The sequence below is a fragment of the Oncorhynchus kisutch genome, linkage group LG17 (assembly GCF_002021735.2).
Source record: "Oncorhynchus kisutch isolate 150728-3 linkage group LG17, Okis_V2, whole genome shotgun sequence".
In the NCBI taxonomy this organism is placed as follows: domain Eukaryota; kingdom Metazoa; phylum Chordata; class Actinopteri; order Salmoniformes; family Salmonidae; genus Oncorhynchus; species Oncorhynchus kisutch.
In genome coordinates, this window is record NC_034190.2 from 56,641,467 (window position 1) to 56,713,555 (window position 72,089).

At 42.6% G+C, this 72,089-nt stretch overlaps 2 protein-coding genes across 3 annotated transcripts; one reads left to right on the forward strand and one right to left on the reverse strand.

The window, feature by feature from the left end:
* The first annotated feature begins 3,980 nt into the window (after positions 1 to 3,980).
* Positions 3,981 to 30,399, forward strand: LOC109906999 (pleckstrin homology domain-containing family N member 1). 2 transcript variants are annotated; one of them, XM_031794133.1, is made up of 16 exons: positions 3,981 to 4,185; positions 9,473 to 9,563; positions 10,071 to 10,232; positions 11,572 to 11,652; positions 12,545 to 12,635; positions 17,745 to 17,881; positions 18,563 to 18,709; positions 21,188 to 21,268; positions 21,903 to 21,978; positions 22,591 to 22,736; positions 22,838 to 23,176; positions 26,353 to 26,589; positions 27,279 to 27,449; positions 28,035 to 28,259; positions 28,857 to 28,917; positions 29,819 to 30,399. In XM_031794133.1, the coding sequence occupies exons 1-16, from the start codon at positions 4,112 to 4,114 to the stop codon at positions 30,004 to 30,006; spliced, it is 2,307 nt and encodes a 768-aa protein (XP_031649993.1). In that variant the 5' UTR covers positions 3,981 to 4,111; the 3' UTR covers positions 30,007 to 30,399. The 2 variants fall into 2 exon arrangements, with proteins under 2 accessions (XP_031649993.1, XP_031649994.1); XM_031794134.1 differs by having other exon boundaries at positions 3,998 to 4,185; positions 28,101 to 28,259.
* Positions 30,400 to 31,701: 1,302 nt separating this feature from the next.
* Positions 31,702 to 46,160, reverse strand: perm1a (PPARGC1 and ESRR induced regulator, muscle 1a). Its single transcript, XM_020506273.2, has 4 exons — positions 45,779 to 46,160; positions 41,243 to 45,322; positions 39,722 to 39,838; positions 31,702 to 32,813 (listed from the first exon to the last, which is right to left on the reverse strand). The coding sequence occupies exons 2-4, from the start codon at positions 45,285 to 45,287 to the stop codon at positions 32,728 to 32,730; spliced, it is 4,248 nt and encodes a 1,415-aa protein (XP_020361862.1). The 5' UTR covers positions 45,288 to 45,322; positions 45,779 to 46,160; the 3' UTR covers positions 31,702 to 32,727.
* Between the last annotated feature and the right edge of the window lie 25,929 nt (positions 46,161 to 72,089).

A 72,089-nucleotide genomic window follows, 5' to 3' on the forward strand; every position in this document is an offset into this window, starting at 1 on the left:
CAAAGATTGGCAGTGGAATGGCCTTACTGAAGAGCTCAGTGACTTTCAAAATGGCACCGTCATAGGATGCCACCTTTCCAACAGGTCAGTTCCTCAAATTTCCACCCTGCTTCGAACCCAGCTGCCTCAGTTAACTGTTATTGTGAAGTGGTAGGCCACGCAAGCTCACAGAACGGGACCGCTGAGTGTTGAAGCGTATCGCAACACTCACTACCGAGTTCCAAACTGCCTCTGGAAGCAACGTCAGCACAATAACTGTTAGTTGGGCACTTCATGAAATGGGTTTCCATGGCCAAACAGCCGCAAGCTTAAGATCACCATGTGCAATACCAAGCGTTGGCTGGAGTGGTGTAAAGCTCACCGCCATTGGACTCTGGAGCAGTGGAAACACGTTCTCTGGAGTGAAGAATCATGCTTCACCATCTGGCAGTCCGACGGATGAATCTGGGTTTGGCGGATGCCAGAAGAATGCTTCCTGCCCAAATGCATAGTGCCAACTGTAACGTTTGGTGGAGGAGAAATAATGGTCTGGGTCCCTTAAATCCAGTGAAAGGAAATCTTAATGCTACAGAATACAATGACATTCTAGACGATTCTGTGCTTCTGACATTGTAGCAACAGTTTGGGGAAGGCCCTTTCCTATTTCAGCATGACAATGCCCCCGTGCACAAAGTAAGGTCCATACAAAAAATGGTTTGTCGAGATCTGTGTGGAAGAACTTGACAGGCCGCAGTTAACCCCATCGAACACCTTTGGAATGAATTAGAACACAGACTGCGAGCCAGGTCTAATCGCCGACATTAGTGCCCGACCTCAGTAATGCTCTTGTGGCTGAATGGAAGCAAGTCCCTGCAACAATGTTCCAACATCTAGTGGAAAGCCTTCCCAGAAGAGTGGAGGCTGTTCTAACAGCTAAGGGAGGACCAACTCCATATTAATGCCAATGATTCTGGAAGGAGATGTTCCACAAGCATGTGTCCGCAAACTTTTTTTCACTGCTTAGTATCTATGCATGGTCACTTTACACCTACCTACATGTACAAATTACATCGACTAACCTGTACCCCTGCACATTGACTCAGTACCGGTACCCCCTGTATATATGCCTCGTTAATGTTATTTTACTGTGTTACTTTTTATTTAAAACATTTGTTTATTTAGTAATATATTTTCTTAACTCTATTTCTTGAACTGCATTGTTGGTTAAGGGCTTGTAAGTAAGCATTTCATGGTGAGGTTGACACCTGTTATAATAATGCTTGTCTCTATCAAATAACAGCTAAACACTCCACCTTGCCTCTTGATTAAATTACTCCGCTTGAGCAACACACAACTTTGTTATGGTAAATGCGGCTTTTCATACAAGCTTTAGATTGCTCTCTTAAAGACTGGAGCTTCTCCCATTGAGTTGAACTAGTATGATGACTGTTTAGTGCCTTGGGTGGATTGGTTTGCACATTATGGTTCAGCAGCTTGGGATGAACTGTCAGTTTATTGGAAATGTGTCTATTTCATATAATGTGGCCAGGACGTTCAAAGTCCAGTCATAGACAGAAACTGGAATTCAAGCTGTGGGATGAGGGATGTGCCATAGGCGATCATTAGTTTGTGACTCATTCTTTGACCAGAAACAAGCCCTGTCTATTAAGACAAATCTCTGGTTTTGGTTTCATTTTGAATGGACATTTTAGTTTTTTAGGTGTGCCCTCTCTACTCATAATAACCTTTAATGATGCTTTTAAGAAATTGTGAAAACACTTGCAGTGCTCCTAATCCTAAAGTAACTAGGCCTAGGTCATAATTAGTCAATAAGGTAAGAGGAGGTGTGGTATATGGCCAATACACCACGGCTAAGGGCTGTTGTTAAGTACGACACAATGCCTTATAGCTATTATAAACTGGTTACCAACGTAATTGGATCAGTAAACATTTTTTTTTTTTGTCATACCCATGGTATACGGTTAAATAAGCCACGGCTTTCAGTCAATCAGCATTCAGGGCTCGAACCATCCAGTTTATAATAAGTCTTAAAATATGAGATATTGGCCTATCCGCATGGTGTATTGATTTTGTTAAATGTTTTCTATGTTGCTCCTGATGACAATGAAACACCAAGAGAGGAATTCATCTGACAGTGTTTTTAAAATGAAATATTAGCAGTGTTACCATAACACTATACAATATAATTATTGGTTATAACACTTAATATCCGTCATCAAACAGGAGCTTGTGTATATCGACTGGCCTTCCTGCTGAAACTGTAGATTTAATTTAAATATGGAACTCTTTCATATAAAACAAGTATCAGTCGATGATTAACACTAGAAGCACTGAAGTAATCATTTTGACGGCATATTAATTTAAACTTGAAATAGGCCTATCTCTGCCATTATTAAAGTCATGCCCCACCTCCGTCCTTGACCTTTCCTAAATAAGTATATTTAACACACTAATGTTGTTTAAAATGTTAATTTCACAAAATTCCTGCCCCTCATTCACCACTAGTCATTCACCACCAGCCTGTGCAGCCCAACTACACCTAAACTCTATCAAAACTCATTTCACACATATAAAAACAGAGTTAGCCTAAAGACAAGATTAAATTGACAATAGTCTGATGGGTGACAATATTATCAATTGTCAAATTGTAGCCTAAAAGAAGAGATGCATGGGTAGCTTGGAATTGACACAAAGGCAAGGAAATGGAGCGCCAAAAAGTGACTTTTTCAAATCCTCCGACAGTCACATGCAGGTATGACGTTGTCTATATAGTATGAAAAAAAGCTAATTCTGAGGTTTCCAAAACACTTACCTTTGCCAAATAACTTTTACATTTTAAGAGATGAGCTCTTCCAAATATGGCTTCTTACCAGAATAACAGCTGTTCTGTGCCACATGTAGCCCAGGTTACAAAGCAAAGACTATTAATATAATACAACTAAAAATATGCTATTTTGTTATTTTGAATACATGTTCTTAGTTCCAAAATGTTTCTTAAAACCTGCCATAACGAAAATGTATTTCTCTTGTGATGGATTTAACACTTGAATTGTGGTGTTTTTGTTTGTTTTTAGAGAGAGCCTACAGTAACATAAATGAATATACTATTGTGTTCTTAATTGTTCTTCTTTTCTATTCTAATGCTACCCAAGACCTTCGTAAACACAACCAAATGATAATTTTTACGATGGCATATTAAAAGTACTTATTAGACTGTTAGAATGTTGCAGTCAAAATGATGGGTGACTGAAAACAGGATGGCTCAAGGCCGGACTTTTCTAGTGTTAAACAGAGAGACACAGGTAAGAATACAGCAATGACATAACATTCTAGTCTGCTATACATGGACGATATCTTCTTTTCATAAAATGTAATGTTATATAAAAAAATTCAGTTCATTTTGGGTTTAAAGTGATATTACTGAAAAAATATGTTTTATACACGATGTGGGAAAAATATTTATTCCCTTTTTTTGTAAGCTGTTGATTTATATAGAACAACTACAAGAGACTGACCTCCGTTTTAATATCACATCCTTTGTCGTCACTCTGAAACGTAAGTAATAACGTTGTGCTCAATGTATATGGGGAAATAATAAATACTTCTTTGGGCAACAGGCTCAGACATGTCCCAGTCTGGAAGGTCACTCCTCTCCCCTCTGATTGACACCACCGTCAACCACCACCAATTCAGAGTGACCTGTCTTTTCATGATAGTATTTAAACATTGAAATTAGGCCCATTTGGCTGGTGGAACGAGAGAAATGACACACTTCGCTCTGCCCCCTATTTCTTTGTTGTGGAATGGCTTTAACAGAGGGATCCCACGCAGGGTGTGAAATACACACACGTGCGCACACACACACACAGACACCCTCCCTGACACAATTCAAAGCCCCGCCCCCTGCGCGCACACACTCTCACTGACACATACCCACACTGGTCTGCCTATACAACCCTCGCCCTTCCCTCTTCTCCCTCAGTATCCGCCTGACTTCAGTAAGCACACTGCCTCTACACCGTCTGCTTTGGGTTACACAGTCACCATCACAGAGGAACATAATACAGGACATCTATAGAGGAGCGGACAGCCCCGACAACAGTAGAGCAGCATGGGGAGCAGCATGTCATGTGTTCCCCAACACAACTTCAGGTTCTCCAGCAAGAGTTTCATACGCAGGAACAGGTAAGGAAAGGCAAATCCTCACAACACAGGCAGAGTCTTAATGTCATACATGTCTGGCTCGTGTGTTGTATTGGAGATGGAGGGAATTCCTGGTATTTTTCACAGTGTTTGAGGTGTACGGTTTAAGCGGAGGTTGGGAGGTTTATGGGATCAGAGACAGGATCACATAGGGGGTACACAAGAGCACATGAGCAGTGGTATATTTCCAACTGTGTGATACAGTTACTGTTTTCCTCTTATTTGCATCTCCCTGTTAGACTGTAGTTTTGTTTCTTGTCAGATAATCTGGTTCCCTTCCCATCAGTATCTGACCCAAATTAGAATTGAATAAAAGACAATGGTTAGGATAGAATATAATATAATGGTTAGGATAGGATAGAATAGAATGGTTAGGATATAATATAATAGAATGGTTAGGATATAATATAATAGAATGGTTAGGATATAATATAATGGTTAGGATATAATAGAATGGTTAGGATATAATATAATATAATGGTTAGGATATAATATAATATAATGGTTAGGATATAATAGAATGGTTAGGATAGAATAGAATGGTTAGGATAGAATCGAATGGTTAGGATAGAATAGAATGGTTAGGATAGAATATAATATAATGGTTAGGATAGAATAGAAAATAATGGTTAGGATAGAATAGAATGGTTAGGATATAATAGAATGGTTAGCATAGAATAGAATGGTTAGGATAGAATATAATGGTTAGGATAGAATATAATCACTGCCGGGACATAAACCGACAATGTCCTAGTCATGAAATAATTATTTTGGATTGTTTCGAAGTTGATTAGTATTGCTGTAAGCTTATGCTACTTTAATGTACTATCAGAGTCATGAAATGAATCAACTTTATGACCCTCAGTGAAATGCTTTTACTTATAGCCACTGAGCAAAGCAAGGGCCATGATGGTACAACTGTTATGAATTGCTACTTTACCAAATGGTTTACCATTCTGGAGGCAGCCTCTATCTGTAGTATCCTTAGGGTTCTGCCAAGTAGATTTATGTTCAAATAAAAACAGAGGTTTAGTGTTGTCCAAAGTGCACCTAACCGTTGCCTCTTTAAAAGCATGCACACACTTGAAAGCGCACACTCACACACGCAGGTGAATTGATTGTTCACTTGGAACAATAAATTCCGTGTTCTCGCATACTCTGTGTCCTGCTCTCTCTCAATTCAGTTCAATTCAAGGGGCTTTATTGGCATGGGAAACATACACTCGAAGTCGGAAGTTTACATACACTTAGGTTGGAGTCATTAAAACTCGTTTTTCAATCACTCCACAAATTTCTTGTTAACAAACTATAGGTTTGGCAAGTCGGTTAGGACATCTACTTTGTGCATGACACAAATCATTTTCCCAACTCACTGTATCACAATTCCAGTGGGTCAGAAGTTTAACACTAAGTGCCTTTAATTAAACAGCTTGGAAAATTCCAGAACATGATGTCATGGTTTTAGAAGCTTCTGATAGGCTAATTTACTTCATTTGAGTCCATTGGCAGTGTACCTGTGGATGTATTTCAAGGCCTACCTTCAATCTCAGTGCCTCACTGCTTGACCTCATGGGAAAAGAAAAAAAATCAGCCAAGACCTCAAAAAAAATTGTAGACCTCCACAAGTTTGGTTCATCCTTGGGAACAATTTCCAAACGACTGAAGGTACCACGTACAAACAATAGTACACAAGTATAAACACCATGACACCACACAGCCATCATACCGCTCAGGAAGGAGACGCATTCTGTCTCCTAGAGATGAACGTACTTTGGTGCGAAAAGTGCAAATCAATCACAGAACAACAGCAAAGGGCCTTGTGAAGATGCTGGTGGAAACAGGTACAAAAGTATCTATATCCACAGTAAAATGAGTCCTATATCGACATAACCTGAAAGGCCACTCTGCAAGGAAGAAGCCACTGCTTCAAAACCGCCATAAAAAAAGCCAGCCTACGGTTTGCAACTGCACATGGGGACAAAGATTGTACTTTTTGGAGAAATGTCCTCTGGTCTGATGAAACAAAAATTTAACTATTTGGCCATAATCGCCGCTGTTATGTTTGGAGGAAAAAGGGGGATACTTGCAAGCCGAAGAACACCATCCCAACCATGAACCACGGGGTGGCAGCATCATGTTGTGGGGATGCTTTGCTGCAGGAGGGACTGGTGCACTTCACAAAATAGATGGCATCATGAGACCGGAAAATTATGTGGATATATTGAAGCAACATCTCAAGACATCAGTCAGGAAGTTAAAGCTTGGTCTCAAATGGGTCTTCCAAATGGACAATGACCACAAGCATACTTCCAAAGTTGTGGCAAAATGGCTTAAGGGCAACAAAGTCAAGGCATTTGAGTGGCCATCACAAAGCCCTGACCTCAATCCTATAGAAAATTTGTGGGCAGAACTGAAAAAGGGTGTGCGAGCAAGGAGGCCTGCAAACCTGACTCAGTTGCACCAGCTCTGTCAGGAGGAATGGGCCAAAATTGACCCAACATATTGTGGAAAGCTTGTGAAAGGCTACCCGAAGCATTTGACTGAAGTTAAACAATTTAAAGGCCATGCTACCAAATACTAATTGAGTGTAAGTAAACTTCTGGCCCACTGGGAATGTGATGAAAGAAATGAAAGCTGAAATAAATGGTTATCCTAACTGACTTAAGACAGAGAATTCTTACTCGGATTAAATGTCAGCAATTGTGAAAAAGTACGTTTAAATGTATTTGGCTAAGTTGTAAACTTCCAACTTCAACTGTATATGTTGAAAAGGGTGGGGCTTAAGCTGCATCCCTGTCTCACCCCACGGCCCTGTGGGAAGAAATGTGTGTTTTTTTGTCTATTTTAACCGCACTCTTGTTGTTTGTGTACATGGATTTTATAATGTCGTATGTTTTTCCCCCAACACCACTTTCCATCAATTTGTATAGCAGACCCTCTTGTCAAATTGAGTCGAATGCTTTTTTGAAATTAACAAAGCATGAGAAGACTTTTCCTTTGTTTTGGTTTGTTTGTTTGTCAATTATGGTGTGCAGGGTGAATACGTGGTCTTTCGTACGATAATTTGGTAAAAAGCCAATTTGACATTTGCTCAGTACATTGTTTTCACTGAGGAAATGTATGAGTCTGCTTTTAATGATAATGCAGAGGATTTTCCCAAGGTTGCTGTTGACGCATATCCCACGGTAGTTATTGGGGTTGAATTGTGGATTGGGGTGATCAGTCCTTGGTTCCAAATATTGGGGAAGATGCCAGAGCTAAGGATGATTTTGAAGAGTTTTAGTTTCGCCAATTGGAATTTGTTGTCTGTATATTTGATCATTTCTTTGAGGATTCCATCAACACCACAGGCCTTTTTGGGTTGGAGGGTTTTTATTTTGTCCTGTAGTTCATTCAAGGTAATTGGAGAATCTGATGGGTTCTGGTAGTCTTTAATTGTTTATTCTAAGATTTGTATTTGATCATGTATAGGTTTTTGCTGTTTGTTCTTTGTTCTTTGTTAAAGAGCCTAAAAGATTTGGAGAAGTGGCTTAAAGTTTCTTCGGTTTCTTATTTGAGATTGCTGAGAGGTCAGATATACTGTTAATATTTTCTACTGCTAAGTTTACACCTTCACTATTACAGTGGAACATTTTGTACAGGAAGTTGTCTAAAAGGGATTGAATTTGTTGTTGCCTAATTGTTTGTTTTTTTGTTTTCCAAACTGCATTCCTTCCATCTATAGCATTCCTTAATATTACTCAGTTCCTTTGGCTTAGATGCCTCATGATTGAGTATTGCTTTGTTCAAGTAGACTGCGATTTTGCTGTGGTCTAATAGGGGTGTCAGCGGGCTGACTGTGAACGCTCTGAGAGACTCTGGGTTGAGGTCAGTGATAAAGTAGTCTACTGTACTACTGCCAAGAGATGAGCTATAGGTGTACCTACCATAGGAGTCCCCTCGAAGCCTACCATTGACAATGTACATACCCACCATACGACAGAGCTGCAGGAGTTTTTGTTGGTTATGTTATCATAGTTGTGCCTAGGCGGGCATATGGGGGAGGGAATGCTGTCACCTCCAGGCAGGTGTCCCCCTGTGTACTGAGGGTGTCAGGTTCTTGTCCGTTTCTGGCATTTAGGTCGCTACAGACTAGTACATGTCATTAAAGTATGGTGACTCTAGTGGGGGGATATAGGTAGCACACAGGAGGACATTTTTCTCTGTTAAGATCATTTCCTTTTGAATTTCTAGCCAAATGTAAAATGTTCCTGTTTTGATTCATTTAATAGAGTGAGTTAGTTCTGCTCTATACCAAATGAGCATACCCCCTTAGTCCCTTCCCTGTTTTACACCTGGTAGTTTGGTGGATGGGACTACCAGCTCTCTGTAACCTAGAGGGCAACCAGTGGGTCCGTCTCCTCTATACCAGGTTTCTTGTAGGATGACAATGTCTCACATTCTCTCTCTGTGTAGTGAAAGGGCCAGGTTCAGCTCAGTTATTCCCTGTAGAGCAAGATAATGTGACTGCCAATCTAGTGACACAGAAAATACTAGGTTCGCAGACACCAGTCTTAGTCAATAAGTTTACAGAGTTTACATTTCTGGATTGCATTAGACAGTCAGTGTTCACATTATATTGTTCTGCTCAGAATTCAAAGAACAAGAACCTGGAATGTAGTGATCACTTTATTGATGATTGAGTCATGCTTGTCAGTCTTATTTGTCAGTCATCACATTCTGATCCGAACTTGATTTACCACCAGCTCAGATGAAGTCTTTGTTTCATGCTAATGTCATTTAGATGGGCCACAGGGAGATAGAGAGAGAAACTCGAGGGAGATTTTAAAAGTTGACTCACTCTGTTATCAATGCACCGGAAATGTTTCTTTATGAAGTGGTGACACTAAAGATAACAGACGGGGTTCAGGCTTGACAAAGGAGGATATTGAAGCCTTTACTTCTTTATTCATGCACTGCCTATCTGAGACATAAGCCCTGAATGTTTTGCTCATTTAAATGGGTGATATTGAAGGGAACTGACCAAAGGGGTTTCCTGGTCAAATGTGTCTAGATTTACAACGTGAAACCAGGCACTCACTTTACACTCCACACCCTCTCAAACTGAAAAGGGAACTCTTCATTCATCTTGAACTCATTGTTTTCATCCGCCATTGAGAAGCCTGCTGGCAGCACAGCAAACAAACAGGCTAGCTAGGCTACCTGCGTGGGAAACATGGGAGAGTGAGTTGTAACAGAAGTTTCTTTTCCCCCTTCCCTCCCGGAGCAGCAGCCGCTTGTTCCGTAAGAGGTATCCCCAGGAAGGACAGGAGAAGTCCAACAGCATCATCAATATTCTCTGCACTGTCACTCCGAGGAAGGTATGGAACGCTGGAAAACTCTCTCCCTCCCTCTTCCCCCCTTTCTCCGTCCGTCTCTCTCACTCTCCATCTTCCATTCTCTCTCTCTAAACCATGATAAATGACAGACATATTTCATGAACACACACAAATATTTTACGACGAATATTTTTCTCTCATTTCAACCAAACACACTTACTATGTCGATACATGTATGTATAATCTTGGGACAACTGAATAACCTTTTTTTCTGAAAATCAAACTTCTTTATCCCCAATTTAAGTTAGTTTTGTTTTACCTAGGCAAGTCAGTTAAGAACAAATTCTTATTTTCAATGACAGCCTAGGAACACTGTGTTAACTGTCTTGTTCAGGGGCAGAATGACAGATTTATACCTTGTCAGCTCGGGGATTCGATCTTGCAACCTTTCGGTAGCTAGTCCAACGCTCTAACCACTAGGGTACCTGCCGCCCCAGGTTTGTTGTGCACAATGGGCTAATATTCACTAATGTGATTGGTTGCTTGCAGGAGATGACCCATAAGGATCTGCAGAAGATCGAGAACATTAAGTGGGAACCTCCGTTCCCTTACGACCTAGCCAGTGGCTGGAAGAAAAGCAGCATCAATGTCAAAAATTATGGCAGGATGGTCCACAGCTCTAAAGTCCGCTTCCGCTTCCTCCACTGCCAGGTGAGAAACTACACACACACACACACACACACACACACACACACACACACACACACACACACACACACACACACACACACACACACACACACACACACACACACACACACACACACACACACACAGAGATGCGAGCACACACACATGCACACACACACAGAGAGGCGAGCACATGCACACGTCCTCTGACGGAACTGTAACACCTCAAGTCACTTCAGATAACTGACTAACTAAATGATGAAACAACAATAAAGCACAATAAACATATACCTCCACACAGTCATTGTGGTTAATGAGGTCTTCAAACAAGCCTCAACCCCACAGTGAAACAGTGTGTTAGTCACCCCCGACGAGAGGTAAACCAACCAAACAGGTGGAGGGGACAGGATGTAGTCCTAGCTCTGCGGGTTTGTGAAACGGTTAGCTAATGCTTAGCTAACGTTGACGTGGTGACCGAGGGGGATGAATAAAACGAGGGTAGGGGACCGCAGACCGTGTCAGCATAGGGGGCCGCAGGCCGCGTTTCAACACGCTGGGCACTGAAGGAATTGGGAAACAACTCCCTGAGACAACCTCAGGGCTGATCTAAGAACAGGTATACAGGAAAATACCGGCGCCCCACCGTGGGAATCGCTATCTGTCACAGATGCAATCACACTGTCAAAGAGAGTGAGAGAGCGAGAGAGAGACAAAAAAGGAGTGAAAGAATGGAGTGTTGTAATGGAGTGTCATAGGGGAAAGGACACATTGTTTGGTAACTCAATACAACGCAGAGAGTAAATCGAGGAGGAAGTATTGCTTCACTGTTTTTGAACCTGAAAAGAATACAGGGCTAGCCTTGGCAAATGGCAGGAAGTGATTGTAAATCCCATAAATCCTCAGAATACCACAAGTCCTCATAATACCACACGTCCTCCTAATACAACAAGTCCTTATGATCAAAATCTAGCACAACACTTCCTACAGATGTAAAATTACTCACAGTCAGCAAAATTAGTGCACTTTACAGGGAATCGGGTGCTTTGTGGGACATTCATCATGTCATGATGAATCAATCTCCAAATCATTATTTGGTAACACTGCGTCATATTGCCAATCCTTTAGTCTTCCTCTGATATTCTATGTTTCCCCGAATGACCACCATAATAGACAGATAGAGGCATATCGCTTCCACACACACACACACACACACACACACACACACACACACACACACACACACACACACACACACACACACACACACACACACACACACACACACACACACACACACACACACACACACACACACACAGACACAGGCAGACACACTCAGTCTCTTGCACTCTCTCCTCAGGATGTGCATGACTGCTACCTGGACCTCTTCCAGACACACCTTCATTTTGTCTCCAACAACACCACTGGACTCACCTACCAGGTGAGGCTTTCCAACTGTTCTTCAAAGTCTGCCGTTATGTTATTTATGGAGATAGATTGTACTCAACATGTTGTAAATTAATGAGTAATGATTCACAAATTGATCACAAATGACAAATGGAGAGGAAATGTTTCCTATGACACAGTAGTCTCAGTGCACTGATTGTAAAATAGCTCGGTATTATAAGAGCATCTGCTAAATGACTCAGATGTAATGTCGTTTTCAATCTCGTGTCCCTGTCTAAGTGAATATAACCGATACACTGATTACGTGTCCCTTGCGAACGGTTTTTGTATTGGTAAACATGGTGTGTATGACTGTCTCCTTAACCTGTCTAGTAAAGTATGAACAGTCATCAAGCAGTGTCTATATCGTGTTTGTCTATATCGTGTTTGTCTATATCGTGTTTGTCTATATCGTGTTTGTACTAGACTCAGTCACAGGGTGGGAGGCTGCTGGAGCATTACTGGATATTAGACATTATGACAACAAATGTAAGGCCTCAGACAATCATACATGCAACCTGGCTGGCTTTAGTTTCACGCCAATTAATAGTGATATTTGCCTAAGTAGAAATTCCAGAACTGAAACAGAAAAATGAGCACATTTGAGCATTGATGGTCATAAGATCCCAAAAAAATCAGAAGCTATTTTGAATACATTTTCTTGGTCCTAGAGTCATGAAATGTTCATAAAGGGGAGTGATTGCTTTCAATGAATATAAAACTATAACATTTGTCAACAATTTAGTTATGAGGTATTATCCATGCTTGAAAAACAGTGAAACCCATCCTTTTTTAAAAGTCTATTTCTATGGTCATGACAATGAAATTGTATGGTTCAAGGGAATGATTGAATGACTAAGATTTGACTTGTGTTTTGTGCTGTGCAGGGGACTCTTCCTCTGAAAGAACTCACCATCTGCAACCTGCAGCAGAACTGTAACCACAGCCAACTCCAGGAATTTGCCTTCCAGATCAACGGTTAGTTGGCCTTTTACTTGAAAGGGAAAAACAAAATGACTCCTTGTGGTAGTAGTGGCATTCACAGTTAGCAGAGCATGGAGCGCTGAGATGTTGAAATCAATTGCTTCATGTTTTCTATTGACTATAACAAATCTGTGTTGAGTTGGCATTGGACCGCCGTGTGTTTATAGTTGTTTATGATTCACAGGCTAACCTCAAGCCTCTCTGTAACTCAGCTGTGTGGTAGGCGACGTTCTATTCTCACCGACTGAAACAAAGAAAATCTAGTTCAGGAATTTGTAAAAGCTACTTTGCATTAAGTAGTGACTAAATGCCCCTCTTCTTTCAACCAATCTCAAAGCTACTTGAGATGTGTGCGAAATAACTTGACTTTCACTTATATCTTGTAATTGCTGTCAAAAACTCAAAACAAAGCGCACGGTTCTCAAGTTTCGTTTCTTTCTCAGCAAAGACAGGCAGAGCCCATATTCACGTTCACAATCCCAAACTGCAACCACCCACTATTTTCAAAGGGTGGCGTTTCCTATATTCCGGTGACTCAAAACTGCTGTGACCTATTTCACCTCCACACAACCCCAAGACTAACTAGTGTCGCCTCTCTCAGCCCTCAGTCAGGGGACCAAGCCGCTCTTGAAGGCCCCTCTTGTTGTGCGACAGGTGCTCCTGAACTCGCTCAGCTGTCAAGGCAGAAAGGCCAGCGCCCGCTCTAAGCCCTATCAAGACATTTAATCTATTGCACATTCCAGGGGCATCCTACTTAATGCCTGCTAGTTCTGCCCCTTAGAATCTGGGCTCATATCCACAAACTGTCTCAGAGTAGGAGTGCTGAACTATGATCCGTTTTACCTTATAGATATTAATGAATAAATGATATGGACAGATCCTAGATCAGCACTCCTACTCTGAGAGGCTTTGTGGATATGGGCGCTGATCTCTAAATGTTCCTGGACTTCATTATCAACTTGACTGCATCTTTGATAGTGATAGGAAGTAGTTGCAAAATGAATTTGAGCATGGTTGATGGATTTGTGCCTTAGCCAGCTTCTCTGTCGTCCATTCTATGGCATGGCAATTATTGTCAGAGGGGTCTGTTAAAGCACAGACATACCTGGCAACCGGGCTAGAATTGGAATGAATTTAGGATTTAAATGTGTTTGATGAGGGGATCTTGGGCATTTCTCTGCACTCAAGATGACACACATTGTGAATAAAAGTCATTGACACGTAAAGTCAGCTCAAGTCACAGAGAATTCTTTATCATTCACATCCTGTTTTTGAAACGGAAGAGATCTCCACTGTCAAACATTTTCTTCGCTACCCATGGCCAAAACATACGTCACATTCATGGATATTTCCCAGAGAAAACTGATTTAATAAACTAATGTATTTCAGATGTTTTCTCTATTCTGAGAGAGCCTTTATTTACCTGCAGGGAGGCTGTAGTAGACTTCACTGGAAACACACGTAGAATAACAGGAGTTGACTTAGCATGACATACTAGGAACATGTAAGGTCCCGAAAGTGACCTAAAAAATCCTGGAAAGTTCATTGAAATTATAAGTTGGTGTCATGTTGCGCCACATTTGCATTTGCATTCTAATTGCATTCTGATAGAGATGTATATGAAATGAGGATGAGACAGATGAGAGGGTAATCACAGCCAGGAAAAGAGTAGCGGAGGGGGACCCGCACACTCCCGCCTCTAGGAGGAATGGACTCAGTCCAGAGTTGACAGCGCTACCGCTAGTCCAGACTCTCACACGTCAGTTAAGGTGGACAGGTCAGATCAATAGGCCTCGGCTCCTGAAATATTTCACAACCCGACAAGCCTTGGTTGGGTTTGAACTTTGGCTGTCCTCACGTGAACCATGTGAAAATGCCTCTTTCAAGGGAGTGTGATGATCAAGGTCTAAAATGAAGGCTGGAACAAGGAAAAAGAAAATCAACTAACGAGAGCAGCATGGCCGCCGTTTAGAGAAGCGTCCAGCTGGCAAGGCAAGCATTCCGGACAATGAGCTGGAATGAGAGGCTGTTATCTCTAGTGTGTGTAGTAGGGCTGATAAAGGGAGATTCCTGCTCTATTCACTGCAGGTCCTGTAGGCTACATTCCTGTTGGGAAGGAAGGCAGTCCAGAGGGAGGTGCCTTGTTTCCCCACTAGGTGAGCTGTTATGAGGCCAAAGAGAGCAGGGCCCATATGTAGCAAGCGTTTCAAAGTAGAATGGCTGATTTATGATCGGTTTGGCCTTTTAGATCACAACAGATAAGATGACATGGACATGGGTCCTGATCCTAGATCAGCAGTCCTGCTCTGAGACACTATGAATACCGGCTCAGGTTGCAAGTTCTCTCCTGTAGTAGTTTACATGTAAGTTATACCTAATTCACACATGATTTACTGTATGTTTCCTGGAAAAACATTTTTGGGGTATTGCTTGTATGACCTCCTTTCAAACAGTCCTCTTTTTACCACATTCTTGCCGGCGTAAGCCTTTTATATATCCTGTGCGCATGCCGGCACTGTTGACGAGTGGGAGTACGGGTGTGCCGATGTGGATGGGCCTATTTGAATAAATCCATTAAAACCTGTTGAATCTAGGGGGCACTATTTTCATTTTTGGAAAAATAACGTTCCCAAAGTAAACGGCTATTTTGTCAGGACAAAATGCTAGAATATGCATATAATTGACAGCCTAGGATAGAAAACACTCTAAAGTTTCCAAAGCTGTAAAATTATTGTCTGTGAGTATAACAGAACTGATATTGCAGGCGAAAGCCTGAGAAAAATCCAATCAGGAAGTGACTCATGTTTTGAAAGCTCTGCGTTCCGATGCGTCCCTATTGAGCAGTGAATGGGCTATCAACCAGATTCCTTTTTCTACGTATTCCCCCAGGTGTCTACAGCATTTTGACGTAGTTTCCCGCCTTTATGTTGAAGAATGAGCGTAAGCGACTACATTGCGTAAGTGTCTGGCTGAGGGCTCTCAGAGTAATTCTTGCGTAATAGACAGAGGTAGCTATTTTTCCTCCCGGTCTTACTGAAAATACAGCTGTCCCGGTGGATATATTATCGAATAGATATTTGAAAAAGACCTTGAGGATTGATTATAAACAACGTTTGCCATGTTTCTGTCGATATTATGGAGCTAATTTTGAATATTTTTCGGGGTTGTCGTGACCGCAATTTCCGGTCGAATTCTCAGCCAAACATGAAGAACTAAGTTATTTCGGCTACAGAAATAATATTTTGGGAAAAAAGGAACATTTGCTATCTAACTGGGAGTCTCGTGAGTGAAAACATCCGAAGCTCATCAAAGGTAAACGATTTAATTTGATTGCTTTTCTGATTTTCGTGACCAGGTTGCCTGCTGCTAGCTAGGCATAATGCTATGCTAGGCTATCGATAAACTTACACAAATGCTTGTCTTGCTTTGGCTGAAAAGCATCATTTCAAAATCTGAGATGACAGGGTGATTAACAAAAGGCTATGCTGTGTTTCACTATATTTCATGAATATGAATATTTTCTAGAAAATATTTTTGTCCGTTTTTGTCCGTTGCGTTATGCTAATTACAGTAGTTGATGGCAACGCTCCCGGATCCGGGATGGGTAGTTACAAGATTAAATATACACCATTACGAAGTTTGGAAATGATCCAATAATAATTTGTTTAGATAGGTCCATAAGAGACATTAAGACAAATACAATTTATTTTCAAAAGAAAAGCATATTTAGCTGTTTAATTACGTTACTGGTCTGTGCAGCCTATAGGCTACATCGCTATGCAGTGGTGTAAAGTACTTAATAAGTTACAATACTTAAAAGTTTTTTGGGGGTATCTGTACTCTACTTTACAATTTATATTTTTGACAAATTCTACTTTTTCTCCATTACATTCCTAAAGAAAATAAATGTAAGTTTTACTCCATACAGTTTCCCTGACACCCAAAAGTACTCGTTACATTTTGAATGCTTAGCAGGACAGGAAACTAGTCCAATTCACACACTTATCAAGAGAACATCCCTGGTCATCCCTACTGCCTCTGATCTGGCGGACTCACTTAACCCAAACGCTTTGTTTGTAAATGATGTCTGAGTGTTGGAGTGTGCCCCTGGCTATCCGTAAGTTAAAAAATATATACAAAATCATGCTGTCTGGTTTGCTTAATATGAGGATTTTTTGATACTTAAGTATCTTTTAGCAATTACATTTACTTTTGATACTTAAGTATATTTAAAACCAAATCATTTTACTTGAGGTATTTTCTATTAAGATATCTTTACTTTTACTCAACTTTGACAATTGGGTACTTTTTCCACCACTGTGGTTGTGACACTTATTTTGTTCATTAAACAGACAAGACATTCTTACATAATTGCGCATGGGCGCATCTGGAAAAGAGAGGCTATGTGTAGCTCAAGAAGCTCATTCATATTAACCCATCGTTCAGTGCCTAAATATTATTCCTAATACTGCAGTAAATAAATCACCAGCCAATGTGATCACACCATCGTGTGCTCTCTCCTTTCAAACTACCCAGTTATTTTGGTTGAAGACAGATGAACTACAAATGGCTAGTAGTTAGATACGTATGCATATTAACCAATCATTTATTAGCTAAATATCAGTGGCCTTTAAATATTTACCTGTCAAAGTCAAGAAAAAATATGAAATGGCAGTGTGTGTTCCCCCAAGCCAAATGCCAAGGCATTGCTGTGACAATAGACAAGAATAGCTCAAGGACAGAACTACATACATTTAAATGGAGAGAATAAAAGCATTAAAATAATTTCTGTGAAGCTGTGTCTGTAAAAAGTTGGCGGCATGCTAAAGTTGGTGTGTCTTAGTTTGAAAGGGATATCAGGCTACAGGGTATCTTCTGGGGAAGTTTGACAGAACGTGTAATTAACATGACGGAGAGCTCTACCTCTACAGTATTTTCACAATACTTTCTTTGTGGTAAAACCAAAAGTCTGATTTACTAGCGACGACAAGCTTCCAGTTGCATAATGTACAACCTTCTATTTGTAAATGGATAGGGTAGGGCTTTAGCAGGAAGCGCTGGTGGCCATCTCCTCTCTGACCTCATGACCTTTGACCCCTGCAGGTGTCAGCCTGAACCCCATCATTGTCTATTGCTCCAACCAGGAGGAGATGGACATGTGGTTCGGCCTGCTCAAAGAACACATCGAGATCAACGGGGGCACCCCCATCGCACCTATCGAGACCTACACCAGGGTTAAGGTAAGGAAATAATACTATGTTTCATTGATATGGCAGTGCAGATGACAGAAATGGAGGCCAGTTAAAGAGACCAGTTAAGGAGGCCCAAGTAGGAGCTACACCCTGGGTTGATCCTGAGGGTAAAACAGCAATCAATCAACAGGATGTGTTGAGTCATGTAGGTCACGGCTGTCTCTTCCTGAGTGCATGATCCATTCCCAGGGAGCGGTCATGACTGTGGCCACACCACAACCACATCACTAGACTCACATCTGCACTGGGTCAAAGTATGGTTACACCAACAGGTGTGGAAAAGGCTGATCATACACATTCAATAGTGGACGAAATATAGGGCATCTACACAAGCAGGTTTGACCAACGGTATAACCCAATGCATATGTTCTGAAAAGCTTAAAAAAAAAGCATTCATGCAACATTCTTCCTGTATCACTTCCAATAGTGACAGCTAGTGTAGGAACAATTGATGTTTCGTTATACAGTATTCTCGCCCAGGAAGTATGATAGTGACGCAATCATTCTTAAATACTATCAGAGAATGAAAAGCCCCATCATTATAGCATTAATAGCTCATACTGTGGAGAAGTTCTGTATGTGTTTAATGTTTACTTCTTGTAACTGGTTGGGTGAGGTAGATTATTTCCATGCCTCACTAATGTAAACATGTCTACCTGTTTCCTGCAGAATGTAAAGGAGAACACGGAGGGGAGAGAGGAGCTGAGGAACTCAATCAGTAAAGACCCCATCTATGAGTGGGAGGGTTCTCAGCGTGAGAGTCTGGGGCCCATCGCTTTCGTGACCAAAGTCAGTCTGCAGCACCTCCCCTGCCAGGTACAACACCCACCTCCGCTCACCTTTCTGTGGCTTATGATGTGCCTATGGTGCATTGTAACCTGACACTGAAACATTATAACCTGACAGTGAAACATTATAATTTGACAGTGAAACATTATAATTTGACACTGAAACAGTATAATCTGACACTGAAACATTATAATCTGACAGTGAAACATTATAACCTGACAGTGAAACATTATAACCTGTCACTGAATCATTATAACCTTTGATATTAGAACATGACTGATTATTGATTGTAGAGATACTTTTTGATATTCAAATATCACTCAAACGAAGAAGCCTGTATATACAGTCCGCATTGCGCATAAATAGATTAGACACATTTTAAGAAAGATGAATAAGAGAGTGTATTCATGGTCTTGACTGTTGCTATCTTGTTTTGTGAAACCAGACAATTTATGGAATTGTCCATTAGACAGTTATGACTCCAACCTGTTATCAGGCAGATAGCGGGGATCTGAGAATGAGGAGTAAACGTAACATTATCAATCAACAACATCTACCTTAGAGCCCACTGACTCTCTCTCTCACACACACACACACACACACACACACACACACACCACATACACACACACACACACACACACACACACAATTACTCTTTCGCAACTTCACCATGGCCTCACCACAATGTAAGGAGTGAGCATTGTTTTCTGCTGGGACTCTAAACCTTGAGGGAGTGTATGAGCAGAACATACTACAGTTACCACAACACTTACTCCCTAGGTCTCATACACTCCTACAAGACGTGACGTTACTCTGCTAACCGAGCGAGAAAGTAACCAAGGAAATACATGATGCTGACTAGGCTTAATCCTATAAAACAGCAACGCTCATGTAGCCGGCGGGTAAATCGGCCAATTAACGTTTGATGGGAACTGGTGGTAGCCTGATGGAATTCTTTCGAAGGGAGATTGAAGGGCTTGTAAACTGGGTGTGTGAGAGGCAGTTGCTTAGCTCACGCAGCAACTTGACTCACCTCACAGCTGGAATGTCAGCTGTCTGCCAGACACGCCCTCGGCAGGGCGGAGAAACACGCTCACGGGCATGCAAGTGCGTGCGCACCACACACACACACACACACACACACACACACACACACACACACACACACACACACACACACACACACACACACACACACACACACACACACACACACACACACACACACACAGGTTACTTTCTATATGTAATCCATTAGTTACTAGTTACCTGTCTAAAATTGTAACTTTTTGATTTCCCAAACTCAGTAACTTAATCTGATTATTTTCTGTTACTTTTAGATTACTTTCCCCTTAAAAAAAAAAAATAAGAGTTAAGAAAAATATTTACACAATAAACTAAAGTAAAAAATAAAGAGAAACAATAAGATAACAATGCCGAGGCTATATACAGGGGGTACCTGTACCGAGTCAATGTGCAGGGATAGAGGTTAGTCGAGGTAATTGAGGTAATATGTACATGTAGGTAGAGGTAAAGTGACTATGCAAAGATAATAGATAATAAACCGTGAGTAGCAGCAGCGTAAAAAAAAAGTGTGTGGGGGTCAATGCAAATAGTCTGGGTAGCCATTTGATTAGCTGTTCAGCAGTCTTATTGCTTTGGGGAAACTGTTAAGAAGCCTTTTGGACCTAGACTTGACGCTCCGGTACCGCTTGCCGTGTGGCAAGCAGTACCAGAGAGAACAGTCTATGACTAGGATGGCTGGAGTCTTTGGCAATTTTTAAGACCTGTCGCCGCCTGGTACAGAGGTCCTGGATGACATCAAGCTTGGCCCCAGTGATGTACTGGGTCATATGCACTACCCTCCGTAGAGCCTTGCGGTCGGAGGCTGAGCAGTTGCCCTATCAGGCGGTGATACAACCAGTCAGGATGCTCTCGATAGTGCAGCTGTAGAACACCTGACAGGTGTGACATATCAAGAAGCTGATGATTATCAAGCTGATTAAACAGCATGATTATTACACATTACACAGATGAGTATTTCTGTCTGTAATAAAGCCCTTTTGTGGGGAAAAACTCATTCTGATTGGCTGGGCCTGGCTCCCCAGTGGCTGGGCCTGGCTTCCAAGTGAGTGGGCATATGACCTCCAAGGCCCACCCATGGCTGCATCCCTGCCCATTCATATGAAATCCATAGATTAGGGCCGAATGAATTTATTTCAATTGACTGATTTCCTTATGAACTGTAAGTCAGTAAAATATTTGAAATTGTTGCATGTTGCGTTTATATTTTTTGTTGAGTAGATTTCAATGTAAGGGCCTTCTATATTTGACACAGAAAGCCCAGTAGAACTATGTAACTGATTGCATCTGATGTGAAAACACATGGCACTTCAATTAGTCAATCTTACACTGAGCGCAAGATACATTGACAGGATATAGACATTTGAATTAATTAGCTAATGCAGTGAGTGTTGATTGTTTCTATTGTGTCCAATACAGGAGCAGAGTGACAGACTACTGGTGATGTACCCAGCCACTCTGATCATCCTATCAGAAGAGAGCCACGGACTTTTCTACAAGGTACCTTTCATTCGTCCCATTGAACCATACAGATGTAGGATCTTAATTTGAGCCATTTTTCTACAGCAGGAAAATAATCCTGCCGCAACAGGAAATGTGAATTATTATGTGGATTATAATTAATGGCCATTTTTTGTAGGGTTTGATATATTTTCTGTTAGGGCAAATCAAGTCTGACGTTTTAAATGGAAATGACAAACTAGAAGCCTTTTAAAACCTCAAATACACTACAAGTTTCCACTTCCTGCTGTGCAGAAATATTCTCAGCAACAAAAGAGTGATGCAATTAAGATAATACATCTGTAGACGTAGACTCTTAGCTAGCCTGGTCCCAGATCTGTTTGTGCAATCAAGTCAAATCCTTGTCATGCCAAAAAGTGGCAAGGAACTGGCATGATAGCACAAACAGACTGGCATTCAGGCTAACTCTTATGTACATTATGTACTATACATAATGTACTCACCCCAAGAGCTCATATACAGTAAGTGACTCATATCCTTGATTATGCTCGAGGGCCTTATTTGTCATGTTCCCTCTGATCTGTCTTTGAATCAGAAGTGTGTGAAATGGTATGTATAACGGTGTGTGTGTGTGTGTGTGTGTGTGTCTGTGTGTGTGTGTGTATGATTGCAGGGGAAACTTCCACTTAACATGGTCACTGTGACCACACCCTGCCAGGACGTCAAGCCCAACACCTTCATGATTGAAGGTAAATTGACCTCGATGTCACACTTATTGTGCAAGCCTCCCCTCAAATACAACATATGTATATGACACAGGTCTGTTGTGACGTATAGATTTTAATGAAGGCGGGTGTTTTGTCGACATTTCCAAATGTCAGAAAAAAAGAAATGTTCTTATTCTGGTGACGTGATGATCAACGTCTTCTGTTTGACAAATACAAATAATCTCGCTCTTTGGTCCATAATAATCTCATCATGTAGGCTATATGTGCGCTCTAGCCAATGTGGCTCTAGCTAACAGCGCGACATGTCAATACCAGAGTGGGCACACTTGCTATATCTCAAAAATGTTTGTGAGAAAACCATCAGTAGAGTTGAAAATGCGATGGGAACCCAATTAATTTGTATCTTTTATTCGGTACGTGGGAATTTAAGCACAAAAGGTATTTTTATGTGCACTACGTCATCACGCACAGCCTTTTGTCGGCAACAAGTCAATTTGATGGAAACATCTCCGGTGGGAAAATGTGCATGAAAATCTGTCCCCAATTGAATGCAAATCTAGCTGATGTCACTGAACATTGCCTCATGCACATTCAATGAGTGACCTTACCCATTGTTTTGCCCTGCTGTCACAGGCAAGATGATAAACCCTATTGTGGTGTCCTGTTTGGATAAGAGGGAGTTCTATGACTGGATCCAGCACTTCAAAGCCTTCGATGTCCCTGTGGTCAGCCCCCCACCCCCCGTTTATGACATCATCTACACCCCCACAGCGAAAGAGGTGAGACATTAGATTAGGTCAACAAGGCCCTTCTGAGTTTTAACTGTGTCCATTCCCTTGTTGTCAGTTCTTAACATTTAGTGTTGTATTTTTCACACTAGGCTCCAGAGGTTGATAGGTGGAGTTGGAACAGCCGGAACCAGAGCCGGAGTGAGTCTCTGAGGCTGGGGCAGTCTGCTGGGAGTGATTCTCTGAGGCTGGGGCAGTCTGCTGGGAGTGAGTCTCTAAGGCTGAGGCAGTCTGCTGGGAGTGAGTCTCTGAGGTTGGGGCAGTCCGTTGGGAGTGATTCTCTGAGGTTGGGGCAGTCCGCTGGGAGTGATTCTCTGAGGCTGGGGAAGTCCCACAGTGGACGGGGGTCTGGTTCCGGGTCCCAGCACCTCCAGTTCCCCCCTAGACACGCGGACAACCCTCTGTCCCCAGGCTACACAGAACCCCTATGTGTAAGTTTGCACTTGAATACTTTCTACCAGGCCTGGATCCAATACATATGTCAGACACATTCAAATGACAAAATAAGCTATATTAAGCACATGTCAAAGTATTTGAAATGTTTTTGAGCCAGTTCTGCTTTCTACAAAGAAATTAGGGTTAAATGGAATGTGTGCTACTTCCATGTGAACTAGGCCACTCAAAGCAAATTTATTTACCTTTACACTACGATGTTGGGCGTTGTAAGGCTCTGCCTTGTGGTGGTAATTTTTATGTAGCCGGTATATATAGTATCTGATATCCATATCATTAAAGCGCTTGTTTGTTTTGGTGGAGTTGAGCTCAGCATTTTTCAAATGTGAATTATTAATAACAAAGGTTTAGACTGTGCCTCTCCTGGTACAACCCAAGCCAATGCTGAAGTTCTTAAACCTCTCGAAAATGAGATCATTTATTGTGTTTTCCTCCTCTGAAATAACACCATTAAGATAACTTTGACCATGAGAAATGAGGGGCACTGACACGCTGCCTCAGCAATCAATAAGTTAACTGATAACGGAGAGTGTTTCAGATTCAGCAGAAGTTGCGTACGCTATCAAGACCTTGAGTTGACTTCCTGAAGAGAGAATGACCCTACAGACTGGTCACTCATCCAATTAGCTTATACTGGGGAAGGTGCTGTGCCCACAAGACATGTTGTTCTTGGTGTGTGTGTGTGTAGAGTTTAGTTTAGAAACATTTATTTGAGTGTCACTCCACAATGATACATCACTTCGATTTTTTTTTTTACCACATTGTGGACAGACCCCCCAAAAAAGTATTTCATCCCCTGCTGATTTTGTACGTTTGCCCACTGACAAAGAAATTATCAGTCTATAATTTTAATGGTAGGTTTATTTGAACAGTGAGAGACAGAATAACAACAACAAAAATCCAGATAAACGCATGTCAAAAAAAAAGTTATAAATTGATTTGTATTTTAATGAGGGAAATAAGTATTTGACCCCCTCTCAATCAGAAAGATTTCTGGCTCCCAGGTGTCTTTTATACAGGTAACGAGCTGAGATTAGGAGCACACTCTTAAAGGGAGTGCTTCTAATCTCAGTTTGTTACCTGTATAAAAGACACCTGTCCACAGAAGCAATAAATCAATCAGATTCCAAACTCTCCAACATGGCCAAGACCAAAAAGCTCCCCAAGGATGTCAGGGACAAGATTGTAGACCTACACAAGGCTGGAATGGGCTACAAGACCATCGTCAAGCAGCTTGGTGAGAAGGTGACAACAGTTGGTGCGATTTTTCCCAAATGGAAGAAACACAAAAGAACTGTCAATCTCCCTCAGCCTGGGGCTCCATGCAAGATCTCACCTCGTGGAGTTGCAATGATCATGAGAACGGTGAGGAATCAGCCCAGAACTACACGGGAGGATCTTGTCAATGATCTGAAGGCAGCTGGGACCATAGTCGCCAAGAAAACAATTGGTAACACACTACGCTATGAAGGACTGAAATCCTGCAGTGCCCGCAAGGTTCCCCTGCTCAAGAAATTGCATATACATGCCCGTCTGAAATTTGCCAATGTACATCTGAATGATTCAGAGGACAACTGGGTGAAAGTGTTGTGGTCAGATGAGACCAAAATGGAGCTCTTTGGCATCAACTCAACTCGCCGTGTTTGGAGGAGGAGGAATGCTGCCTATAACCCCAAGAACATCATCCCCACCGTCAAACATGGAGGTGGAAACATTATGCTTGGGGGTGTTTTTCTGCTAAGGGGACAGGACAACTTCACCGCATCAAAGGAACGATGAACGGGGCCATGTACCGTCAAATCTTGGGTGAGAACCTCCTTCCCTCAGCCAGGGCATTGAAAATGGGTTGTGAATGGGTATTCCAGCAGGACAATGACCCAAAACAAACGGCCAAGGCAACAAAGGAGTGGCTCAAGAAGAAGCACATTAGGGTCCTGGAGTGGCCTAGCCAGTCTCCAGACCTTAATCCCATAGAAAATCAGTGGAGGGAGCTGAATCCCTCCTGAGATGTGTGCAAACCTGGTGGCCAACTACAAGAAACGTCTGACCTCTGTGATCGCCAACAAAGGTTTTGCTACCAAGTACTAAGTCATGTTTTACAGAGGGGTCAAATACTTATTTCCCTCATTAAAATGCAAATCAATTTATAACATTTTTGACATGGGTTTTTCAGAATTTTTTTGTTGTTGTTATTCTGTCTCTCACTGTTCAAATAAACCTACCATTAAAATTATAGACAGATCATTTCTTTGTCAGCGGGCAAACATACAAAATCAGCAGGGGATCAAATACTTTTTTCCCTCACTGTATAACACACAGTACATCAAGGCATGAGCTTTAGTTTCAATGTAACCATCATTACAAAAAGGACATGTTTATCTACAACCTGTTCTCAGAGAATGTCTTATTATTCTGTATGTGAATCTGATACACTCCATTTAGTATGATATGTATGTTATGTATTAATTTGTGGATGTCCATCACCCATTTCGTATGATATGTTACGAATTAGAATTCATATAATATTTTACGAATTTCAGAAAACATACAATATGTTATGAATTTGCTAAATGTATGATATGTTACGAATTCTAGCTAGGTAGCAAGGTGGCTAACTTTAGCTAGCTGTATTTAGCTAGGCAAGGGATTAGGGTTAGGTTTAGGGAAAGAGTTAGCTAAAATGGTTGTGGTTAGAGGAAGAGTTAGCTAACATGCTAAGTAGTTGCTATCTAAGTATTGTTATCTAGGGGAGTGTTTTTGTATCTACCAGTCTCAATAGAATGAGGGGCCACTCCACATCTACATTTTGCAAAAGAGCTTCGACATTTGCTTGGTTAAAACTTTCCGTATATAGGGTTCAGTCCCAAAAGTGCGTTTAAAAGGGCAGTAGTTGCGCTGTTTGTTACTTTCAGGTTTATTTATCAGTTGGTACCACTTTAGTTCATTGCTCTCTAAAAGTGCTGATTCAAAAGCATTACGATCATTTCTAGAATACACTCCATCTGTATCAGTGAGCTTAGTCATATGGATGGACTGTGCGTGTGTGTATTGAGGATTGAGTAGTAGTATCAGTGTTCATTCGCATCACCCTAGCTTGTTGCAATGTCACCGAGCATACTTGACCTTTGCCCCCTGTCTCTGTGTGTCCTTACAGTACATCTCCAGTCGGCCCTGCTCTACTGAGACAGCTCGGCTGGGCAGCCGCAGTAACAGCGTTTCGTCCCACGCCGCCAGGTCCGAGCGTGACCCCCGACCTTTGTCACAGCGCTGCTTCTACCTCCCCCATGAGGGGCCAGTGGTGCTGTCCCCGGTTTACAACATCCCCTACTCAGGCCTGCACCGTGACCGCGCCAGCACCCCGCAATGCCTGGAGAAAGCCACCCTCGTCAAGGTACTAACTTCAGCCTGGCGGCTAACTTGATTTTGGAATATTCCCTCTGTGACTTACCTTTGCATTTGGCATTTTAGTCATTTAGCAGACACGCTTATCCAGAGCAATTTACAAAAGCAAAGTGCCTTGCTTAAGAGCACATGGACAGATTTTTCACCTAGTCGGTACATCATGGGTACTAGAACTAAAACGGACTAGTACCACAAAGCAACAGGTCTGTGAGTTAAAGAAGTAAATGGTAGTACCTCTTCAGCTTAATTCAGACAATGTGGCTTCATGTAGATATTACATCATAAATGCTGGACATGAAACAACTTACCGTAACCTTCCGCCGTCAGGGGGTTCCAATTAAAGAGACTAAAGACAGATTAGTGTAGCAGGCTAGTGGCATACACTCCCAACACCACACACATACAGATGTGATCCTAGTAGACTACACCCCCACTACCTCACCCTTTTCCTTTTGCCCCTCTGTAGAGCATGTGTGAGATTAGACCCATCTCTCCGCTTGGTAACTCGACCCCAAATCCCAGCGCTAAGTGTGGCTTAAATGATTAGCTTCTGCTAGCCTAGGAGCGTGAGAGAGCGAGAAAAGACAATGGCCATTCACCCACTGTGCCGCAAGGAACAGATGACTGACTGAGGCTCGGAAGAATAATGATAACCCCTGGAAATCCCTGTGTGATTAGTCCAACAGCTGGAGCACCCCTCAGACGTCCCCGAAGTACGCATCGCTCTCCACCCCCCAGCGCCACTCAGACATGTGTGCACCCCGGCAGCCCCTGTCGCCCCTGTACGATGAGCCCTGCACCCCTGACACCTACGCCCAGGAGGAGAGCTGGCCCAGGCAGCAGCCAACGGTAAGCCGACCACGATACTGGATCCATGTGTCTCAGTTTACACCACAACCGTACTCCCCGCCAACTCTCACACACATACTGTACACGCACATATCACATATGCACACATGAACTGTACAACAAAAGTACACACATACACACAATCAGGTTGTGTGTACCTGATTGTGTACATGTGCATATAGACGCAGGCACATGCATGCACGCATACAGGAAGTGTTTGACCAGGGGGTGACTGACGCAGGCAATGGACAGAGGCTAAGGGCTGCATGTTGCTGATGACTAATTGATTATCTCTGATGCATAATGAAGTGGACTGCTGAGAGATTAAATTCCTTGTCACTAGCAACGTCCTGTCCATATACATGACCTGTATTTTAAAGAAATATGATTTAATCGATTGAATTTAAGTTTTCTGTCTAGGTTTGTCTAGATTTTAGACACCATATTGACACATGGGGGGTGCTTAAGGTTCTCGCCAGTGGCTTTATATGCAAGACTGTCATTGGACAGGCACTTCAATTCCAATTACCACGACTACAAATTTGACCTGCTGGCTTTTTAACGCTTGCACCCTCTGATGCTCAGCAACAAAGTTGGCGAGGACCACCACAGAAGCAGCAAGACCCTCATCTCCTACCCTCCTCCTTCCAGCTGTGCACCCCTCCCCTGGGCAAGCGTTGCAGGAGGAGCCTGGTGCTCTGCCAAGACCAGGGGCTGGAGATGGAGGGCCCTCAGGGGCCAGCAGACCAGAGAACTGAAGCTATCCCCAGACTAAGGCTGCTGCCTGCACCCAAAGCAGTGCAAGAGGAGGTGGGAAACTGACACTCAATGGCTCATATTCACAAAGCATGAATGGTGATCCTTTATCAGAACTCAATGCTTTATTGTTATGGGTCAATACGGCTTACAGATGTAGGATCTTAATTTGATCACTCTTTTGTTGATGAGAATTTTTCTGCACGGCAGGAAATGCAAACTTGTAGTGTTTTCAAGGTTTAAAAATGCTTCGGAAGTTTGTCATTTCCACTTTAAAAACGTCAGACTTGATTTGCCCTAACGAAAAATATATCAATATATCAAAAAGATGTCCAGTAATTAAACCAACATAATAATTAACATGTTTTCCTGCTGTAGCAAACTGGATCAAATTAAGCGCTTGAGCCGACATCTGCAGCCTTTACCTTGAATGCAGTCTCTGCAGACGCAGGAGCATTGCCTTTAAAAGGCGCATTGTTAACAGTGCTGTAAGACTTGAATCCTGGCCACTGTTAATGCATTATGGCTCAATCACATTTCTTTCGAATACTTTTGAATAATCTCCATTTGTACTCGATAATAATCGTCTCTAAAGTACTATTTGTTGTTCTTGTACATGTGAAATAATTTTCTATCCTCATCTTTTGACAGAGGCTCTTCCCATCGATGGCTGCTATGAACACCCCCCAGATGCCGAATGGTTACTCACCAGGTAAGAATGTCAAGCATGCTCTTGTAAACTAACACGCTGCACATCACAATGCAACAACATTGGCTACCTTTAAACCTGCTGCGTTCTTAGCATTTCTGTCATGCACACCATTTCAAACCCGTCTAACACATTGTCACGTCGTCATTCACCCACTACAATCCCACTAAAAGCAAAGCCTGCCTTAGTTGGTAATCTACTTTTCAAAAACCTCAACGACACAGAGGTCTGTTCATAGGGGGACTGGAGAAAAAGGGCACATTTGCACATGCAGTATTGTATAATATACCATATAAAACATTGGAATATTGGACTGGGTGTGTCACTGTCAACATGCAGTTTGACAAAAAAGTGCAGGAAATGCGCAGATGTGCCAATGAAATGGAGCTTAGGCCAGCTTTAAATACCATGTGTTCAGGTGTCTCATGGGGGGAAAGCCCAGTGTAACAGAACACTGTTCCAGACAGGGTTACTGCTAGCCATGACTGACAGCTCACAACTAGGCTAGGACCGCTCGCTCTAGCTCATATCTATGTCTCCTTTTATCTCATATAAAAACAGGATGGGATTTAAAGAGGTTATCTCGGTATCTCCAAATATAAACCCACTGTAAAATTGGCTATAACTCAGGGCATTATCAGGTGATCACCTCAAGTTGTATGTCTTTGCACAATTCCGAGGACAAAACAGAGGACAAACCGTGGGTTCTGTTAGGTATGCAACAGGATGGAGTTTTACAGTACAGTAACACTGTGTAGCTGTTCACACACACCATGAGAAAGTGCCAGTATACATTGGACCTGATCCAAAACTAGTTGCCCAATCTGGGACAGGTCTTGTATTCTTCTTCTTCTGCTCTTTGAAAACTAAAAGCCTGGGAATCGCGTCTCTCTCTCCCCCACAGATCACAACTCATACCTTGAACCATCCGAGCCAGATGACCAGGAAATGGACTATGACAACATTTGGGAGTACGACTGCAATACCGAGAGAATTCAACCCATGTCTGGAATTTCGCCACACCGGACGGGATTAGACATTGGGGCCAGAGGCCTTGGTGCCATGGCAAACAACCAGCTGAGATGGTTATAAAAACAATGGGCCGGCACTCGTCTGGACGTGCGCAAACAACAGATCCCTATCAGAGAGCCAAGCTCACTACTGCATATTATGGTTGTGTGATAGTGTGCTCTGTTTCAAGGTAGCCCACTATTTAGGGAATAGGGTGTGAATAATGTATTTGTTAGATAGTCAAAAGAATGCTTTAAGTGGCCATGAGATAAGAGGAACTTCTTAGTATTAATGCTGCACTACTGTGTACTGTATGTAAATGCAGATAAACATGATTCAGCAAAAACACTTTCCCACACAACAGCATAAAAAGGTAGGAAACTGAGCCTACCTCTGTTAACGTAGCATTGATGAAAGTGCAACATGTACATAGTTTCTATCCCTGAGTGCTTGAACATGTTTTAGTTTTTTTACCACTATCATTACACTGCATTTGGCTTCATTTGAATTTTGCGAGTTTTTTTTGTGTTATTTATGGGCATTTTCTTTAACACCGTCCTGTTTAAATGGTTTTATATTGTGTAAACGTTTTGATTCGTATGTTATATCATTATTATATTTTTTTGCATCATAGACAACCTGTCTTTGGTTGTAAGCTGTAAAAAAGCATTCCAGTAAGCTTAATAATAGCAACACATCAGTATAATTGATTTAATGTTCTGAAATAACAAGGCAAACATTGATGGCTTGAATGGACTTTCTCCATTGTGTCACTGCTGCAAAATGTTGCTTGTCTTTGTGGCTTGTTTCTCATACTTTTAGGTGTTTATTTAAGTTCTTAATATAAACTAGTATTGATATTATTTGCATTATTATACTGTGATTATTTTTGATGGATGTTTAGTAGTAATTATGACCTTAAACATACTAAGACATTATATAAATAGGTAAAACTTTTACACATTTCCTGCATAAGCATGAATAAACTATTTATAAATAGATATACATATATATACATTGAAATAGTGTAAGCATTACAAGTAATTAGCATTTAACATTTATTATAATTTATCAAACTTTTGTAACATTTCTAAACATGAATATGCATTTCTAATGGATGGAGGTCATTATGAAGTGTTACCTGACAGTTCATCTCTACTGGACAAACCATGTAAACAAGACTGTAGCTCTCAGTTAACCGAGATTACCAGACAGTAGAGTCCTACTGTACAATAGACAGGCTCCTTTGAACTAATAGAAGTTGATAAATCAGATAGTATAGGTAAGATTAACTTCAAATCAAATATCAAATGTACTGAGAGGAATGCAGTACAGTCATTTGAAGAAATGTGTATTATTCAGTCAAAACAAACACATTTTACTAGTCAGTCAACTGTTTTTCATTTTGAAAAAAATATAGAACTTTGGTCAAATGAGCACATGCCAGTAGACTGGTGTTATTTCACCCCGGATCAGAATCTGTGATGCTCCTCTCGTTCTCTCTCATGGCACAACCTCGCTCTCTGCTGGTGTAAGACAGTCATCTCTACAATTATATTGGAACCCCATGTCTATGGAGTGCCTGTCTGATGCAAATGGCTCAGTAGGAGTTAAATGTGATGTTATGTGTGTTGTTAGGGATTGCACATTTTAAGAGCAAAAAACTACTTTATAGTCTATAATCTGGCAGTATTGACAGTATTGTGGAGGTAGTTTATACACGGTACTATAGCGCCCTCTAGTGTATAAAATCTGACAGAACACAGGAAACCGCTGTCAACTCTGAAATGCCATATATTTGAAACGTAATACATCCACAGTTCACAGAACAAACCATACAATGACAGAAAGTCATCTAATAGAGGCCATCAAATAAAACAGCCGTAATTATGTATAAACAAAAAACAATGGCACGTATTTGTAGTCCCCTAAATAAATCTGGTTACTGGCTCAGAGCTCTAACCGCTAGGCTACCTGTCACCCCATATAATACACCTTTGTTTTGTCCTGGGGTATGCGATGATTTCACATAGTAAAATACTTTGAAGTTGATTGAATAATCAAACATAGGTATATTTTTGTATCCATTCTGTACCTTTACTTTACTAATATTTGTCATTCAATTCCAAAACATACACACTATATTCATGTCCTCATCCTAACACATCGACAGTGTATATCTCTTAGAGCACTTTACACTGGCATCTTATGTCTCTTCTCTACATTTTGGTACCTTCATTATAAAATCTCAATATATCTGTCTCTTTTTGTACACTCATAAATATCATACATCTCTTACCCAAGGATGTTGTCATCTAAACCCTTGTTATAGGTTATATTTATCCAAATGACATTAACGGACCTCAAACACACTCTTAAAAAATGGCATACAGGAATATTATCATACACACTATCTTGACCATTTCAGTGGATTGGACATGGTTTTTATTGCTAACTTTGATGTTCAGAAGTTATAGTGCAAACATTTCAGGCAGAGCAAAACATAGCTTTAGCCCTCTATTTTTTATTTATTATCTATATTTTTACAAGAGGAAACCACAGATTTCACTTGCAGTCAAAGGATGGTCCATGCTATACGGTATCCTTGGGTTGTCCCTACCCCATTGAAGTAGAAATGTCCAATGGTTAATGGGTTAGGGTCGACGTCCCAAGAAACCCTGATAGGACTGAACGTCAAAGCACCCAAGATGAATTCAGTTTCCATGGGAGTAAGGGGTAAACCTAGGAAGGACGTAGCTGTGCATGGTGACTGTCCCTGTATCAGATGGAGGGTGTTTGATGTTATGGCTTCTCTCCAGATGCCTCTTCCCTGCCTCTTCTCCGCAGGTATCGGATGGCAGACAGCGCACTTATGTTGGCCAGGAGAACTGTGCAATGTTCCGTGGGAAAAAAATATCACATGAGCCAATCGCATGACTGCATCATTCTTGACTGAACAACTAATGACATTTTCTTATTATTGATTTGAATGTTTGAGACATGTTGTATAATAATGTAATCATATAATAACTCATAAGAACAAATAGATTGTGGAAAAAAAGGTATTAGATCTAGTCTAATACTAGACCTAGTCTAATACTAGACCTAGTCTAATACTAGACTAGAATATAACAATATTCTTCCAAATATAACATTGGCTTTAAAGGTCAACTGCCCCTTAAAACCAACTTCTCTTGTTTAAAACGGCATGTGGCATCAAAATGAGTAAGAATAGTTCATTTAAACCTTTATTTAACTAGGCAATTCAGTTACAAATAAATTCTTATTTGCAATGACGGCCTACCAGAAGGCAAAAGGCCTCCTACTGGAGCAGGGATAAAAAATATAAAAAATAGGACAAAACACACATCCTGACAAGAGAGACAACACAACACTACATAAAGAGATACCTAAGACAACAACATAGCATGGCAGCAACACATGAAAACACAGCATGGTAGCAACACAGCACGACAACAACATGGTAGCAACACAACATGGCAGCAGCACAACATGGTGGCAGTAGCACAACATGGTGGCAGTAGCACAACATGGTGGCAGTAGCACAACATGGTAGCAGCAAAAAACACGGTACAAACATTATTGGGCACAGTCAACAGCAAAAAGGGCAAGAGGGTAGGGACAACAATATATCACGCAAAGCAGCCACAACTGTCAGTAAGAGTGTCCATGGTTGAGTCCATGGAATAAAGAGATGGAGATAAAATGTCCAATTTGAGTGTTTGTTGCAGCTCGTTCCAGTCACTAGCTGCAGCGAACTGAAAAGAGGAGCGACCCAGGGATGTGTGTGCTTTGGGGACCTTCAAGAGAATGTGACTGGCAGAGCGAGTGTTGTATGTGGAGGATGAGGGCTGCAGTAGGTATCTCAGGCTCTCCAGAGGGTAGTGCGGTCTGCACAACGCATCACCGGGGGCAAACTACCTGCCCTACAGGACACCTACAGCACCCGATGTCTCAGCCATGTGCTCCTCGTCAGTAACAACCACATCATCAACATTAAGGGACATGGGCAGCTGTGAGGAGGAGGGTTTATTCTTTAGGTCTTTATCCATTTTTATAACTTCTGGGGTTAGACCCACAGAGAGAGAATTGTTCCTTGAAGGAACTAACTTTGGCCTTCCGGATAGCCTGAGTGCACTTATTTCTCATTGTCCTGAACGAGAGCTAGTCAGCCTGAGTGTGCGTGTGCCGAGCGATTTTCCTAATGGATTTCTTGAGCTGGAGTACCTCTGCCATGGTCAACCACGGTCGAACCAGGGGCTGAACCGGTTTTTAATTCTAATTTTCTTTATGGCTCGTATTTGTTAACAATACCACTGAAAATATATAAAAAAGAAGGTCCAAGCATCTTTGACAGAGGGGGATCAAGCTGATTCTATACCAATTTACAGAGACCAGATCACGAAGAAAGGCTTGCTCATTAAAGTTTTTTAGCAAGCGTCTATGACATGTCAGGACAGGTCGTTTCACTGAGCAGCCGTTACGAACACAGGCTGTAAAACAGTGATCACCAAGGTCATTACAGAAAACACCAGACTGATACCTAACAGGATTATTTGTGAGAATAACATCAAGGAGAGTAGCCTTTTCTGGGTGTTTGGAGTCTTTCCCTGTGGGATTTGTAATAATCTGAGAAAGATTTAGGGAGACCCATTGCTTTAGGACTTGGTCAGGTGGTTTAAGTATGTCCAAGTTTAGGTCACCCAGTAGGACAAATTCAGACTTAGTGTAAAGGGCCAGGAGAGAGCTTATGGCATTTATGGAATAGGCCGGTGGTGATGGTGGCCAATAACACCCAGCAACAGTTAACAAAGAGTTATATGAAAGTTTAAATCCAGCAAATCAAACTGTTTGGGGACAGACTTGGTGGAGACAACTGAGCACTGAAGGTGTTCCTTGGTAAATATTGCCACTCCATCACCTTTGGAAGCTCTGTCTGCCAAAAAAGGTTATAACCAGAAAGGTTAACATCAGTGTTCAGAACACTCTTCCTTAACCACGTCTCAGTAATGACAAACACATCTGGATTGGAGCTGTGAACCCACACTTTCAATTGATCCATTTTAGGTAATAAGCTTCTATTGTTAACATGCAGAAAACTCAGGCTTTTACGAGAGCAGAAATCAGTGAAGCAGATATCAGCGCACAAATCAGAATTTGGGCTAGCAACTGTAGATGGGCCAGGGTGTACATGCACATTTCCAGATATAATCAGAAGTAATATAATCAGGGCACGGCAAAGGACAGGGAGAGCTCTGCCGTGTTGATTTATATCATTTGAATGTGCATCAGATGGCAACCGGGTGATATTGTACAGCAATTTCATCAGGTAACTTGAATACAAAGCCGGCGAGAGGTGGTTAGAATAGGATGGGAGGCCAAGAGTCTGTGTAGCCAATAGAGTCAGAGTCCCGAGTGTAGGAACAAACAGACTGTCCCACGGTTGGGTAAACAAGCAAGTTCATAGTCAAAAAAGTATGTAGGAGTCATGAGGCAAATAACATAAAGCACAAGAGAAAAAATATAACAACTTGGGGCTAGCCATTGTAAGTTCAGAGAAACATTCATTCTCGTGTCAAAATTGACTACAAAGGAGGGCCTCTAGAGTGGCGCAGTAGTCTAAGGCACTGCATCGCTGTGCCACTAGAGATTCTGGGTTTGGCCATTGTGTAGTCAAATTAATCTATGATCGTATGCTATCCATTTGTTGTTTGTATGCTGTTCTTTGTATGACATTTTAATATTTGATTATTAACCAATGATATTAGGCCACTCTTGGCCATGATTACAGACACCTGTATCTTTTGACACTATATAAACGAGTCATCCCGCAGTATTTGTGATTATACCCTGATGAAGACAGCTTGGCTGTCGAAACATTGGTAATTACAATTTTTGCATCTGAGCTCCTAGAGTGTGTCTTTTATTTTCAAGTTTTCTACTCCGCTAGCCAGCACCTCATCTTAATAGGTGTGCGTTTTCTTTTTCTTCTAGAAGACTGTAACTACTACCAATTGGATACCACGAAATTGGGGAGAAAAAAGGGGTAAAAAGTATAAATAGGATAATTTTGGTAATGAAGTTATTCTCGTCCAAAACAGCGTTTTGTGAGTTCATCATGATTTACTGAAGGGTTTGGTTTGGATTACGATCATGCCCAGCGCCCACTACCACAAGAGTGATTGTGATTGCAATCTTTCCACTCCAATCATAGCAGCCAAAACTTCCAGAGAGACAGTCTTGCCCATTATGCAGCGCCTTAGACTTGTTGAAATTTAAATTCTATCTTTATTTAACTAGGCAAATTCTTATTTTCAATGACGGCCCAGGAACAGTGGGTTAACTGCCTGTTCAGGGGCAGAACGACAGATTTGTACCTTGTCAGCTCGGGGGTTTGAACTTGCAACCTTCCGGTTGCTAGTCCACCGCTCTAACCACTAGGTTACCCTGCCACCCCAATAAAATAACACTTGGCCCTAAACTGTTCATGGAGTGGCCACTTGTGTTTGATAGTGACCACTCGAGTCTGCCCCTTTTTGGGTAAAATGAGAATTGAGATGATCAGAGTGCATATGTATCCCAACTGGAGGGAGCCCTAGCCTTTTGGGACCCTAAGCGAGATTTGTTTGGGAGGCCCCGCACCAAGCGGGCAACTTTCCCTTTTGACGGCAGAGAGAAAAATTACATTTTGACATGGGGCAGAAATACATTTTTGAATTTTTAAAGCAAGTTTTCTACAGTTCTACACATTTCTCCATGGGGCAGAGAGAAAGTTTTGCCATTTTAAAACTAATTTCCTGCAATTCTATCCATTTTTCCATGGGGAAGATTATTTTGTTGTAATTTTATAACATATATATTTTAATTCTACTCATTTTGCCATGGGCCAGAGGCAAATTGTGGCAGTTTTAAAGCAAATTTCCTGCAATTATACACATTTTGCCATGGCTTATGCCATGTTAATGATATCTGAGTGAGAGTGCCTGGATCCGGCCCTGCCCAACTGCAACTTGTCAATATTCCAAAACCTATTCTTGAGCATCTCGTGTCCCCTCGTGTAACATGATTCGCTATGAAATACTGACCATGTTTACATGTGCACAGTTTTCCCGGATAATAGGTCATATCCTGTTTAAGGTCTTATTCGAGATAAGCCGTTTACATGCGCCTTTGATATCCTGCTCATGAGTATCCCTGTATCCATGAATAAACAGAGTGTTCCTCATTTAAGTTCATATGGGTTAAATAGAATGGTTACTGAAATCTGGACACTGACTGTAGGCCTAAAACCTCTCACATGTAGCATAACATAATATTATCTCCTGCAGAATTGTGCATTTCTTGCAGTAAAATTCTACAACAAATGTTAACTTTGTCTCGAGAAAATTTAAATCAACGCGTAATCTGCTATCTTTGACACTGCTATGCCATCAGACCACCATCAGACCACAGGAGGTTGGTGGCACATTAATTGGGGAGAACGCTCGAGGTAATTACTCGAGCGTAATCAGTGGAATGGTATCATATACATCAAACACCTGGTTTCCAGGTGTTTGATGCTATTCCATTTGCGCCGTTCCAGCCATTATTATGAGCCGTTCTCCCCTCAGCAGCCTCCTGTGAAGCAGACAGTATTTCAACCACATAAAATATGCACCCAAGAGGAACTGAAGTCTTATCAGAAACATGTTAAGTTGTTTTCTCAGCTTTTCATTTAATTTCAAACGGATGATATTTGGACAGGACCAATCTTTACACTGTTTTGGAGTTATTGCATTTTCTCCCCGGTCCCTGAAGGAAACAGACAACTTTACCGGTGTTAACTAGATTACTAATGCATTCATGTAAGACATTATTTTGTTGAGCAAACTGGATAGTTGTAACATTCTCAATATCTCCGATCAGGAACAAGCTAAAATCATGTGACTCACTGTGCACATTTAGTCTTCAAACCCCGTGAAGAAGCAAGACCTTGTGATAAACTCTGCACATTTTTTATTGACAAAAATCAGATTTGGGGGTAAGAAAGTCATTTTTTGGCCAATTTCTTTTTTGTGATGGCATCATCTGCCTGGTAGGTAGATTCACCAAACTTATTTCAGGTTTAAAACCAGTTTGTGTAGACATACAGTACCAGTCAAAAGTTTGGACACCTACTCATTCAAGGGTTTTTCTTCTTGAAATGTTCCGTATTGACTGACATTCATGTCTTAAAGTAATGATAGATTGTTGTTTAATTTGGACTTGGTCTTTTATGAAATGCAGTTCAAGAAATAGAGTTTAGCAAATATTTACTAAATAAACTAAAGTGAAAAAAAAGTAACACAAGAAAATTACATAACAATAACGAGGCTATATACAAGGGGTACCAATACTGAGTCAATGTGAGGCGGTACAGGTGTGTTGAGGTTATTTGTAGTGACTATGTGACTATGCATAGATGCATAGATAAATAAACAGCGAGTACCAGCAGTGTAAGAACAAAGGTGGAAGGGGGGGATCAATGTAAATTGTCTGGGTGGCCATTTGATTAATTGTTCAGCAATCGTATGGGGGGTAGAAGCTGTTAAGGAGCCTTTTGGTCCTAGACCTGGCGCTCCGGTACCGCTTGCCGTGCATTGTCAAAGCAAAAATCAAGCCATGAGGTCGAAGGAAATGTCTGTAGAGCCCCGAGATGAGATTGTGTTGGGGCACAGATCTGGGGAAGGGTACCAAAACATTTCTGCAGTATTGAAGGTCCCCAAGAACACAGCGGCCTCTATAATTCTTGAATGGAAGAAGTTTGGAACCACCAAGACTCTTCCTAGAGCTTCCCGCCCGGCCAAACTGAGCAATCAGGGGAGAAGGGCCTTGGTCAGGGAGATGGCCAATTACCCAATAGTCACTATGAAAGAGCTCCAGAGGTCCTCTGTGGAGATGGGAGAACCTTCCAGAAGGACAACCATCTCTGCAGCACTCCACCAATCAGGACTTTATGGTAGAGAGGCCAGATGGAAGCAACTCCTTAGTAAAAGGCAATTGACAGCCCACTTGGTGTTTGCCAAAAGGCACCTAAAACTTTCAGATCATGACAAACAAGATTCTCTGGTCTGATGAAACTAAGATTGAACTCTTTGGCCTGAATGCCAAGCGTCACGTCTGGAGGAAACCTGCCACCATCCCTACGGTGAAGCATGCTGATGGCAGCATCATACTGCGGGGATGTCTTTCAGCGGCAGGGACTGGGAGACTTAGTGGGTAAAGGGTCTGAATACTTATGTAAATGTGATATTTCAGTTTATTTTTAATACATTTTCTAAAATAAAAAACAAACAGTTTTTGCTTCGTCATGATGGGGTATTGTGTGTAGATTGAAAAAAACAATTTAATCAATTTAAGAATAAGGCTGTAATGTAACAAAAATGTGGAAAAAGTCAAGGGGTCTGAAAACCATGCTTGTTTCCAACAGTTTCTACCAATTGCAAAGACATCTGAAGTCATCGGTGGTCACAGAAAGACCGATAAACATCTTGATTTTGTGTTTAGCTGAGATCTTCTATGTATAAAGCGACACGGCAGGGAAAAAATAAATAAATCATCTAACGAAGCACATAGCTGCTCTATGAGTGGTCTGAGCAAATCATTAAATAACAAGCATTTTCAAGTGTAACTTTAGGAACAATGGTTTTGGGAAACATCTCGGAGATTTAACCATGCTCAGACAAAGGTTCTAACGATGGACTTAGCCTTAAGGTGCTATTGGGAATCCAGGCCAGGGTCTATAGAATGTACATACCAGCCTTCCAGGCATCTCCAGCTTGTGGGTTAGCGGACTTCAACACCCAGGAGGCGAATGCGATGCAGACTAAACACATGTCTGACTGTCTGAGAGGTACAAGGGAGGCATCTAATCCTAGAAAGGACACAGTATGTGGCTGTTTAAATAGTCAAACAAAATGTATCACATTCAAGATTGAACATTCTCTACTGTTCTGTACTGTGCTGGCTTGGATATTTTCTTTTCACACCGTCCTCTCCAGCACGTTTCCAGCAACTATCGTGGATGTGTAATGAGGCCAGCGCAGTACAGGTTGGCTTGGCTCAGTAGATTGAAAAATATATTTGACTTATACAAGTATAATAGAATAGATGGAAAATACCTATGCAATGGTAAAGATGACACACAGGTGAAACTGTTTGTGTGAGTACTTTGGAGTACTTTGTGTGCTCTTTGGCTACAAAACTAAAATATAAGATCAGTGGGGATGTGGCATTGCTCAGCTGTCTTGGGAGTACAATTGTCCCCATGGAGCACAGAGGAAATGGGCTTACTGTGGTAATGCACGTTCACGCAGGGAATATGTCCAGGAGGAGATCATTGATCTCAAATCCCATACCTGCTGCAGACAGACTAGGCCTCATTACATTAGGCAGGAAATGTCCTGTTCTTTCACACTGTGCCCTGATCAGGTTCTAGCCATAGCGATACCTGGACTAATTCCAAACAATCTAAAGTGTGGCACTGGGACAGCTCTGTGGCAAACAGGTATTTCTGTGCACCTTAAAGGGATGTTCTACTAAAGAAAAATGTCCACTTTGGCTGTTGTTGACTCTGACTTTGATATGTGTTTTGCTAACTTCTCTTTAAGGAAAATCTATGGGTGAATCATTGTTGATCACCATGTTAAACACATTGTGCTATGTGTGTATATTGTGCTATTGTGTATATGTGCGGTCAAGGTCACTGTTCCGTCTTAGAGCTGCTTACTGGATGGAATGGTGCTCCTTTGGCCACCATGGTGGGCCTATTTATACTTACCATTTGACGGCAAACATGTGAATAACGCTTGGCACTAGGCAACTTGAGATGACACGGACAGTGATTGAAGAAGAGTTATCACGTGCAACCATTCCTCTGGCACTTGGCTTAGCACTACTACGTGCGTCTAGTCAATGTTCATTGACAGCTGGATTGAGGGAGCACGTTAAGATCACAACAGTTAGTGATCGATTATGACTAAGGTCTTCATCTAACATGTGATTGTCATCAACTATTAGATTGCACTACCTCTTGCCAGCTTGCAAAATTTGGCATGGTAAAATGACTTGTCTGGTTGATGAGACATCAGGTAACCAGATTACAACCAGATAAAAAAAAAAACAGTTTACAACCAGTATACAACTTGGCCATGATGTCAAGAAATGTATCAGTTTTTCCAGCTGGGTTAGATACATAAAAAAAAGTAAAATACTTGAAGACTCCAAGTGCTGAATGTGCATAGTAATGTGTATGTGATAATAGAGAAAATGGCCTTACTGGGATTAGCAACAGCCATCTGCAGATCCGGATATCTCCTCTTCTGTTCGGCCAGCTGTCTGAAGATCCTGCCTTCTAGTTTGTACAGCAGTTGATCAGGAAAAGGCTGGTCTTGGATGCCCAGCGTGTGGATGGGTCTAATGGTTCTGCAGAATGAACTCTTGATCTCATCCACAGGAACCAGGGACCAGGAGTCAGATCTCTGACTTTGGCTGGTGGAGCCAGTGAGGCGGACCTTCCGTAGGGAGAAATAGTTTTTCCAGAAGAAGTTCTCACTTAGACCCTCGTCTGTGAAAAAGTCCTCATATATGTCCGGAGCCACTATTACACCTTGCGTCTCATTTGGCTTATGGTTCAACCGCGTGATCACCCGGATCGGACTTCTGACTGGGTTATCTTCCTCATCCGAGTCTGCAGACGAGTCACTGGAGAAGAAATGATCGTAGGCCTCCGGGAACTGAAGATTCTTGTTGGCCGAATGTCCGCAGGAAAAGATGGGCAACAGCTCATCCTTGTTGTGGATTGATGCCTCCCTGACAGGGTAGAAGAAGCTTCCTGCATCAAACTCGGAGTAGAAATGCTCATAATCAGGGACTGAATCACTGTTGACATAGTAGGCGGCCATGTTGTTTGTTTCCGATGGACTGGCCTCCGATTTATTTCCTCCAAAGACGTACTGGATGATCTCAGAGAAAGAGATCTGATTGCTTTCTTTTGACACATCCTCTGAAAAAGATGCTGAAGGTAAAGAATTCATGCTACTGTGCTGCCTCACTAAATGTCCATCACTGCAGGACTCCATTTCTGGTTCTCTTTCCTCTGATATAACAGTTGGTAAGGCCTGACCTTTCAACACCTGGCAAAGTGGTTCAACTTCCAGAGCTAGTAGGTTCTGCACACTGACGTTTTTGCTAATTTTTCTTACGTACTGTGGGGCACTGCCTGAAAAAATTGGTCGGGGGATGTAACTTGCGGAACTTAGCATTGCAACATTTTCTGGGTATATACCAGCCCCAACGCTAACTGAGTCTGGCTCGCTTTCCCATAAGATACCAATAGAGTTGGATGATTTATTTCTCGTGATTGGATCAGTGCTTGGATTATCAGCATTTGTATTTTGTGAGAATTTTTTGTCAAAATCAGAAATGGTGGAAATGTCGCCACTGGAGCGGTGAGGTTTGGAGTCGTCCAAGTGAGTGAAGTAGCCTGAGTCTGCGGCATCAGAGCTGTCGGCTGCCTCAGCCTCTGGTGGCTGGGGGAGAACACTGGACTGGTGGGCATTGCTGACCATACGTAGTCGCAAAATGTCATTAATGGTCAGCTTCTCCATCTCATTCCAAAAACTGGAGATGGCATACACAGGACGTGTTTCGTCGGGTGCTTTTTCAATCCCCTCGCACTCTGCTGTTTTGGCTGTGCTAACAGTGTCCTCTGTGTTGATCTCTATATCAACTTTGAGTTCTGGAGTATCTTGAGACGTATCCTGACTGTCATGTTCAGACATTTCCCTTGTTGCTTTGCCTACAGAAAGTTCTGCTTCTTGACCATTGAATCTGGTTTGAATATCTGGTGTATCAGAGCTTTCAAATAACGTCATTGGCAAGTCTATGTCAGTGTTATGTTTATCTGGCAGTGCTGTCATATATGTTTTGTTAGACTGAAACCCAACAATTTGGTTACTTTCCATTTGTAATTCAGGGGAATTAGAAAGTGAAATATTTGATTGAGTTAATGGGACATTCTCTGGAGTACACGAATCAGGGTCTTTTTCAGTGACATTATAACTTATGTAAGTATTATTTATTTCATCTGCCTGATTAGAGTTCATAGCACTCTTTGGAATAACAGAGTAACACGAGACAGTAAAAAGAGGTATTGCTAATACAGGATTAACTGTCTGGTTTCCATATGTTGTTTGACTGATTACGTCATCTGATTTTGAACAGCAGGGCTCATTGAAACTATTGATTTGGCCAAGTAATGGTGTCTTGGTGGGTTTTAGTGTTGTGTTAGTGCTGACCACTCCTGATGGCATACTCTTATCAAGAGTTGGGATGAGTACATTTTTAAATTCTTGGTGCATCTTGAGGACTATGTTTTCATGAGCAGGCAGCTGCAATGTGTTTGAAACAACACCACTGCTGCCTTTAGAGATGAGTAAGTTGTTCTTTCTGTGTGCGGTGTTATGTTCTGTTGATTCTGGTGTATGGAGAATCTCAGATGAGGCGTCCCTGTTTTGAGTCTTTCCATTCACTTCGTGCAGTTGCAGAGGCCCAGACTCCCTTTGATATTTTGTGATGTTATCTGGGCCAAACTTTGCTTCCTCTGTGACCGGAGATGACTCACTAGAAGCACAGGTGGACATTGAGACTGGCAATCCAGGACATTCTTTAGATTCTGTTGATGGCTGTAATTGTAATGCGCTGCTTGGCTGTAAATTTGCTGCCACATTACCGTCATAATTAGGTGTTGACAAACCGCTGTCAACAGCTCGACCTGGTGGGGATGTTGATCTATCAGTGCATTCACTGTTTACAGGTAAGCTAGATTTGGCTTGTTTGCATTTCGCCCCCATACCAAGAGGCTCAGCTTTTACTGGCCTCAACTCATTCTTCTCAGTTAGTGTTTGACTTTGACGGTCTCTTAGAAGGGGAGTTGGTAAATTGAGGCTCACTTCGTCATGCTCCACTGCAGTTGGGCCAGGTGTCACATTGTTTCTGGCTCTCCCTTGGAGTATTTCTGAGTGTGTAGGTCGACAATGAAAACTCTGAGTTTGGTGAGCTGAGGATTTGATATGCTCACAGCCAGCCTCATTCATGCAAACTGCAGTGTAATCTCTTGATAGTCTTACATGAGCATCCATTTCTATTCCCTGTGCACATCTCTTCGCCTCAGAGTCACTATGATTGGCAAAGAACTGCCTCTTGTACCCTTGGCCAGCGTCCACAATACTGACCGTTTTTTTTCTCCTTCTCTTCTTTTTAATGGTGAATGTTGGAGACTGATCTGGGCTCCTTACGCTCTGCTGTTCTGGGTCTTTCTTTGTTGATGTGACAGCAAGGTATTTGCCTTCTGTTGATTTATTGTGTGGCATCACTTCAAGGTTTTTAGATGAATCCCTATCAGGGTTAAGGCACAAATCAGAGGTTTTCTTAAGAAGTGGTTTATCTAACAGGATATCCCCATTACTCTCATCACCCACACTTTTGCATACAGCTAACTCTGAGTTCAGCACTTTCCCAGAGGCAGGTGTCTTTAATGAGTCGGCTGTCATTTCCAATATTGCTTTGAGTAAGTCACAGGATTGACCCTCCCTTTTCAGCCTCCCTGCTTCATTTGCTGGCACCAACATCCAATCCTTCTCTCTGATGGCCAACTCTACATTGGGATTGGTGGATTTGTCTGTCTTGCCCTCAGAGGCATCATTGACTGGGAGCTCAGGAGCCACCTTGGAGTCAGGCCTATCTGTTGTTTTGGCATTGTCTGGCTCTGTGGTTTCCATGCCAGTTGCTGCCTCACTGCTGGCAGACAGGGAGTTGAACTCTGGGTTGTTTATTGGCAAAGCGTCGTCATTGGCTCGTGGCCCATCACCACACACCTCCCCCTGCCCCACCTTGCTGCTTTTCCCCACTGTTGCTTGGCTGTGCTCAATAAACTGTTCAGCCTCTGGGAGACTTTTAAGCCTCTCAAAGAACATATTGATAGACTCCAGGTGCACATCCTCATCCTCGCTGCACGACAAGACATTCTCCAAGCTACCGACACTGTACTTGTTGAGGTAATGCTCCACGGGAGAACCCTCGGAATCCCGGGGGCCGTCCATGGGGCAGACAGCCTCCCAAGCATCTGACTTGAGGTCAACTCGCAGACCCTTGTCTAAGAAAGTGGACCCTCCCGCATCATCAACGTCACTCAAGCTGTAGTCACTAATGCTAGAGTCCAATCCAGCCAGCGCGTGGGGGTGGAGGTCACACTCCTCGCACTCCTGGAAGAAGGAGTCCCAGTCACCCTCGGAGACGTGCACACTGTGTTCATAGTCATCCATTGTGAGGAAGGGTTACAAAACAGTTTCACCACTACCTGTGAAATAAATCAACACTGTGCTTTAAATGTCACTGTAAACATGGTGCGACACCTGAGAAGATAAAGATACTCGTGTCTCAAACTAGTTCAACAAAAAAGTGGGATTCTTAACAGTTCTACTGCAACGAATGACAGATAACGTCAACTCTTGAAAATCTTTGTTTGCTATCAGTTTAGGCTACATGATGTCTCAACCAAGAATTGGCTACGTTTGCCAAGTGCATTGCCAAGCCACCACTTCATGTGCAATTTCTTCTGTCTAGGTGGGGAGATTTAATCATTAACTAAAATAAAAAGATAGTTGTCATGAAATTCATGTATGTCACAGATTCACTAACTCCAACAGTACTTGAAATGACCTTAACATTGAAATTACCCTAACTATTAAAGGACTCCCCCCACACATCTGTATCAGAAAGTGTATTGTCCATGTGTGCAGCCATAAGGTCCTACCTGTTAAGCCTCCTGCTGCTGTGCCACTCTTATATAGAGTGTTATGCTCCGGTGTCCCAGCAGTGGCATGCTGTTTCTCTACGTGTCCTCTGGTCGGCCGTCCATATGTTGTGAGAGTGCAATGTGTCAGGCCCTATGATCCGTTATAAATAGAGAGGTGCTTCGGTGCCTCTCATCACGTAATACACGCAATGCTCCAGTCTGGCGCTCGCCATCATTCCCAACAGAGGTATAACGTTTCAGCACCGTAAATAGACGCCACACTCACAAAGTGATCACAAGATCTTGAATGTCCATGTGATGTTAATGTAGTTTACCTACTTTGTCACACCTTCTTCATGCCAGTTGGACAGCAAGTGGTCTTTCGTATAAGTTTATATTTTTGGGGGTTCCTTGCTTCCTTGTAGTAGTGAATTAGACAGATTCATTCCAACATTGGTTGTATGGAACAGCCAGGGCATAACACAACTGTAACTGGTGTTTCTGCAGTAAAGTCTTGCGAGGCAGCTAATGCTCCTGACAATGGCCACACTCCCACGGAAGAGGGTCATTTGTGGCAGTCAGTCAGCTGATACATCGCTGGTATGATGTCACTGGGTGACAGAGGATCTGAATCTTCCCCTTAGACACACTGGACACTGTGGACAGTCAGAGTGAATGCCAGAAAAGGTTGGAGTGCTGGAGCGGCCATGGAAAAAAATGGATGCCAGTTTATGTGAGAGTCGTCTGACACAGGCCATCTTGCAGCCAGAATCTAGCTACCTGATCCCTCCATGCAGGGCCAGCTCTAGCCTTTTGGGGGCCCTAAGCGAGATTTGGTGGAGAGAACAAAAATATTTTGAAGTAAATTTCCTGCATTTCTACACATTTTGCCGTGGAGCATAGAGAAAATGTTGCAGTTTTATTGCAAGTTTTCTGCAGTTCTATATATTTTGCCATTAGGAGGCGACCGTTGGGTCCTAAGCAACTGCTTATGTAGCTTATGCCTGGAGCCGGCTCTGCCTCCATGTGGGAGACAGAATAATTCTACAATTATTTCATCTGGATACAAAAAGTGAGTGTGTGCAAAGTGCAATAAAGTGCTGAATATAAACTTTGCCATGTAACTTTTTGTATTATTTCAAGCATGGCAGTAGATTAGGATGTATTTAATTTTTTTGGGCTCCTTTTTATGGTTTGAGTGAGAGCAACAGCTGAACTCTACAATAAATCAGACAAGTCAAAGAAGTGATCCTGAGGGTGATATCGACCATCCATATCTTCACAACAATCTATGGTTCTTATTCTGTTATTTTACGTGACTTAACTTCTGCATATACATTGTTTAAACTGTGAGGACTGCCATTCAGATGCCCCAGGATTAAACTGAGGTGGGTTTAAGTCTTTGTTTACAGCTATCAGAAGGATTTAATGAGAACAATGGGATTATGGGGCCATCCCTGCTCTAAAAATGTTTACTTTATGACCTCATTATCAACACTTAACCTGGGCATAACAGACTGCTGATGTGTCTCGATTGCAATGGAATGGGATGACCAGGACATTGACTTTAGAAAAGGTTTAGATACAGAAAGCAAACAAGGCGCTTTCAAATTGTCAGAAGAGTAGCCTACATTTGGAAACGCTTTCATCCACAGGGTTGGCTCACACAAACACCAGTTGGATTCCAGTCTTGTAGGAGAGGCGGTTGTTAAGCATTCCGAACTTGCGTCTAAAAACATTCAGGATTTGCATCTACACTCCACATTCACAAACTCTATGACTATCCACGGCCACCACGGGCCATTATGCGCCCTGATTTTCACCACTAAGGCTAATTATGGGAAAACAGCCCACCTAATTAACAAACTGCAGGCTGGGCCGTGTGCCCAAAAAAGCCCTATCAATGCATCTGGTTTCATAAAGAGACAAACCAGGGCCTGTGTGTGACTACTGCACCTGGGGCAAGAGCAGTGGGCTGTTTTGACGTGGGTGGGATTCTGTTGCCATTGACAGGATTAGGCCCTCATGAAGTCAGTTTTGGGGATTAAGATCAGAATCTGTTTGGACTACTTAACAGTAGCTAAAGCCCAGTTGGTTTGTGCTAATTGTTTCACCGTGTCACCTCCGGCAATTCAGCATAGATTAAACAAAGCCTTGTAAACAGAGCCATTCAGAGGGCAGACATAGCGACATGATGTTGTTTATACAGAGAGGGTTTGTATGGATATGCCGCACTGGCTTGCATGCCTTGGTTGGTGGCACCTCAAGTACCTCACAGGTGGCACAGTCAGTAACATTTTCTATTATGACCAAGAGGTGGGAGCACTGTATTCTGTCTGGAGCATACTATGACAGAACAGTTGACAAAAGAGGCTGTTTTAGAGGCTTGGTGGTTGTTTTGACAATTTGACGTTACAAATGCCTCACAGGGTGTTTGAGGGCTATGTTGTTAGGGGATTAAGTTTGTTCAGGTTGAGCTTGACAACACAGTGAGCAAGACAGCACAGTCCCATTTAAACCACTAAAGCAGTGGTTTTAGCTGCATGGCACAAGTAATAAGGTTAATGTAAAAATGTGTGGTTGGTAATTTCAATGAATATACCCATTCAATTCTTGAGGAAAATTAATGGAAAAAATGCTTTTTGAGTGCAGCTCCTCCTGGTTTTCGTTGTCATTTGAGACTTTGTAGGCATAGGCTATGGCTTCAAAAAATATGTTTTGCTATCATGTCAATCTCAGTGTCAATTAACATGCAGTTACAATGACAGATTGCGCCTTAACATGATCATTTAATTAGATGTACGGTTGAGTGCCTTTCTCTTCCTACTGTCTTGAACTCAACTCATGTCACTATATTTTTTAAATATATAGGTAGCCTATCTAGCCTAGCCTAGCATACAGTCTTTTTGGATTTGTCAAATTATCCTCTTGACACCCAAAGAAAAAAAGTCTACACATAAACCCATCGACTGTTTTCAATTCTTCTCCTCTCATCTTGGTTGTAGCTTGATGTAGGCCTAAGATTAGCCCACAGTTTATCCTACCTCAGCGCGAGAGAGCGCCTTGCCAAAGGCACAGTTGGGACTGTGGGACAGTGATTACCGCATGCAGAAGATCATAGGATATGAAGGTGAGGTGCTAGTAGTGCGACCCCGCGTGTTGGATCAACCTGCAAACAATGGTCGTGTTCCCCTGCTCAGACATTGCATGCATCAACCGAAGGTTGAATGCCACGCCATCATCTGTACCTCCAGGCACCAAATTGCTATAACATATGATGTGGTTAGCTAATACGTAAAATACCTATCCAGGCGTTGTAAGATCTGGCATGTGTCAGCAACGTCTGAGCAGAGTAATAGGTATCAGTGCACTCGGCATTTTGGATTGATCATCTAATAACAGACCCCCTTTGACAAAAAGAATGGTTACTCAACTTAAGTTTCAAGGAGATCTGTGTTTGATTTACGATAGCCAAAATACCACTTATTTAAGGTACAGTTTAAGGACCCCTGAAATGAATAATTGTCTATACAAATAGTTGAATTAGTTTGGCACATAGACTTATCGTTTCACAGATCTTCGATATCAAATGGGCTGCGATTGCGAATAGGCTACACAAATTGGTTTTGCTGAATTGGCCATATAAAAGTTGGAACCTTATTTGATATTCAATTAACAACATGGATCCAATTTTGCCCTAGAGAATAACCGACAGGCTAGGCTACATCAATATCAACGTATTCATTTTAGGCTACTATGTGGAATGGGCCTTGATAGGCCTACCATCTAAAGTAAAGTAGGCTACAATACAGTAGACTACAAAACAGCCAAAAACAGGCAGTGGCAGGAATCCCTTTCAATGCAATAAGTGAACACAAGATGGCAATGAAGAGCCTTCAAATCTTAATGGATTCACAGAGATAGAGTTTGAGGAGCAATCCTGGGTGGGCGCAGTTGCTTGGAATCGAGGTAGGCTACAACCTGCAATGGTCCTATTATGATTTGTGATCAAGTTTGGCTGAAAAACAAAATCAGGGTTGTGAATTTAACGTCATAATTCACATGTTCAACATTTCAACCAATATTGAACATAATATAATTCGGAAAATATGACATTTAATGTTGGGAAATTGGTGTTAATTGAGTGTTTTTTCATTTGCAATTTACGCAACATAGTGAACGTAAATCCGGGACACTCAAATTCGTATTATACTGTATGTAACGATTGGCATGGTTGCATAAGACAGAGTTAGTCCTAGCTCAAACACCACATCGGGGAAAAAAAACGTCACTTTCTCTTTTGGAGAGCGGGGATAGAGTGCCGTCTGAAACAATATAGTGCCCCTCTTCGGACTTTTGACTATGGTTCCGCAGCCTCTGTCGATCTTTTGGCATGTTGCGGGTGAAGCACACCTGTTTCACGCAGCGCGCCAGAGCTGGTGTGTATTAATTAGACAGATTCTGTTGCAAAACGTTTCTTAAACGGAAGCAAATGGAATGAAACAGGGAGGGACATACCTGAATTAGTCCAATAGAAACTCTAGTTTTGTTGTTTGCTTCCGTTTGGTTCTTAAACGGCAAACGCTTTCCGTTATTGAATACACCCCAGTTCTTACACTGTCAGGCGAAATGGAAATAAAGGTTGTTTCTCTACCATACCCACAACGGAAGCACAATCATGGCCTCGGATTCGCAGGTGGAGGACTTCGGTGAATGTCGCCAAAACGAACAAGGAAGTCTGCTGCTGTGTTGGGAGCGGTTGTAAGAAACTAATCGGTACATCAAACAAAGTTCTTAACCGTACCAGCCCGCTCTTAGTTTCTATTCAGTTCGACTCGCCATAAATTCGGCATCTGAACTGTGTGTTACTTACTTAAGGCACAAAAAAAAAATAATACACAGAAGGGGTGGTTGGTTGTTCGGGCATATAATGCGAATGTCAAGCAACGCAAAGGTTGTGTGTTTGAATCTCATCACGGACAACTTTGCCACTACTTCACATGTTAGCTAACCCTTCCCCTAACCCTATAACCTAGCTCCTAACCCCAACCTTAAAGGTCCTGAAAAGCTTAAATCACATTTTCACAAGATTGAATGATATTTGGATGAAACCAGTTCAATTGACTTTAGCTGGTACATTGATTAAGTTTCAACATAAAGTTACTGGTTCCCACCCCCTGTGTGTCAAAGATTTGGATTCAGGAGTCAGGCAATATCAATATCATTAGGGAGAACATTCAATGGGTCTTACTAGGAAGCTAATACTGAAGGTGGATGCTGTACCATCATTAACAGGGGATCTTGCAAGTGCTGACCATAATATAAGTATCAGAGTTTGACAAGTATGACACGTTAGCCAACATATTTTTTTTTAGGGGGGGGGGGATCAGGGACCGTTAGTTAATGCAACTGTGGCTGTTTTGACTATATATTTTCTGTATCACACCTGATAGTCATATGTTTTTTGTTCTTCCATCTCTAAACCTCCTACATGTTTTCCACAAGGGGTCCTGGTGGCGCAGCGGTCAGAAGCACTGCACCGCAGCCTGGGGTTCGATTTTTGGTTACATGGTTACATGTACATGACCTGGTTACATGTACATTGAACAACACAGCAGCCTGTGGTGTATTTGAAACTTTATTATTCAGAATAACCAATCATATTAATTCCTTAGAGGGTTATGGCTCGAATGAACAAATAGTAATTGGGTTACTGCCCTCCAAAGAGTGTGATTGGCTAATGAGAGGCAAGGTGGTCACCTGGAAAGGCAGTAGGGTTAGTAGGTCTGAAGCAGCAAAGAAGTGGTGGCTAGCTGTGTTACCTGTGTGAATGTGAAATACACTTACTCAATTGTTTTACAAATTAGCAAAGTCTCAGAGTCATCAGTAAAGAACCCAGCATCTAAGATGCAACAACTGGCGACAAGGATGGGATGAACTCTGAGGTAAAATCCTGTTTGCTGATGACCAACCGAGAGAGCTAGCTGCGCGGCTAGTTGGAATCTGCGTTGGAATTGTTCAGTAGTGAGATCGGTTTGTGCTTTGAAAAAAGCTAATGAGAGTTTCAGCACGTGAGAAACGATTTTCACTGTTTTTGGAGGCCAACTAGAAGCAGTGTTTCTATCAGTTGCTGGTTCAAAGACTTTAACACTGCTGAAAGACTTGGTAGCGCCAAAGAAGCCTGCTGAGGCTAGCTTTGAGAAGCTAATGAAAGCTCTGAGAGACTTTTATGCACCAAAACGGAACGTGCTCAGCGAGAGGTATATTTTTCATAGTAGGAGACAATTATCAGGAGAGACATTGGCTGAATATATCGCATCACTGATGGGATTGGCAGCTACATGTGAGTTTGGGGCTGGACTAGAAGAGTAGTTAAGGGACCAGCTAGTGTATGGAGTTTCCAGCAAGGACCTGCGTGGCAAACTACTAAGAGTCGCATATGGTAAGAACTTGACATGGGCTAAAGTGTTGGACATTGTTACACATTTTGAGTCTACAGCCCGGAGCATGCATCAATTCCAGCAGATGCCGTCGCAGCCGAGAACAGATAATCTGAACAGGAAACTGGCGGGACATCGTCAGGTGCCAATAGGGACCCAGGGGATGTCGGACCAGAAAGGGGAGATATCGAAGCCCTGTTCCGCTGCCTGGGAACAGCACACTTTCAAAGCAACGCTCTCAAACAGCTCACCCTAATCCAGTGAAGGGGACACGTTTCTTTACTACAGATCAAGGTGAGGTTTCAGAACTGCTACTGCCAGCAGGGACCAGCACAGCCGAAAATAACCAGTGACTTGGGACCTTTTACTGTGTGTAATGATCATGCGTATGTGAAACTGTTCACCTGGTCACCATTGTTTATCAATTGAAATGGATGATGGACATCCACAAATTAATACATATAGTACCATACGAAATGTAACATATCACACTTACATTTACTATGTTACAACTACTCCTGAGTCCAGGTTGCCTGATGAGACAGCAGCTATATGCCTGAGGTGTTGGGTGATCCTGGGTGTCACTGGTTGTTACTGGCTGACTGGGATCTGTCTCTTCCCCCTCGGGACGCTGCTGTCATGACTATGTCCCTCATGACCAAGCATTACCCTCTGGGCCCTGGGCTAATTGTTAGAGAAAGACAGCAAAGTCAGCTCTCTATACCTGCTTTTACAGCTGGGATGTTTTGACACATCTGGCTACTCTGAGATAGAATTATGAATAAATTAGTTTTAAAAAGCAGCTTGATTCATGGAAATCAGTGACTTGCATTGTTGAGATGAAGGAGATTATTAAAACATGGTAATCAATTTGATTTCCTCTGTTAATGAAGATAATAAGGTCAAATGTCACACTCATTCATAACAGTACCAATGTATTGTATATCATCTGTACTGCTTTTGATAAGCTCGGCCTGGAGAAAACAGCTATTTCTGAGCGGGTAGACCTTTTACGCACTATACAAAGGAATTAACTAATTTCAGGAGAGTTTTAAGATGTCTTACCCCATTTCTACACAATATATACTGAATAAAAATATAAACGCAATATGTAAAGTGATGGTCCCATGTTTCATGAGTTTAAATATAAGATCCCAGAAATTGTGTAACCACACCAGCCCAGGACCACTACATCCGGCCTCTTCACCTGTGGGATAGTCTGAGACCAGCCACTCGAACAGTTGATGAAACTGATTCGTTTTTCTGTCTGTAATAAAGCCCTTTTTGGGGGAAATACAAAATCTGAAATGGCTCCCCAGTGGGTGGGCCTATACCATGCCAGGCCCACCCATGGCTGTGCCCCTGCCCAGTCATGTGAAATCCATAGATTAGGGCCTAATTAATATATTTGATTTGACCTATTTCCTTATGAACTGTAACTAAGTAAAATTGTTGAAATTGTTGCATGTTTGTGTTTATATTTTTGCTCAGTATAGTTGATCATTCAGGCCACCTGTAATAGGCGATCACAGTGTTTGCCAGCGGATTAATTTAGATTGAGTGTGGAGAATGATTAGATGAACACTAAACAATGTCCTTGTTTAGATCTATGGAGGTTTGCAGCAACAGCCGACAATGATTCATTGGATTCAGAGAGCAAGCAAGAACATCCTCCCAAACCTCGTCTACTTATCATTTGTGGGCTGTCTCCTGTTTGCTCTGGGTTAAACATACCGGGAGCCATGGGAAGACCCATTCTCCGATGGTGGACTGTTTGGGTTAATAAGTTATCTGATGACAAAGGGTGGACTAGCCCGCCACCTCCAGCCGAGTGATGGCCTTCCTTCCTTGAGCTTGGGTCGGCGGGGTTATCAGCAACAGGGAACAATAGCAAGTGGCAAAGTCAGGCAAAGTGACTGTCAGTCACTTCCTGCATACCTACACAGGCTGACCAACTCGGTCTCAGGGCAATTCTTATTATTCTGCATGTAAATTTGTGACAATCAATTTAGGATTAACAAAAATCAAAAAACAATTGGATTGGCAGCACCTCCTACTGGATAATTGATCTACAGCTATTATTTTGGTCTCCCATCCAGGATTTGAACTTAGCTTTTATGTTTGTTACTAACTATTAGCAATGTGCTATTGTGAGAATTATTGTTGAGACATCTCCACTTCAAAACTATATAGATTCACTTTTGCTATCGAAGTTATTCCAAAGGGTGGGTTTAACAGAGACATTGAAATGTGACCATACTTTATCACTCATGTGAAAATGGCACATTTTTGTAGAAAGGAAATCTAAAGTTCAAAAGTTCTACCCGATGACATACAGTGATTTTCAAACACTATGAGATGAAAATACCCTCCCTTGGGCTAGAAACTCATTGCAGGTTTTGAAAATCACCGTTTTGAAATCCTACCCTGTGATGTCACAGGGAAGCATCCCCCCCCACGGATCACAGAAAAGCAATGTGTTTCATAAGGCTCTCTCACAAACTAATGTAACAATACATTCAACCTTAAAATGAGTAACACATCCATGGCCACATTGAGGTTACTGTAACTATAAATGTCTTCTTCTGTAATCATAGAAACCATGCATGTTCAAGATAGCATGCATAGGTCGTCGCAGGTCTGTGGAGATCTTCACAATTACTGTAATAATCAAAGCAATATCTTGAATGGCATTGATCACTAGCACTATGTACTTTTAATGTAATCTCAACTGCAGTCCAGGTCATTTGGTTCCAGTGGTGCAGTGCTATTTTTTTAGGTGAGGTTGAGCGCACTTTTTTTTATGACGTCATCATTACCTCAATCAATTTCTACCGACAGATGTCGCCAGTTAAATAGCTTATCATTATAGAATATGCATAAAATGAATAATCCGATTGCAAAGTCTGCCTATGCCCACACACAGATTGACTGAAGAACAAATGTTTTTAATATCCTCAAAAACCAAGTAAGGCCATCACTGTCAATTGTGAATGATAATTCACGTTTTACCAGGGAAATGTCCAAACTGCATCTACATGCCAATCAGTTTCATGGGAATATGCATTTATATATTCTTGAATAACTTTAGAGCAGTTGGAGCAGTTAGTATTGCAGTTAGCAGTTGGTATTAACTATTATTCTCTTTTATTTTGTTTCAATAAAGCATATTGACGACTGTCACGACTTCCACCGAAGTTGGTCCCTCTCCTTGTTCGGGCCGCGTTCGGCGGTTGCCGCCACCGGATTTCTAGTCACCACCGATCCATGTTTCATTTTCGTTTTGTTTTGTCTTCATTGTACACACCTGGTTTCCATTCCATAATCAATGTTCCTTATTTAACCCTCTGGCTTCCCCTTCTGTTTTGTGCATGATTGTCATTGTCAAGTAGTTTCTTTTATGTGCTCTAGATATTTATGTTTATCCTTGTTGGAACATTGCTTATTTTGAGTAAAGCTCTGATTTTACTCATACCTGTGTCCTGCACCTGACTCCGCCTTATCCATTCAACTAGAACGTTGACACTGCCTAATGGCACACTTGAGTTTTGATGCATGATCATTTATTTGTTGACTATTCAGCTTCAGCTGACCATCCTAAAGTGTCATTAGAAAGTAGGTGTTTTTGGTGTAACAGCAACGTTATGAGCCTATGCTATCATATTCGGTTCTGTTATGCAATATATCATCTTGCAAGACATTGATTCAGCTTTGATCTAACTTTACTAAACGAGCACCATTGTGAGAAGTGATAATCTTCTATTTGTAATAAAGTGATGAGTAGGACTATGAGGCAACATCTTGATGAGTGTAATTTTAAACGATTGGAGATCCCTTTATTGTGCTAAAAGAACAACGTCAGGATCATGCAATGATGTTAAAGAAGCTAAACCAACTTGTGATGCTTTAGGATAGCTCTGCCATTCGTCAGGACCAAACAACAATTAGCAGTAGGCCTATAGCCTAATAGTCCTACGACCACATGGTATATCTATTTGTAGGCTATAGCCTAACGTAAATACAAATACATATAGCTTAAAATAATTTGCGAGGAGAGCTTTAGTTGTGAGTAGGCATTTCATTTTATAGCTAACACGCTGTATCATAAATAAACTTTTATTTGATTAGCTTGAACACATGGCTACAATGTACCCTATTACAGAATAAAATAAGGCAGAGAGATGAACTATCACATTTTAGGGAAGACCCAGATGCAGACAGTGTTTATTACTAGAACAGGGGCAGGCATAACTACAGGTCAGGGGCTGGCAGAGGTCTGTAATCCAGATCAGAGTCAAAAGGTACAGAACGGCAGGCAGGCTCAGGGTTGTTCTCCGGGTTCGACCCCCAGTCCAACAGCCAGTCAAAGCGAGCCAACCAATACTTGGAGATGACTCTTTGCTGCCTGGTCTCTACCAACCCCACCACCTGGAGCCAGCAACTACTGTCACACCCTGATCTGTTTCACCTGTCTTTGTGCATGTCTCCACCCCCCTCCAGGTGTCACCCATCTTCCCCATTATCCCCAGTGTATTTATACCTGTGTTCTCTGTTTGTCTGTCAAGCCTACCATCGTTTTCCCTCTTGCTCTTGTCTTTTTCTATAGTTCCTGTTTTGACCATGTGCAGAACGCCTTCCAGAACTGGGACAAGAACTGAGGACCCCGGTCTGAGACCATGTCTACTGGGAGCCCATGGATTCCGAAGACGTGCTGCACCATGAGCTGGGCCATCTCTTTGGCAGAGGGTAGCTTGGGGAGAGGAATGAAGTGAGTGGCTTTGGAAAATTTATCCACTACTGTCAGGATGGTGGTGTTGCCATTAGATGGGGGAGACCCATGACAAAGTCCAGGGCTATGTGAGACCCGGGACAGTGAGGGACAGGCAGAGGTTGAAGGAGACCAGCCGGAGCTTGCCGAGGAGTCTTGTTCTGCGCACAGACCGTGCATGTGGCGACGAATGCCGAGATGTCAGAAATCATGGTAGGCCACCAAAAGCGTTTTCGCACAAAGATCGGGGTCTGACGGGAGCCAAGGTGGCAGGCAAGCCTAGAGGAGTGGGCCCACTCCAGGACCGAGGAGCTAACCTCATCAGGAACAAACATCCAGTTATCTTGGCCTCCCCGGGGTTCGACTGGGAACGCGGCGCCTTACAAACCTGCTTCCCTATCCCCCAGCTGAGTGCCGTTGTCAGGCACGAGGTGGGAAGAATGGTCTTGGGTTCCAGTGTTGTAGCCGTGGGGCTGTAGCAGCACGACAGCGTATCTGGCTTGACATTCTTGGATCCCGGTCGGAATGAGAGGAAGAAGTTGAACCTGGTGAAAAGCAGGTCCCATCTAGCTTGCCTGAAATTGAAACACTTGAACGGATGTTCCGCCCCCTCCACCCAGTGCCTCCACTTCTCCAACCCCATCTTCACCGCGAGAAGCTCATGATTCCCCATATCATAGTTCCTCTCCATGGCTTTGAGGCGGTGGGAGAAGAAGGCGCAGAGATGTAATTTGAGGTCCAGGGCAGACCGCTGGGACAGGACAGCCCCCACTCCGACATCTGAAGCATCGGCCTCCACCGCAAACTGGCGGGACAGGTCAGGATAAACCAAGATGGGAGCTGTGGTGAAATGGTGTTTGAGATCTCAAAACGCTCGGTCAGCAGCTTTGGACCACGTGAACGGAACCTTGGGAGAGGTGAGTGCAGGCAGGGGGGAAGCCAGGGTGCTGTAACCCCGGTTAAATTGGCGGAAAAGGTTGTAGAATCCCAGGAAACATTGCAGCTGCACCCTGGACAAGGCTGGGGCCAATCCACCACCGCTCTTACCTTCCCGTGATCCATCTGTACACTCCCTGCAGCGATGATGTTACTCAGGAAAGTGATGGTGTAGCAATGGAATTTGCACTTCTCTGCTTTCACAAAAAGCTGGATTTCCAGGAGGTGTTGGAGAACTTGTCGGACGTGGAGCACATGTTCTTGGGCGGAGTGGGAGAAGACAAGGATGTCGTCGAGGTAGACGAAGATGAACCGGTTCAACATGACACGGAGAACATCATTAACCAAAGCCTGGAACACAGCAGGGATGTTGGTAAGGCCAAACGGCATGACCAGATACTTGTAGTGATCACTTGCTGTGTAGAAGGCAGTCTTCCACTTGTACCCTATCTGTATCCGCACCAGGTGGTAGGCGTTCTGTAGGTCCAGCTTGGAGAACACGGTGGCCCCCTGAAGTGGCTCGAAGGACGATGAGATGGAGATGAGTGGTAGCGGGTAGCGGTTCTTCACCGTGATGATGTTGAGAATCTGGTAGTCAATGGAGGGCGCAGGGTTTTGTCCTTCTCCACAAAGAAGAACCCTTCACCGGCGGGGGAGGCAGAAGGATGGATGAAACCTGCAGCTAGGGAGTCCTCAATGTAGGTTCTCATAGCCTTGGTCTCCGGATCCGACAGAGAGCACAGTCGTCCCGGGGCGGAGTGGTGACTGGGAGAAGGTCAATTTCACAGTCATAGGGTCAGTGTGGCGGAAGCGAAGTGGCCCTGGCCTTACTGAACACCTCACGGTACTCCCCGGGAGTGGTGGAGAGGTCCAGGGCAACTTCCGAGCCTCCAGGAAGAAATCAAATCTCCTTCCTTCGTTCATGTAGTCGCCCGTCCATCCGAATGGTCAAGGCATTGAGCGAGTTGAGATCCGTCGGTAGTTCCTGGGGTGCAAGCTCGTCCTTTGCTTCCTCCGTGCAGGAACATGTCGAACAGCGCTTCCGGATTCGAGGAATTCTCAGCTGCCAATGTGCGGAAATCCACCCCATAGTCTGCCACACTGCGGGAGCCTTGTCGAAGCTGGAGTAACTTCTGGGAAGCCTTTCTCCTGGACAATGGAGCATCGAAAACTCTTTACTTCCGCCACAAACTCCTCCAGACTGAAGCGTACGGACAACTGCTGTTCCCATACTGCCATAGCCCAGGCTAGAGCCCTCCCAGACATCAGCGTGATGAGATCATATAGCAGTCCGAGGGGAAGGAGGAGGCCTGCAGCACAATGAGGAGGGAACACGTAGCAAGAAATGCCCAACAGGTGCCCGACTCTCCATCGAAGCATTCCGGGGGAGGTAAGTGGGGTTCCCGGGAAACCGGGGTGACCGGGGAGGCAGCGCTGCTAACAGCCAGGTTACTGAGGGTCTGGGAGGTTACCGTTGTGGTAGGCTGTCTAACAGGAAACCTGCGGAATTGCTCCAGCAATGTGTTCAATGCTCAGTAATGTTTTTTGCCAAGGTCTGGAACCCTTCCATAAGACCACGAATCAATAAACTCCTCATGCCTTCCGATGGTGGCTCTTTGGAAGGCAATGGTGTTGCGGAGCTGGTCCGAGTCTGCTGGGTCAGTCATGGCCAGTTTGTACTATCATGTTTTAGGGAAGACCCAGATGCAGACATTGTCAAAGTATCACAAGTTTATTACTAGAACAGGGGCAGGCATAACAACAGGTCAATGGCAGTCAGAGGTCAGTAATCCTGATCAGAGTCAAAAGGTACAGAACGGCAGACAGGCTCAGGGTCAGGGCAGGCAGAACGTTCAAAACCGGGAAAACTAGAAAACAGGAACTATAGAAAAAACAGGAGCAAGGGGAAAACCGGTGGTAGGCTTGACGGACAAAACTAACTAGCAACAGAAAAACTGAGAACACAGGTATAAATACACTGTGGATAATAGGGAAGATGGGCGACACCTGGAAGGGGGTGGAGACAAGCACAAAGACAGGTGAAATAGATCAGGGTGTGACACTGTCAACTCATATAATGTATTTTTATAGATGTAATGTGCTATCTAATCAATTGACCAAGTAGTGAACATACATCATTACTACATAGAGTTGAAGGAAATTAGTTTTTAAACAACTATAAAAATCAAGCTTTTTTGGTGTGGTTTATTCATGCATCTCAATAAACAATAACCTAAATGCATTATTACCTCCAACTTGGCCCAATTCATATTTTCAATTGCCCACCCTGACATACCAAACTAGAATAGGCCCTATGTCTCAACCAATATCCAATGTAGGCTAAATATTCCAAACAGGGCTACAGCAACTTCCAGAGACGGTCAGGCTCCTTGGACTTTGCGGTGGCCACTCTGGTTTGGGTGTCTTCGGCAAATCAGTGTCGCCGTAACCAAGTGGTCACATATCGTTCTGGGTTCCACTGAGACGTCGGTGGAGTTTTATGAACATCATGGTGAATTTAGAATTTTTTATCCCAACGTTCTGATGGCCAAAGTGGTCAAGCCTCCGACGAGCCACCACAGTTCACACTCGTAACCTACAGTTCTTCATCTCACCACCGCCAGAGAGAAGACAGGGAAGAAACCACCGTTTACTTAATTCTAGGCTGCTATACATATTTATTTGTTTTTTCATTCTATCGTTTTTGTGGAATTTTAGTGGTAATTCAATATAATTAGTTTAGTTTTCATCAGAATACATTTCCAAGGGGTGGCGCAGTGCTAGCTGTGCCACCAGAGACTCTGGGTTAGCGCCTAGGCTCTGTCTCAGCCGGCCGCGACCGGAAGGTCTGTGGGGCGACCCATGGCTTTTAGACCTTAGTCTCTCCCAAGCCCGTACGGGAGTTGTAGCGATGAGACAAGATGGTAATTACTAACAATTGGATACCAGGGAGAAAAGGGGGTCAAATAAAAAATAATACATTTCCAGAAATAGTTTTACCAGCTCGTGTATTTTTATCATTTTTAAAAAGTGAAGGTGCGCTCAGGCAGCACTACACCCATGTTGGGCTATTATATGATGCAGTGATAACAAATTGATTTGTTATATGAACAAAATATCTGACATTATATTCCTGAACTTCGCTGTGCTTTTAAATGGGTGAAAGTTTAATGATATACATTGGAAATTCAACAAAATTTTGGCTGTCCGTTTGAGTGGGTAAATATAGGTTGTAACCTCATTGATCAACATCTCAACCAAATATTACATAATTATCCATGTTGAAAGGAAGTTGTGTGCCCAATGGGATATGTCTTTCTCTGAGAACAGGTTGCTTGTTGTGCCTTAATAATAAAGGAGAATTATGGGTAGATTTTACTGTAGTTGGCGATTAGGGGAACTAACAGCAAAGTTTATGATAATTTATGTAAAATTAGCTATATGCTTTTTCAAAAGAGCCACTGTCTGAAAATCTGCTCTAGAAAGAGAAAACAAATGTGAGTATGAGTGCAGGAAAGACAGTTAAGTGTTTAGTTAAACATTTTGTATAGTATAAAACATTTCTATATACTGCTCACCCTTCTATTGTAGTATTTTTGTTTGAATATAAATAACCGCTCATCATACTTCCCAATGTATGAACAGTGGCAAAATAATACTCTTTCAGTGAACCAGCTGAGTGTAGCTTAGATTTGTATACGCATACATGACAACATCAGGGCTTAAGCAACTGAACATTTAGGCATGAGGGTGTGCGAAACTGCCTGTCTGGCAAAACTCTGAGACATTACCATTACAGGGGGTTTTCAGAGAGTCTATTTTATGGCTTTGCTCCACATTTGCTAAAAAGAATGACGTAGGGGCTGGAGCTCTGTTAGGACCAGCCCCTCAATCTGTCAGTCTACATCTAGTAGGCTACAATGCAGAGCCCGGTATCCCGATAGCGATGCAACTTAGACTTAAGAGTGTTTTAACAATGCATATTTCCTAGTGTACAACGGCCAAAGATGTAACATGCGTTTCCCAAAACACCACAAAGTGAGAACTTTCGCTAAGTGCGTTGTTGAGGCATGAGTCAATACTGACAGGATCAAAAGAAAGTCAGTGCTGCTCTCGGATCAGCTTTCTCCAATACCGACGAGAGATCAGCTTTCTCCAATACCGACGAGAGATCAGCTTTCTCCAATGCCGACGAAGGATCAGCTTTCACCAATGCCGACGAGAGATCAGCTTTCTCCAATACCGACGGGGGATCAGCTTTCTCCAATACCGACGGGGGATCAGCTTTCGCCAATACCGATGAGGGATCAGCTTTCGCCAATACCGATGAGGGATCAGCTTTCTCCAATACCGACGGGGGATCAGCTTTCTCCAATACCGACGGGGGATCAGCTTTCGCCAATACCGATGAGGGATCAGCTTTCTCCAATGCCGACGAAGGATCAGCTTTCTCCAATGCCGACGAAGGATCAGCTTTCTCCAATGCCGACGAAGGATCAGCTTTCTCCAATGCCGACGAGGGATCAGCTTTCGCCAATACCGATGAGGGATCAGCTTTCGCCAATACCGATGAGGGATCAGCTTTCTCCAATACCGATGAGGGATCAGCGCCTAGAAAGATATTATCACCTATGGCTGCAAATATTAAGGGAGCTTATTCTAATTCTTACCCTATAATAATGCAGTGAATCATTGTGCACATGTTACACATCATGAAACATATTGAACAAAAATATAAACGCAACATGCAGTAATTTCAAAGATTTTACTGAGTTACAGTTCATATAAGGAGATAAGCCAATTGAAATGAATTCATTAGGGCCTAATCAGTTGATTTCACATGACTGTGAATATAGACATGCATCTGTTAGTTACAGACACCTTAAAAAAATGGGGCTCACACTGGGCCTCAGGATCTCGTCATGGTATCTCTGTGCATTGAAATTGCCATTGATAAAATGCAATTGTGTTCATTGTCCGTAGCTTATGCTTGCCCATACCATAACCCCACCGCCAACATGGGGCATTCTGTTCACAACGTTGACATCAGCAAACCGCTCACCCACACGACACCCACACACATACACGTGGTCTGCGGTTGTGAGGCCGGTTGGACATACTGCCAAATTCTCAAAAACAACATTGGAGGCGGCTCATGGTAGAGAAATAACATTACATTATCTAGAAACAGCTCTGACATTCCTTCAGTCAGCAAGCCAATTGCACGCTCCCTCAAATCTTGAGACATCTGTGGCATTGTGTCGTGTGATAAAACTGCACATTTTAGAGTGGCCTTTTATTGTCCTCAGCACAAGGTGCACCTGTGTAATGATCATGCTGTTTAATCAGCTTCTTGATATGCCACACCTATTGGGTGGATGGATTATCTTTGCTCAGAAGAAATGCTCACAAACAGGGATGTAAACAAATTTGTGCACAACATTTTGAGAAATAAGCTTTTTGTGCGTACAGTATGGAACATTTCTGTGATCTTTTATTTCAAGCTCATGAAACATGGGACCAACACTTTACATGTTGCGTTTATATTTTTGTTCAGTGTATATTGTGGCAAAAATGACACACAGTAGCCTAAAATGATCAAAATAGAACTTAGTTGAATGAACATTAAAGTAATTTCTATATAATTGAATGATATAGGCCTATGCTGTAGGCTATTTATCTCTTAAGGCAGTCATAATTTGAAGCATAATTTTACCCTTCATATATTTGTAACAATTGCAGAAACATTGACAACTTTGTTTCTGTCGTCAACTTTGTTGTGATATTATGGGATGTCACAGAGAGGTGAACATATTCATTCTGTTTAGCAGAGAACTTCCATGTATAATGTGACTTGGAAGGGCAGAAAAGCATCTAACAACGTACTTAGCTTTTCTACGAGTGGTCTGAGGCAGTCGGTAAATAACAAGCGTTTTCAAGTGCACTTTAGTAATGAAGGTTTTGGGAAACAGCTCGGAGATTTAACGATGCTCCTAAAAAGGTTCTAACGAGGAACTTATCCTTAAGATGCTTTTGGGAAACCAGCCCCAGAACAGTACAGCAGACCTGGGTTCAAATATAATTAGTTTTCTTTCACATACTTGAGCTGTGCTTGATTGAGTCTGCTTGGCGGTATGGAAGTGTAAACCCCGCCCATCTGGCCATCCAGGCGGACTCAAGCAAACCCTCAAAGTAATAAAATATCTATTTATATATATATATTTTGAACCCACGTGTGCTGCACAGTACAGTACAGTACAGCACAGTACACTACACACCCAACCCAGTGTGTCTGTGGAGCTCTCATGAGTCAACCGGCCTGTGTCGCTCTCTCTCTGCCCTCTGTCTCTGAGTCACAGTCTGGTGGTGGTGAGAGTGGGTGAGCGGGGATCTCCTTGGGGTAACCCCCCCCCTGCCATCCCCGCTCCAGAACTCAGACTCCAACCGAAGAGGGCTGTCAAATCACAGATCAGGTTTTACTGCCTCTCCGTTTACTGGGAGGGGATTGGTAGATTAGGCGTTGAGACCTATTTGACCCCGCCTCATGATTGTTTACTTATTGTTGATTTGGCCTCAAAATAGCTTATCAGTAGCTAGCGACAGGACCTCCACACTAGTAAACATTACCTCACTGATGATGCTTGATTTAGGCCCAGTTGATTGATGCAGGTGTGTGTTCCCCATCATCAGTCAATGTTGGGACGCTAGGCTGAATGGTGCATTCTTTGCACTAACCCTTCAGACGCTTTACACTCTTTTTCTATTGAGCTCCATAAGACCCTGGTCCGATCAAGTGGTCATGAAAGGCAGCTAATTTAACACAGGCCAGTCAGTCAATTCTTTCTTTTTTCCCCAATAGAAAGTGTGGGAGGAATTTGCATCAAGGCAGCCACCATTCACAGGACAATAAAGGTGGGTCTCTGACAAGTGGTCCAGCTCAAGCCCCAGGTCTAGCAGAGAGCACTCTCCAGGGAAAGAGACTCTTCACTGGATTGATGGTAAGCGGAGGGCTCTGGTAACAAGGCGCAGGGTGAAGCTTATTTTGCTTGGGTGTTGCCATAACAGAAAGGGTCATAAGTAGTAGCGGCCCGATGTGTTCGCCTGCTTAATAATTGGCCGTGACAAAGGGAAGTGATCAGAGGTCGGCCACTGACTTGAGCTTCCAAACCTTTTCAGAGCAAGTATTAGCAGTGACAAAAAGGGGAGTTTAGAAAATGACCGCTTTATGTTCTGTAGGGCTCCGACCGTACATAGAGAAACTATCCAAAATAGCAAGCTATTAAACATTAGACTAAATCTGTGGGGTACTGTGCAAGCATGCTCACAAGGGGCACACTGTATTAGCTAATACACCTCTCAGCTGAGACATGGAGAATACACTTTCCCATAACCCAGCAAAGCCTTTGATGTGATATTTACACTCCCAGTCACCACAAGGGTAAAGAAGACAGGCAAAGAGTAAGAAACACCTGCCAAACAACAGCTCCCAGCCCCAGGGCTCCAAGGCAGAATTGGTTACGATGATGTCATGGAAATCCCACGGTGCACTGAAACTTCTCACCTATTCTTCTGTGATTGTCAGGCAGCACTGGGCTGTAACACACGAGTGAAAGCCGGAGGAACGCCTAGCCGCTGCACAAGCTCAGTCAGAACACTTCTCGTCTGTACAGTCTCTCATAATGATCTGGGTTTCTTCCCCCACTGACGCACAGCCAACGATGATGTATGTCATGAAACCATTTATTTCATCTTTTCGAATATTTCACGGAAGATCAGATCTAAAGTGTTGCGAAAAATCTTTTGCGAGGGTTCTTTCCCACACAACAGCTCATTGTTGTGTTATTATTTTGGTTGGTTCGATCCCTAACCAACCTCTTTACTCTGACAAAGCTTGGAATGTGACCTCTTATAGGTGGACAGTGGGCACATAGGCTGAAGAGTGAGACAAAGATCGGGGTGGGGGGTGGCAACAAAGACCATATACTTGAACAAGTGTCCTTCACAGTTTTAATCAAACTTGCTGGGAGAAAAACCTGACCTCATTGCAGCCTGGGAAAATGCCAGCGCTCCCTGAGAACTCCCAAACAACCCTTTTTTTCCTGCTCTACTTTCACAGAACTCCCACTGTGTTGTAATATCACCCTAGAAGGAGGTAGAGAGGTTGTAAGAGGTTAGAGAGCTGGAGGGTACATTATAGGGGAACCTCTTGGACAGCCACACAATATTGTTAAATTCTCTCTGTTAGGGTAGGGTTGCTGAGGGAAGTGGCTGGTTACGGAGAGAGGGTGAGAGGGGGGGTGTCGGTTGGGGTCCTGGGTTTCTCTGTGGGTCCCACTTGATTAAAATGCCTCATCGCTATTGTGACCTCTGGTACACTACAGGCAGAGAAGAAGAAGTTGGCTGCACATATTATCACTGTCCGCCAGTCTGCACAGCTGTTCCCACAATGCACCAGCACTTGAAAAGAGTTGCATGTGGCGACATCTGGTCTGAGATTTACTGGAGTGATTCCTTTTAATATCCTGAGTGGCACAGTGGCACAGTGCTAGAGGCGTCACTACAGACCTGGGTTCGATCCCGGGCTGTATCACAACCGGCCATTGTCTCAGTGTCGTGAGGGTTTGGTTGGGGTAGGCCGTCATTGTAAATAAGAATTTGTTCTTAACTGACTTGCCTGGTTAAATACAAATTTAAAAATAATATTGTCCTGCGGAGTGGGATTGCATCAATTTGCATGAAAGCTGTTTGGTTTGGGAAATGCTCTGTAAGATTTCACAGAGAGTTTTGAGATACTGTTTCTGAGCAGTTTAGGAGATCCCTCATTTCTCTAGCCACACCTCAGACCTATCTTCCCCGTCACACTCCTTCACCTTCTCAAGCCCTCCTCCCCATTACAGAGGAGTGGCCTGGGGAGTGCAGAAACTCCTCCACAGAGTGAAAGGTGTCACAGGTATAGAGGGCCCTGAGGACGTTCTCCATGTTCAAACCTCTCTGTGGATCAACTAGCTGACCCCCACTCCACACACTACAGAATAGCCAGTTGATTTCCATGTTTATGAATGCTTTCCTGGCTGATGGCCCAAGGCTCTCTGTCGTCTCTCTCTATATGACCCCTGTGTCACCTCACCCCTGTCATCAACCATGTTACCATCATCCTTTACCATCAACCCTGTTACCATGAATCCCGTAACCATCACTACACAACCAATCACCATAAAACTGCAATAATCCCGCTGATTGCTAAAGAAAAAGCCCTGACCCTACTCAACCCATAACAGAAAGGTGAGGTTGTCCGCAGCATGAAGCTGTAGATTCTTATTTATGATTATTTTTTCCATAGCTTCCCTCTATAGAGTTGGACAAAGATCAGAAAGAAAGTGTGTTGGTGACATGGTTGAAGACTTTAGACAGCGCCAGCCAGCCACACACTCAGGAGCGTCCTGCTGCTCCCTAGCCTTCAGTCGGACATTATTTCTGAGATTATTGATGTGTCCACCAGCTGGGTATATCTCTAAACACCCACCCTGAGCCACAGGTTACAAGTCCAACTCCCCGCTCATTAGGCTCTAATTGATTGTAATGTGGCCTTTGAGAAGTGCTACCCGCTACGGGGTTGTTCTGCACATGTGAGTGCCCCCACTGTCCCTTTCCTCTTGTTCGCCTCACCCACCAGCAGGACACAAGGTACAGGCACAATCGGCCCACTCAGACTGAATCGTTAAAGCAGGCGGGACGGTGTTAAGGCTTTCATAGAGCAGGCTTCTGTGGACCAGCTTGAGCCCAGGGACAGTGGCCACTCTGCCTGCCTGGCGGGAGAGCCCCATCCTGGGAAGGCCATTGTTGCCTTCTCCCCTTGACTGGTGGCCTGCTGCTCGAACTGCATTGGCTCTATTTGTATGCCAAGGCTCTGGACTAAAGGCGGCCACACAGGGGTTTAGGGTCAATATTGAGTTTGAGAGCATGTGGAAAAAATTTCTAAATGTTAAATTCTATTGACTTTTCCCAAGGGCAGTTTGTTTCTGCGGTGAAAGACCTAGCAGGGCCATTAGTGTAAACAGCTCTTTGTCTTACAACTCAGCCTCCAGCAGGAGAACAAAACACTGATACCAGAGATTAAATTCTGGTCTAAAAATGGCCAAGCCGCAGGACTCAAGAGAGACCTTAAAATGAAAAAAAAGACAGATATAAAAAGCTGAAATCATCCCACTTGACAAGTGTGAAATGTATTCCATCTGTGCAAATTGGCTCCTGAAGTGTTTGCTGGTTTCTGACGGAAAGCAACTGTCTTGAACATTTAAGTTTTGAGAAATCCTTGCCTAAGAGTGATGAGCAATGTTTTGGCGAAACACAACAATCCAATGCTGATTTGTTCAAATGTTGAAGCCCACCAAATGCACAAACCTAGTGATGACAAGCATCAGATGGACTGTGGACTGCATGTTCTGTGGCATTGAACAAGTTATTCAACTTGACAGGTGGTCTCCAATATGACAGTGAGTAAAACAATTATGTTCTAGAGATACAATCTTAACTGAAACATAATATGAGCAGTTAGAAATGTGACAAACATTTCAGGAAGAAGGATTTACCTCAATTTTGGTCTTCTGCCTTACAGAATATTCTACGGAAACCAAAACACATCCTTCATCTCAATGCCTTGTCTTTCTTGAGGGGCTGGGGTCATTAAGAAGTACAGCTGTTTTACAGCCATACGTCCCCCTTCCTCAAGCTCCCAGCTCTCCTTTTTTTTCAGGCCTCAGGGAATATTGGATTCTGTTTTTGAATTGCGTCAATTAGCATACAGCAGTAAAGCCGTTCTCCCTTAGCGTCTTCTTCGCACCTCACCTCCTCCCAGCTATCTCTTCTCTTTTATCTGTCTCCTCACTTTATTGGGCAGCTAGCTTTTGTGCTACATCTGTTCAGCTAGCGTTTGTGCTACATCTGTTCTTGCAGAAAATAAGGAAACGTAGAGAGGTTGAGGAGAGGAATGAGAATGTAGGATGTGATTGGGTAAGGTACAGTGAACTCAAACCGTTTCAAACTGTTCCTAGGCCAAATTTGGTGAGTATGTTAATATGATACACAGTATCATTTGTTTGTTTTGTTTTTATTTTATCAGTCTTACAGTGACAACCTAAGTTCAGTTCACCATTAACATCAGACTCCAGCTACTCACCAGCATTAGGTGTAAAATCAAAAAAGTAGGCAATTTAACACAATGCTATTTTTACCACCTACCAATTTAACCTCAATGGTGCTAATGGATTACTTAGGATGTCGTCACACTGAAAACAATGCATGTGTTCCAAACCACACATTGCTGCTAGGAGTCACACTTCTCTTATTGCTCTGCAGGATTGGGTGATATAGATCTAGCTTAGAAAGCAAAAATCCCCTAAAGAAGTTACTTGCTCACACCTCTATCTAAATTGTGCTGATACAACAAGGCTTACTTAGCCACACCTCTTCGCAAGCAAATCACATTTTCACGGCCTGCCATTACAGTCATTTCAATTAATGGTTTCCTTAGTGCATGGTACCCGTAGTAGATTATGTACCCAATGGATAAAATTGTGCAAAAATGATGTATCACTCAGATAACCAGTGTGTGTGTGTGTGTATGTGTGTGCGTGCCGGCGTGCCTATGCGTAACCGGCGGGAACAAACTGCAGATTTTACGCACTCAAAGCTAACACTTTAACCATTAACCTTTTTGGGAAAGGGGGCAGCATTTTCACTTTTGGATGAATAGCGTGCCCAGAATGAACTGGCTCCTGCTCTGTCCCAGATGCTAATATATGCATATTATTAGTAGAAAACACTCTGAAGTTTCTAAAACTGTTTGAATGATGTCTGTGAGTATAACAGAACTCATCTGGCAGGCAAAAACCTGAGAGAAATCCAACCAGGAAGTGGGATATCTGAGGTTTGTAGTTTTTCAAAGCTTGGCCTACCAAATACACAGTGTCTATGGAGTCAAGTTGCACTTCCTACGGCTTCCACTAGATGTCCACCGTCTGTAGAAACTGGTTTGAGGATTCTGCTATAAAGGAGGGGCTCATGAGACCTGTTTGAGTCAGTGGTCTGGCAGAGTGTCTCAGGCTCGGGACGCGCGCTTCCGGCAGAGTTAGCTCTTGTTCCAGTGCTTTTCTTCAGACATAGAAATGTTAAAAACATCCCAAAGATTGATTCCAAACATCGTTTGACTTGTTTCTACGACCTGTAACGGAACTTTGAGTTTTTGCCTGGACAAAGAGCTTGCGCCTCAAGAAGATGGATTACTGGGCTGAACACGCTAACAACAAGTGGCTATTTGGACGTAAATGGACTTTATTGTACAAATCAGTCATTTATTGTCGAACTGGGATTCTTGGGAGTGCCTTCTGATGAAGATCATCAAAGGTAAGTGAATATTTATAGTATTATTTCTAACTTCTGTTGACTCCAAAATGGTGGATATTTCTCTGGCTGGATTGGGCTCTGAGCGCCATTCTCAGATTATGCTTTTTCCGGAAAGTTTTTTTTAAATCTGACACAGTGGTTGCATTAAGGAGAAGTCTATATTTTATCAATGTTTATTATGAGTATTTCTGCAAAATCACCGGATGTTTTGGAATCAAAACATTACTGCATATAACGCGCCAATGTCAACTGAGATTTTTGGATATAAATATGCACATTATCGAAAAAAACATACATGTATTGTGTAACATGATGTCCTATGAGTGTCATCTGATGAAGATCAAAGGTTAGTGATGTATTTTATCTATATTTCTGCTTTTTGTGACTCCAGTCTGGCTGGAAAAATGGCTGTGTGTTTTTTTGACTTGGCTATGACCTAACATAATCATATGTTGTGCTCTCGCTGTAAAGCATTTTTTAAATCGGACATGATGGGTAGATAAACATCTTGTTAATCTTTCATTTTCTGTGTTGGACTTGTTAATGTGTGAAAGTTACATATTTCTAAAAATATTTCTGAATTTCGTGCGCTGCCTTTTCATTGGAATGTTGTCGAGGGTTTCCGCAAGCAGAACGCCTGCGCTAGAGAGGTTAAACCAAGAGAAAATGAGTATGCGCATGTGTATGTGTGCATGTCAGTGACGGCCGCTGATTGGCTGAATACCCGAGGGGCGGGGTGGTAGAAGTTGTCAACAAAGCAGCCTGACAGAAATTGTATGATGCCAAGTTTTTGAAGTACCGGTAGTTCCTTTGAAAAAATATATGAACAGCATACACCTATTTCACTTTTTGCTTGTCAAAAACCGAATGACCACTGCTGCACATGCTGCTACTTTTTTGAACAGATTAGATGATGTTATTTAGAATGAGCAGCCAGCTCACGAACGCACCAGGGAGAACGCATCAAGCATGCATAATCAATAAGTGAAAACACATTTAACTGGAGAAAGCTATATTTCCAAATTAGTTTATAAAGACTTGAAATTGGCATGGGAGCTAACTAGATATAGCTAGCTAGCTGCTTATCAAATATATGTAACTGGTTTATTTACACCCCCCACAAAAAAAGAAAAAAATCAGCCAATCAGCCAAACTGTTTCTATTTTTTTTACTGTAGCTGGCCACCATATTTTGCAAATAAATTTTCTGGATTTTTCATCTCCTTTTGTCTGTCATAGTTGAAGTGTACCTATGATGACAATTACAGGACTCTCTCATCTTTTTAAGTGGGAGAACTTGCACAATTGGTGGCTGACTAAATACTTTTTTGTCCCACTGTATTTTTTATCCTGAAAAACTCCTCAGTCCTTAACAATTACAAGCATACACATAAGATGATGCAGCCACACTATTCTTGAAAATTTGGAGAGTTGTACTCAGTAATGTGTTGTATTTGATTTCCCCCAAAACATAACACTTTGTATTCAGGACAAAAAGTGCATTGCTTTGCAATATTTGCATTCTGTACATGCTTCCTTATGTTCCCTCTGTCAATTAAGTTATTATTGTGGAGTAACTACAATGTTGTTGATCCATCATCAGTTCCCTATCACAGCCATTAAACTCTGTAACTGTTTTAAAGTCACAATTGCCCTGAGCGGTTTCCTTCCTCTTTGGCAACTGAGTTAGGAAGGACGTCTGTATCTTTGTAGTGGCTGGGTGTATTAATACACCATCCACAGTGTAATTAATAACTTCATCATGCTAAAAGGAATATTCTGTG

Bases quoted from the DNA above. Each gene is read 5' to 3' on its own strand.
- LOC109906999 (XM_031794133.1), top strand. From the start codon at position 4,112: ATGGGGAGCAGCATGTCATGTGTTCCCCAACACAACTTCAGGTTCTCC. The intron at 9,564-10,070 runs GTATGGAACGCT...GGTTGCTTGCAG, and splicing joins GCACTGTCACTCCGAGGAAG to GAGATGACCCATAAGGATCT. The intron at 27,450-28,034 runs GTAAGCCGACCA...TCTGATGCTCAG, and splicing joins GGCCCAGGCAGCAGCCAACG to CAACAAAGTTGGCGAGGACC.
- perm1a (XM_020506273.2), bottom strand. From the start codon at position 45,287: ATGGATGACTATGAACACAGTGTGCACGTCTCCGAGGGTGACTGGGAC. The intron at 39,839-41,242 runs GTAAGGCCATTT...TGTCCTTTCTAG, and splicing joins GATGGCTGTTGCTAATCCCA to GATTAGATGCCTCCCTTGTA. The intron at 32,814-39,721 runs GTATGTACATTC...AACATTGCACAG, and splicing joins TGGAGATGCCTGGAAGGCTG to TTCTCCTGGCCAACATAAGT.